The sequence below is a fragment of the Triticum aestivum genome, chromosome 7B (genome assembly GCF_018294505.1).
Source record: "Triticum aestivum cultivar Chinese Spring chromosome 7B, IWGSC CS RefSeq v2.1, whole genome shotgun sequence".
Lineage (NCBI taxonomy): Eukaryota > Viridiplantae > Streptophyta > Magnoliopsida > Poales > Poaceae > Triticum > Triticum aestivum.
The window spans coordinates 593,183,828-593,255,916 of record NC_057813.1 but is presented as its reverse complement, the minus strand read 5'-3'; the positions used below and the strand labels follow the sequence as shown (position 1 = coordinate 593,255,916).

At 45.9% G+C, this 72,089-nt stretch overlaps 1 protein-coding gene across 1 annotated transcript; it reads left to right on the top strand.

Annotated features, from left to right (window-relative positions):
- Nucleotides 1-36,874: 36,874 nt before the first annotated feature.
- Nucleotides 36,875-40,819, top strand: LOC123159601 (cell number regulator 13). Its single transcript, XM_044577418.1, has 2 exons — nt 36,875-37,418; nt 38,150-40,819. The coding sequence occupies exons 1-2, from the start codon at nt 36,969-36,971 to the stop codon at nt 38,207-38,209; spliced, it is 510 nt and encodes a 169-aa protein (XP_044433353.1). The 5' UTR covers nt 36,875-36,968; the 3' UTR covers nt 38,210-40,819.
- Nucleotides 40,820-72,089: the final 31,270 nt, after the last annotated feature.

Here is a 72,089-nt window from a genome sequence, read left to right as displayed (position 1 = left end):
TGTTAACACTCATGCAATACTTGTGGTTATAGAGTTTCAGCCGGACACTGAGAAAGATAGGGGCTTATCGTGTTGCCTCCCAACGTAGTCACCTTTAGGTGATGTCAACAGTAATAGCCTATGCCAACTTACATCCAATTGGATATATATATATCATGATCTTTCAAACACAAAGAGCTTGCCAAAGGATAAAATGAAAAAGGGAAAGGTGACGATCACCTTGACTCAAGCATAAAGTAAAAACATAAAGTAAAAGATAGGCCCTTCGCAGAGGGAAGCAGAGGTTGTCATGCGCGTTTAGGGTTGATGCATAAAATCTTAGTGCAAAAGAACGTCACTTTATATTGCCCCTTGTATGTGGACCTTTATTATGCACTCTGTCGCTTTTATTACTTCCACAACAAGTTCATACAAAGCTTTTTTTTCTCTGCACTAATAAGTCATACATATTTAGAGAGCAATTTTTATTGCTTGCACCGATGACAACTTACTTGAAGGATCTTACTCAATCCATAGGTAGGTATGGTGGACTCTCATGGCAAAACTGGGTTTAAGGGATATTTGGAAGCACAAGTAGTATCTCTACTTGGTGCAAGGAATTTGGCTAGCATGAGGGGGGAAGGCAAGCTCAACATGTTTGGAAGGTCAATGACAATATACTTTAACTGAGATGTCGGAAAACATAAACCATTACGTTGTCTTCCTTGTCCAACGTCAACTCTTTTAGCATGTCATACTTAATGAGTGCTTCACAATCATAAAAGATGTCCAAGATAATATATTTATATGTGAACCTCTCTTTCCTTATCACTTCCTATTAATTGCAACAATGACCAAGGCTACATTCATCAACTCTCAACAAATTTTATGCCTCATACTTTCTATGTGTGAAGTTATCATTGTCCATAAGGTCAATATGAACTCTTTTGTTCTTTCTACTTTCTCAAGATCATAGCAACATAGCAAAGCCCTTGACTCAACACTAATCTTTATTATAGATAGCACACGGACTCGATTACATAGAGAGATCACAAAGCAAAAACTTAAAACTACTTGATATCAAAACTTCGAACTAATAGATCAAGATACTACTAAAAGGATCGAACTAAATAAAGCGGTAAAGATAGGAGTGTGATGGTGATACGATACCGGGGCACCTCCCCCAAGCTTGGCAGTTGCCAAGGGGAGTGCCCATACTCAGGAGATTATTTCCTCGGAGGTGATGGGTGAGTTGTTGATGATGGTGGAGTTGTTGCATTTTTCTTCTCTAGCTTACGTCTGAGGCTAAAATTTTCCTCCCTCGGATCCTCATTCTCGAGCTCAAGTTTCATTATCTTTTTGCATAGTGCTGGCTTGCTGTCCTGCAAAAAACATGGTGGGATAGGTTGGACCTTAGGAAGGCTTGACTTCTTGAACTCCACATGCATATCACCAGGTTGAGGTAGTGGATCGTCCTCTTCATCAGAGCTTGTCTCCTCCTTCCCCTTTGGATCATAATCTTCTTCTTCCTCTGCGGTCCAGCCATAATGTTCCACATCCCCATATACTTTTGGGTTTGCAATATAATCAGCCATGTAGCTCTCCCCCTCTGAATCTTGGGACGACATCTTGTTCCAAATCTGCAACAGGAACAGTTCGAAACGAAAACAGAGGATATTTGCGTGGTACGGTGGTCAAAACCTTCGGGAGTATATATAATGAATTTTTACCGATCGAAATACGTAACATACAAGAAAACGGAGTCCGGGAGGCACACGAGGTGCCCACGAGACAGGGGGGCGCGCCCTACAGGGGGGGCACGGCCTCCTCTCTCGTGGGAGCCTCGTGTCCCTTTCGGACTACTTATTTCTTCCTAAACTTCTTAAATAATCCAAAACTGATAAAAATTGCCATTAGAGTTTTTTTGGAGTCGGTTTACTTACCGTACCACGTACCTATGCCTTTTTGGAGTCTAGAATGTTCTGGAAAGTGTCCCTTATGTATTCCTCAGGGGTTATGGTTTCAACAATATTAGTTTCAACATCGATAGGATTACCTGAAATATAATGTTTAATTCTTTGACCGTTTACCACCCTCGGATTTGTGCCTTCAAAGTTGTTGATTTTTATAGCACCAGAACGATAGACCTCCTCGATAACGTAGGGACCTTCCCATTTTGAGAGAAGTTTTCCTACAAAAATCTTAAACGAGAGTTGAATAATAACACATAATCTCCTATGTTAAACTCACGCTTTTATATCCTCTTATCATGCCAGCGTTTGACTTTTTCTTTGAAAAGCTTGGCATTCTCATATGCTTGGGTTCTCCATTCATCAAGTGAGCTAATATCAAATAACCTTTTCTCACCGGTAAGTTTGAAGTCATAATTGAGCTCTTTAATAGCCCAATATGCTTTATGTTCAAGTTCAAGAGGTAAATGACATGCTTTTCCATAAACCATCTTATATGGAGACATACCCATAGGATTTTTGTATGTAGTTCTATAGGCCCATAATGCATCATCAAGTTTTTTGGACCAATTATTTCTAGATCTATTCACAGTCTTTTGCAAAATTAATTTGAGCTCTCTATTGCTCAACTCTACTTGACCACTAGACTGCGGGTGATAAGGAGATGCGATTCTATGATTGACATCATACTTAGCAAGCATCTTACAGAAAGCACCATGAATAAAGTGTGAATCACCATCAGTCATAGGATATCTAGGGACTCCAAAACCTCGGAAAAATAACTTCTTTAAGCATTTAATAGAAGTGTTATGATCGGCACTACTAGTTTGAATAGCTTCTACCCACTTAGTAACGTAATCAACAGCAACTAAAATATGTGTATAACCATTGGAGGCAGGAAAAGGTCCCATATAATCAAAGCCCCAAACATCAAATGAATCAATAACAAGAGAATAATTCATAGGAATTTCTTGACGTCTACTAATGTTACCTATTCTTTGACATTCATCACAAGATAAGACAAACTTACGAGCATCTTTGAAGAGAGTAGGCCAATAAAAACCAGATTGTAGTACCTTGTGTGCAGTTCTATCTCCAGCGTGGTGTCCTCCATAAGATTCAGAGTGACACTTACGTAGAATCTATTCCTGTTCATGCCCAGGCACACAATGTCTAATAACACCATCTACTCCTTTATAAAGGTGTGGATCATCCCAGAAGTAATGTCTTAAATCATAAAAGAACTTTTTCTTTTGCTGATATGTGAAACTAGGCGGTATATATTTAGCAACAATGTAATTAGCATAGTCAGCATACCAAGGAGCAGTACGAGAAGCATTGACGACCGCTAATTGTTCATCAGGAAAGCTATCATTAATAGGTAGTGGGTCATCAAGAACATTCTCTAACCTAGACAAGTTATCTGCAACGGGGTTCTTAGCTCCCTTTCTATCAATAATATGCAAATAAAATTCTTGGAGCAAGAGAACCCATCTAATGAGTCTAGTCTTAGCATCTTTCTTTTCCATAAGATATTTAATAGCAGCATGATCAGTGTGAATAGTAACTTTGGAATCAACAATATAAGGTCTAAACTTATCACATGCAAACACAACTGCTAAGAACTCCTTTTCAGTAGTAGCATAATTTCTCTGGGCAGTATCAAGAGTCTTACTAGCATGCTGGATAACATTCAATTCCTTATCGACTCTTTGCCCTAAAACAGCACCTACAGCATAGTCACTAGCATCGCACATAATTTCAAAAGGTAAATTCCAATCAGGTGGCTGAACAATAGGTGCAGTGATCAAAGCTTTTTTAAGTGTTTCAAATGCTTTTACACAATCATCATCAAAGACAAAAGGAATGTCTTTTTGCAATAAATTAGTCAGAGGCCTAGAGATTTTAGAAAAGTCCTTAATGAACCTCCTATAAAAACCGGCGTGACCAAGGAAACTTCTTATACCTTTTATGTCCTTGGGACATGGCATCTTTTCAATAGCATCAACTTTGGCTTTATCAACTTCAATACCTCTCTCAGAGATCTTGTGCCCCAAGACAATGTCTTCATTAACCATAAAGTGACACTTTTCCCAATTCAGGACGAGACTAGTGTCTTCGCATCCCTGCAAAACTCGATCAAGGTTGCTCAAACAATCATCAAAAGAGGATCCATAGACGGAGAAGTCATCCATGAATACCTCACAAATCTTTTCGCAAAAGTCAGAGAATATAGCCATCATGCATCTTTGAAAGGTAGCAGGTGCATTACATAAACCAAAAGGCATACGTCTATAAGCAAAAGTACCAAAAGGGCAACTAAAAGTAGTTTTAGAGTGAACCTTCGCTGATACATGTATCTGTGAGAAACCAGAATAACCATCTAGAAAGCAAAAAATGTGTGTGTTTGGATAGCCTTTCTAGCATTTGATCAATAAAAGGTAAAGGGTAATGATCTTTCTTAGTAGCTTTATTTAACTTACGAAAATCAATTACCATCCTATAACCTGTAATAATTCTTTGCGGGATCAATTAATCTTTATCATTAGGAACAACGGTAATACCTCCCTTTTTAGGGACACAATGGACAGGGCTTACCCATTCACTATCAGCAACGGGATAAATAATGCCTGCCTCAAGGAGCTTTAGAATCTCCTTTATTACCACTTCCTTCATTTTGGGATTTAATCGTCTTTGAGGATCTCTAACTGGTTTAGCATCTTTCTCAACTGAAATTTTGTGTTGACATAATGTGGGACTAATGCCCTTAAGATCATCTAGAGTATATCCAATAGCACCTCGGTGCTTTTTCAGAGTTTTCAATAATCTTTCTTCTTCTTTCTCTGAAAGGTTAGCACTAATAATAACAGGATATATTTCTTTTTCATCAAGATAAGCATACTTAAGATTATCAGGTAAAGTGTCATGGGAACGAACACCTATGGGGCAGGGCCCCTTTTCGGTCCGGCGGGGGGCGGAGATTGCACGAAGAGCGGATCGAGGCGAAGCACACGAGCGGTTTACCCAGCTTCAGAGCTCTCCGGAGAGATAATACTCCTACTGCTGCTTTGTGATTGTATTGTGTTCTTGATCGGGAACGCTAAGAGCTACAGTACTCACTAGCTGCGAGACCGAGCGTGAGTGTTTTCTGATGTTGAAAAAACCCCCTCTACGTTGTGCATGGGCCTCCTTTTATATGCTCAAGGTGTCACTGACAGGTGGCAACATAGGCGAGGGTAAAAATGGAAAAGAAGGTGCGGTTGGTACACCTACTTGTATAGTGTATCATACCTAACCCTGACGGCAGGGGACAAAGGCATTAAATGCCCGTCTGTGTCGCCCAAATAGTGCAGAAAAGGGACCGTCAGGGGCGCCACCGCTTGCCACAATGGTAGTCTTGTCAGCGTTGCTTGCCACCTCGCACCGCCTGGCTGCACAGCCTCTCGCCACGCGCGCCTGGAACGATCCCAGGGTGACACGTTGGTGGATGTGCTGGAGCGTAGGTACAGAGTGGTAGCTTGCCGCGGCAAGCGCCTTGCCGCGGTCGTTGTCTTGTCGCGTCCGGAAGCTTGTCGCTCACCGGGCCTTGCCGGGACGCGCGGCGCGTCATGGCAAGTTCCTTGAAATGCCTTGGCTGGCCTTCCCGGCAAGCTCCTCTTGCCGGGGTCTTGTCTCCTTGGCTTAAACACTTTGTTCTTGAATGGCTCCAAAGGAACCACGGAGGACCTTGGCGGTCGCCCGGCAAGCCTTGCCGCGGGGCGCTGCGATAGCCCGTGCACAAGTTCGGGATACTAGGGTACCCCTACTCTAGTACACTGACATAAAGGTTTGAGTTCAAACATGGGATCACCCTTGGGTGGAGGGGGATCCCCAAGAATTTCAACGGGAAGGTTATGTTTCAGCATAAGTTCCTGTTTAAGGAACACTTCATCTATTTCTTCCCTTTCCTTCATAAACATATCGTTTTCATGGTCCAGCAAATATTGTTCTAACGGATCAGTTGGAGGAACAGCAATGGAAGCAAGACCAATAATTTCATCCTTACTAGATGGTTCCCTATCACGAGGATGTCTATGAAACTTAGCAAAATTAAACTCATGAGACATACCATCTATGCTAACAGTGACAGTATCTTTTTCACAATCAATCTTAGCACTAGCTGTATTCAAGAAGGGTCTACCAAAAATAATGGGACAAAAATCATCTTCTGGGGAACCAAGAACAAGAAAATCAGCAGGGTATTTAACCTTCCCACACAAAACTTCAGCATCTCTAACAATCCCAATAGGTTTAATGGTATCCCTATTAGCAAGCTTAATAGTAACATCAATGTCTTCTAATTCAACAGGGGCAATATCGTGCATAATTTCTTTATAAAGATCATAAGGTATCGCACTCGCACTAGCACCCATATCACATAAGCCATGAAAACAATGATCTCCCATTTTAACAGAAATAACAGGCATGCCTACAACAGGTCTACGTGTCTTAGTATCAGGTCTAGCAATATTAGCAGTCTCACCCAAGAAAGAAATAACATGCCCATCTAAATCCTCATCCAAGAGATCATTAAACATAGCAATACTAGGTTCAACATTAATTTGCTCAGGAGGTGTATAGGTCCTAGTATTACTCTTACGAACAACAGTCAAAGCTTTAGCATGATCTTTTATCCTAACAGGAAAAGGAGGTTGTTCAACATAAGCAGTAGGAACAAGAGGGTCACTATATGTAATAGTCTTTTCTTCGACTGTAATAGGTGCAACTACTTTCACTTCAACAGGAGGATTATATTTAAACCACTTCTCTTTACGGAGATCAACGTGAGTAGCAAAAGATTCACAAAAAATAGCTACTATCTCAGAGTCAAGTCCATGATACGTCTCCAACGTATCTATAATTTTTTATTGTTCCATGCTATTATATTACCTCTTTTGGATGTTTATGGGCTTTATTTTACACATATATCATTTTTTGGGACTAACCTACTAAACGGAGGCCCAGCCCATATTGTTGTTTTTTTGCCTATCTTAGTATTTCGAAGAAAAGGAATATCAAACGGAGTCCAAACGTAATGAAACCTTCGGGAGCGTGATTTTTGGAATGAACGTGATCCATAGGACTTGGAGTGCAAGTCAAGAAGCTGCCGAGGAAGCCACGAGATAGGAGGTCGCCCCCCCTGTAGGGCGCGCCCCCCTGTCTCGTGGGCCCCTCGGGCGGCCACCGACATACTTCTTCCTCCTATATATACCTACGTACCCCGAAAACATCTAGGGGCACCATGAAACACAATTTCCACCGCCGTAACCTTCTATATCCGCGAGATCTCATCTTGGAGCCTTCGCCGGCACTCTGCCAGAGGGGGAATCGACCATGGAGGGCTTAGCTTTGGGTTCAATCTTGCGGTGTCCTTACCCAGTGACAGAAATGGTTGCAAGGCACATATTGTATTGTTGCCATCAAGGATAACAAGATGGGGTTTATATCATATTGCTTTAGTTTATCCCTCTACATCATGTCATCTTGCTTAATGCGCTACTCTGTTCTTATGAACTTAATACTCTAGATGCAGGCAGGAGTCGGTCGATGTGTGGAGTAATAGTAGTAGATGCAGGCAGGAGTCAGTCTACTTGTTATGGACGTGATGCCTATATACATGATCATGCCGCCTAGATAATCTCATAACTATGCGCTTTTCTATCAATTGCTCGGCAGTAATTTGTTCACCCACCGTAATACTTATGCTATCTTGAGAGAAGCCACTAGTGAAACATATGGCCCTCGGGTCTACCTCTTATCATATTTGCTTTCAATCTACTTTTATTTGCATCTTTACTTTTTGCATCTATATTATAAAATACCAAAAATATATTTATCTTATCTTACTATCTTTATTAGATCTCACTTTCGCAAGTGGCCGTGAAGGGATTGACAACCCATTTATTGCGTTGGTTGCGTGTTCTCAGTTTGTTTGTGTAGGTGCGTCGAAATTTTGAGGAGCCTCCTACTGGATTGATACCTTGGTTCTCAAAACTGAGGGAAATACTTGCGCTACACTTGTTGCATCACCCTCTCCTCTTCGAGGAAAACCAACGCAAGCTCAAGACGTAGCAGTCCATACTTAGCGCTAAATCCACGAAAAGCATCGTTATCCATAAAAGATTTAACACAATCGAACTTAGGTGTCATACCTGACTCCTTACCATCGTCGGAACCCCAATCTTCAGAGTTGCGTTTAATTCTTCCAATAAGTCCCATTTGAAATCAATAGTCTTCAGCATATAAGAACCAGCATAGGAAGTATCGAGCAGGTTGCGATTATCGAGAGAAAGCCGAGCATAAAAATTCTGAATTATCATTTCCCGAGAGAGCTCATGATTGGGGCATGAATACAACATTGACTTAAGCCTCACCCATGCTTGAGCGATGCTCTCTCCTTCGTGAGGCCAGAAATTATATATGTAATTACGATCACGATGAACAAGATGCATAGGATAGAACTTCTGGTGAAATTCCCACTTCAATCGCTTATAATTCCAAGATCTCGTATCATCGCATAGCCTATACCATGTCATTGCATATCCCTTCAAAGATAAAGGGGATACCTTCCTTTTGACAACATCATCGGGAATACCTGCAAGCTTAAATAATCCACAAACTTCATCCACAAAGATAAGGTGTAAATCGGGATGTAATGTTCCGTCTCCTGCAAAAGGATTAGCTAATAGTTTTTCTATCATACCCGAAGGAATATCAAAGTGAATATTTTCATAAAGTTCAGTAGGTTGAGGAGCATCTCTTTGCTCTTATGGTTGGGGTGAAGATACCCCAAACAAGCCCCTCAAATGATTAGTTTCCATAGTGACAAGTAACAGAAAATTTCAGCACACTATATAAATGTTTCCTTACCAAGTTCCACTCACCAAAAGCGCTACACTCCCCGGCAACAGCGCCAGAAAAGAGTCTTGATGACCCACAAGTGTAAGGGATCTATCTAGTCCTTTCGATAAGTAAGAGTGTCGAACCCAACAAGGAGCAGAAGGAAATGATAAGCAGTTTTCAGTAAGGTTTTCTCTGCAAGCACTGAAATTGTAGGTGATGGGTAGTTTTGTGACAAGATAAATAGTAACGAGCAAAAAGTAAATAAAGTAAATAAAGTGCAGCAAGATGGCTCAATCCTTTATGTAGCAAAGGATAAGCCTAGACAAATTCTAATAATGAAGAAGGAGCTCCCGAGGACACATTGGGAATTATCGTCAAGTTAGTTTTCATCACGTTCATAAGATTCGCGTTCGGTACTTTGATAATTTCATATGTGGGTGGACCGGTACTTGGGTACTTACCTTACTTGTACAAGCATCCCACTTATGATTAAACCCTATTGCAAGCATCCGCAACTACAAAAAGGAGTATTAAGGTAAACCTAACCACAGCATTAAACTTATGGGTCCATATCAACCCCTAACGAAGCAATGCATAAACTAGGGTTTAAGCTTCTGTCACTCTAGCAACCCATCATCTACTTATTACTTCCCCATACCTTCCTCTAGGCCCAAATAATGGTGAAGTTTCATGTAGTCGACGTTCACATAACACCACTAGAGGAAAAGACAACATACATCTCATCAAAATATCGAACGAATACCAAATTCACATGACTACTAATAGCAAGACTTCAGCCATGTCCTCGGGAACAAACGTAACTACTCACAAAGCATATTCATGTTCATAATCAGAGGAGTAATAATATGCATAAAGGATCTGAACATATGATCTTCCACCAAGTAAACCAATTAGCATCAACTACAAGGAGTAATCAACACTACTAGCAACCCACAGGTACCAATTTGTGGTTTTGATACAAGATTGGATACAAGAGATGAACTAGGGTTTTGAGAGGAGATGGTCCTGGTGAAGATGTTGATGGAGATTGACCCCCTCTCGATGAGAGGATCGTTGGTGATGACGTTGGTGATGATTTCCCCCTCCCGGAGGGAAGTGTCCCAGGCAGAACAGCTCCGCCACAGCCCTGGATTGATTACGCCAAGGTTCCGCCTCGTGGCGGCGGAGTTTCGTCCCGTAAGCTTGCCCATGATTTTTTCCAGGGTAAACATGATGATATAGCAGAAGATGGACGCCGGAGGCCCACCAGGGGGCCCTGGAGATAGGGGGCCGCGCCCTATAGGGGGGTGCGCCCCTGTCTACTGGACAGGGTGTGGGCCCCCTGGACTATTTCTTTTGCTCATAAATTCTTATTAAATCCAAAAAGTTGTTTCGTGGAGTTTCAGGACTTTTGGAGTTGTGCAGAATAGGTTTCCAACGTTTGCTCCTTTTCCAGCCAGAATTCCAGCTGCCGACATTCCCCCTCTTCATGGTAAACCTTGTAAAATAAGAGAGAATAGCCATAAGTATTGAGATATAATGTGTAATAACAGCCCATAATGCAATAAATATGGATATAAAATCATGATGCAAAATGGACGTATCAACCCCCACGTAGAAATTATGGGGGTGTTCGGGATAAATCTAAACACTCTTTACTCCAGATTTTTGGTCCTTAAAGGAGGTGTTTAGCATGGCAAACTAGGAAATCGGACTATAAGGCTTTATCACTGTCGGTGTCAAAACCGGCGGATCTCGGGTAGGGGGTCCCGAACTGTGCGTCTAGGCAGATGGTAACAGGAGACAAGGGACACGATGTTTTTACCCAGGTTTGGGCCCTCTCGATGGAGGTAAAACCCTACTCCTGCTTGATTGATATTGATGATAAGGGTAGTACAAGAGTGGATCTACCACGAGATCAAGGAGGCTAAACCCTAGAAGCTAGCCTATGGTATGATTGTTGTAATGGTTGTTGTCCTACAGACTAAAACCCTCCGGTTTATATAGACATCGGGGAGGGCTAGGGTTACACAGAGTCGGTTACAATTCTAGGAGATCTACATATCCGTATTGCCAAGCTTGCCTTCCACGCCAAGGAAAGTCCCATCCGGACACGGGACGAAGTCTTCAATCTTGTATCTTCATAGTCTTGGAGTCCGGCTGACGATGATAGTCCGGCTGTTCGGACACCCCCTAGTCCAGGACTCCCTCAGTAGCCCCTGAACCAGGCTTCAATGACGATGAGTCCGGCGCGCATATTGTTCGGCATTGCAAGGCGGGTTCCTCCTCCGAATAATTCATAGAGGATTGTGAACACCAGGATAGTGTCCGGCTCTGCAAAATAAATTCCACATTCCACCGTAGAGAGAATAATATGTACACAAGTTCAATCTGCTGACGTATTTTGTGGCATGACGTCGCACCACTACCAAGCCTTTACTTGAATCGTTTTTTATTATACCACCTCAGCGCGTTTAGCGAAGCGGTTTCCTTGGCACGTCTTGTCGAAGCAGAGATCGTGTTCCCCTTATTCCGGGGTTCCCATCAATACGAACGTGGGTAACCCAACCGCGCCCGTCGCCACGCCCCCTCTATCGAAGGCGAGTCCCGAACAGTCACGGAGACGGCTCTTGGTATTCTCCCTCTTTATAATGGGACCAAGGCTCGTTTCTTTTCTTCAATTCCCCATCGAATCTTCTCCTTGCCCCAAGTTCCAACACCCAGAGCCCCAGATTCGAGCGCTTCGGACCTTCAACAATGTCCGGCTCCGACCTTCAGGGCTGGTGGATGCCCTCCTCCGAAACGGAGGAGGACGTGCTAAAGCTGCGAGAGGCCAAGTACCTGTCTTACGAGATTTCGCACAGGTTGCCCGCCGAAGGGCAGGCCATCCCCACCCCCGAGCCCGGCGAGTACGTTGTTTTTGTATCCCACCTCCGTCGGGGTTTAGGCTTCCCGATGGATCCTTTTGTGAGAGGGCTCATGTTTTACTATGGGTTGGAATTCCACGACTTGGCTCCGGAGTCCATCCTCCATATTTCTTCATTCATCGTCGTCTGTGAAGCCTTCCTCCGCATCACCCCTCACTTCGGCTTGTGGCTGAAGACCTTCAATGTGGAGCCGAATATGATCGAGGGGCGTCAAGCAGAGTGCAGCAGGGCGGCCGTAAGCAGGAGGGCCGACGCCCCGTGGCCTGAGGGCTCCTTCCAAGAGGAGCTCGGCTTGTGGCAACAGGAGTGGTTCTATATTACCGCTCCCAGGGGCGGCAGGCTGAAGCCGCCGCCCGTATTCCGCTCGGGACCTCTGCGACGATTGATGTCGTGGGTCAACCAAGGGCTCAACTGGGGGCCGTCAAAGGACGTGCCCCTATTGCAGGGCCGGATTCGAGACCTCCAAGTGAGGGAGATTGATCTGGTCGTGGTGATGCAGGTCATGCTGATTAGGCGTCTCCTGCCCTGCAAACGCCGTCCTCTGCGGCTATGGGAGTTTAATCCGGAGGGTCCACGGATTCTCCAACACTTCATGGGTACGACACCCGTGGAGATGTACAAATTGTTCTTCGGATCACGGGAGGTGTGTCCGGAATAGACCGAGGACGCCGGCCTAAGCTGCAATCGCCCGGATACTCAAGTAAGTAGCTTTGTGTTCGGACATACCGTTCGTTTGCCTTTCTACAATTCGCCTTTTAACCCGTTATCCTTTAACAGGAGTTGATAGCGCGAGCAAAGCTGATACGGTGTCCGGCCCCCCTCCCAGAGACCACGCCGGATCCCGTGCTGGTCAGGATGCTGGAGGTTGCGCCTTCAGAAGAAGGCGAAGGGGAAAATAGAGGAGCTACCGCCTCGCCCAAGGAGGCTTTTGAAGGAGGGGGGATCAAGAATCCCTCCCTCCCAGGGGAGAAGAGGACCGCCTCCGAAGACCCGGAGGCCAAAGCCCCCAAGCGGGGGAAGAAATCTTCACCAGAGGGTCCTGCGTCCGGGGAGGCCCCGGCCGCACAGTCTCCCCTAAAGAATCATCCCTCCAGCGAGCCGTAAGTAGAAAAAAGGGAGTCTGGTAATAAGGGACATCCCTATTTGTGCTTCTGAGGATAACCGAAGTTTTTACCTTGTAGTTCGGATCTCCGACCTTCTCAGATGAGCTCGTCTTCGGGGGACCTTCGTCTGGAGATGGTGGAGAGCGAGACGCCTCCGTCCGCTGCGCCGTCGGATAGGGCGGACAAGCCTGAAGTGTCATCACGGAGGGTATCCCTGAGCCCAGCAGAGCCGAAGAGTTCGGCGCTGACTAGTGTTCGGCCGGGAGAGCTGAAGGATCTGCTTGAGAGGGCGTCCATCTCAGAAGATCACCATGCATTGATGAGTATGGTGATTGGAAGGATTTCATCCGCCGAAAGCGGATTGCGTAATGCCGTCTGGAGTTTACTGGCGGGGTTTGAGGTACATAAAAATGACAACTTTCGCCTTTCCTGTGCAGGTGGCGGATAGTCCGGGGGCCAGCTGGACTGATAGAGTTGCTGAACTGAAGCGGCAACTCGACGTTGCGGATGCGGACATCGCGCTAGTCAACAAGCGACTTGACGAGTCGCAAGGTAAGTTTTTTTTCTTTCGTGGTCACCTGGTAAGGGAGCCGAAGCCCACCTCTTACAATATGTGTGCTTGACGCAGATGGTGCCGCTGCTGTGGAGAGCCTTCGGGCAGAACTTGCTCAAGCCAAGGAGCAAGCCAGAAGGAGTGATGCGGCTGCCTCGAGGGCGGCCGAGGAGTTAAAAGCCGAAAGGGCTGCACACTGCCGAAGCAGGGAGGAGATGGCCTAAATGGCCGTGAAGTTAAAAGATGCTACCGACCGCAAGGAGGTTCTTGAAAAGGAGTGCCTAGCGGAGCGAGAAGACCTGGGAAAGGCCACTGCCGAAGCCAAGGATGCCCGTTCTGCAATGCGGGCTATAAAGGAGGAGCTGCGCCAGGCTGGAGATATTGTGGCTGGCAAGCCCTTTCTGCTGCGCTGAAAGTTTACGGATCCCAAGTATGCTCAGCTTGGCTAGCTGTGGGGTCCAGAGGATCCTTATATGGACCTAGCAGCGAGTGCGGCGGATGCCGTTGTGCACTTCCGAAGCCAGAAGGATCACCAGATGGAAGAGATGTTTTGGTCTCAATTCCATAGTCCGGAGCGTTCACTTCCGCTGACCGACCGGTTGGCCGAGTGGGCTGAGCTGAATAGGTTGTCCGGGCTTGCCATGACTGATATCGTGACTCATGTCTGGCCGGATAGGCCCAAGCCGAAGAGCTATTTTGGCTTATTGCAGCAATTTCTTGGGGCGGTGACGCATATCAAGGTGATGAAGCGGTCGGCCTGCATAGAGGGTGCACGGATGGCCCTCGCCCGTGTGAAGACACATTGGACAGAGATGGATGTCACCGCTGTTGCGACCCAGGGTTCGGACGAGAGCCGGTTACCCACCGAGCACTATTTTGGGGAAGTTCTGCGTGGTGCTTGTGTAATAGAGTCGTAGTGCTCAAAAAATGTCAAGTTCAAATGAACGTTTTATTTTGTAAAATGATGTTTATGATGTAGGCGCTTTTTGTACTTGTGCGTTCAAGTATTGAAATATCTCCTATGCGGCCGTTTATGTATACGCGTGTATAACCTGAAAGATGGCAGTCGTCGGCTTCAGCCCCACGCACAAGGTGCGGGGGTGTTCGCAAAAATAGCGCATTTTCACACTTAATCCGACGTCTCGGTCCTGTAAAGGAGGTGGTAGCGTAGCAAACGAGGCAACCGGACTATAATGCTTTATCACTTTCACTTAGCCATGGGAGTTCGAGGGTGGGGCTACGATATAGCCCCTGGGGGCACCGCGCTCTCCGAATTCAGGGCGCGTGTGTGCCTGACCGGGAAACGGTCCTTCGTCAAAGCGGAGGAATTCTAAACATTCCGGTGGTCGATCGAGTGGTTGACCAGTCTCTCGCTGTATCATGACAGTCAGTTTTCGGCTTTCTCTACTGAGGTGCTCGCCCAACCAAACTGGGGCACAATCGCAGTAGTTCTCCTGGTGCCGCGTTAGCCGATGATACGGAACGTAAGGCAGCAAAACACAGGAGCCAGGCAAACCCAACATTTGACCAAAGACATGATTCGGAGCTGATGCATATAAGGCCTAACTCGAGACGCCGAACACTCCCTAAGGTGTTCGGTCTTTATAATAACGGGCAGAACAATGCCCTAAGCCCCTAGTGTCCAGGTACGGGCAAGGTCCTCTAACGCGGCCGATGCCAAAACGTCAGTCTCCTCTCTGATTATAATGAGAAACCAGGGGATTATAGCAACAAGAGACAGTAAGAAAGGTTTATGCAGGGTCTTAATCTGAAAAGAATCCTTGCAACGGGTCCCTACTGCACGTCTGCGCCTGTGTCTCTGTTGTGCCGTTATCCTGGACGGGTGTGCACGTTGTTCATCTGTAAAAAGAGAGGAACTTAGTTTGAAAGGAAATCGTGCGAAAAGTGCATAAAAATTGAAATATTAATAAATAAATAAAGCTGAGCCTATATTAGCTCGTTATTGCTTATATGCGCAGCCCCTTGTGAAGGGGTGTGCGGCTAGGGGGCCCCTAGCTTACTTATTCCGGACTCATCTAGCTGTGTCCGGGGTCTTAAAACGACCTTTTAATGAAATGATGCCGCGTGGACCGGGCATTTTAAGTGTAAGAGACGCGTAATGTGGTATTGCATTAAAGCGGACAAAAGCTTCACGTCCCAATAGTGCTTGATAGCTACTTCTGAATGGGGCGACATGAAAGATTAGCTTTTCGCGTCGGAAGTTGTCAGGTGACCCGAATACAACTTCTAGTAATAAGGAGCATGTGCACTTGGCGTAAGGGCCTGGCGTCACTCCTTTAAAGGAAGTGTGACTATGTCGAATTTTAGTAAGGTCTATCCCCAACTTACGGATTGTGTTCAGATATAGCAGGTTTAAATTGCTGCCGCCGTCCATCAGGACTTGTGTAAATTGTAGTCCATCGATTATAGGATCCAATATCAGAGCAGTCCATCCTGCGTGTCGAATGCTTCTGGAATAATCCAGGTGGTCGAAAGTAATTGGTTTTAACATCCAATCTCGGTGTTCCGCTGGGGTGGATCGTGCGGCACGTGCTTTGGCGGGTGCCGCACTGTTGTTCCACACTATCACATGAAGTGAGTTTACTGTTTTGACTTCTTGTGGAAAAGTCTTTTTTTCCGGCGCTCTGCTGCTGGGGTTCGTCATCATCCTCGCTTGGTGCATCGAGCCCCTTGTGTTCGGCGTTGAGTCGGCCGGACTGTTTGAAAACCCAACAATCTCGGTGGGTGTGGTTTGCAGGCCTTCCGGAGGTGCTGTGGATTTGACATATCCGGTCCAAAATTTTATTTAAGTTGGATAGCTCGTCACTGTTGTCCTTAAGAGGCAGTGTTTTGTTGTTCGGCCGCGAGCTTTTGAATCCGGCGTTGACCGCCGTGTTCTTTGGGCTTTTTTCTTTATTTCGACGTTGATCCTTTCTGCGCCGTGATTTTCCGTTTCCATCTCTGATCTCGGATGTACTCGGGTCGCTGGTGCTGCATCTTGCTAGCCAGCTGTCTTCCCCCGCGCAAAAGCGGGTCATTAGGCTTGTTAGCGCGGCCATTGTTCTCAGCTTTTCTTGGCCGAGGTGTCTGGCGAGCCATTCGTCTCGGACATTATGTTTAAAAGCTGCTAAGGCTTCAGCGTCCGGACAGTCGACTATTTGGTTCTTTTTGGTGAGGAACCTGTTCCAGAATTTGCGCGCTGACTCTCCGGGCTGTTGAGTTATATGACTTAGATCGTCTGCATCCGGAGGGAGGACATAAGTCCCTTGAAATTTGCTCTGAACGCGTCCTCGATCTCTTCCCAACTTCCAACAGTATTTTCTGGGAGGCTTTTGAGCCAATGCCGAGCTGGCCCTTTGAGCTTGAGGGGTAGATATTTTATGGCGTGGAGATCATCTCCTCTAGCCATGTGTATGTGTAGTATGTAATCCTCGATCCAGACTCCAGGGTCTGTTGTTCCGTCGTATGCCTCTATGTTTACGAGTTTGAATCCCGCTGGAAATTCATGATCCAGCACCTCATCGGTGAAACATAGTGGGTGTGCGGCTCCCCTGTATTTAGGCGTGCCGTTATCTTTGAACATGTGGCGTGTTGTGTTGCTTCCTGGGGCCCTCTTTTTTGGCCCGTAAATGGACCTGACCGGGCCATCTGGTTTGTGAGGATCGTGTGTCGTCTTGTATGCGGCGCCGCTTGTCGCTTTTGGCCTGTCATCTGGTCGTCTATCCGGCCAGGCGGCCTCTTTGCTTTTTGACTGTGGGGGCTCTATGGCCTCCTCGTCAAATTCTAGCAGCAGCTTGCGCTTTGGATAGCTCTTTGTTTGGTGGCTATTGCCATATTTGTCTACGGTCTTGAGTACTTTGCTCCACCTCATTCTGAGTATGTCTTCCGCTGTTTTGAGCTTCCGTTTTTCCTTTTTCAGACTTCTTGCAGTGGCGACCAGTCTTCTATGCAGGTTCTTATGCTCCGGTGGTGTGTCCGGCGTTAGTTCGTCTGGACTGTTGTTTTCGCCGGGCATGGATTGATTGTCCGATTCGTCCTGCTCGGATGGCTGCCTGGTTGCATGCTTGTCATCCACTGGTTTGCCCTGCTCTATCGCTGGGTCATTAGGAGTACTGTTTTTGTCAAGGCGGGACTTAGGGCGGCGTCTGTGTCGCCGTTTTGGTTGTTTGTCGGCGGAATTATCCTTTGCCGCGTCCCGTTGTTCCTCGTCATCGCTTTCTTTTGGGGTGTCCACCATATATACATGGTTTGGGTTGGCCTTCCAGTGCTCGGTAGGCGCTGGTTCTTGGTAGTCTCTGGCATCATCGTCCATACCGTCGATGTCTTCGGAGTCATAGTCTAGCATGTCGGTTAGATCATCGACAGTGGCTATGAAGTGGGTGGTGGGTGGGCCTTGAATTTCTTTGTCGTCCGCATCCCAACCGTCCTGACCGCAGTCCGGCCAGGGTTCTCCTGATAACGAGAGATGCTTTAGCGAACTCAGGATGTCGCCAAAGGGTGAGTGCTGAAAGATGTCCGCGGCGGTGAACTCCACAATCGGCACCCAATCAGATTCGATTGGCAGGGGCGCGGGAGGTTCAGAGTCCGACAAGGAGTCCGGCACCTCGGAGTCACGAGCTTTATAAGGGACAAGGTCAGTGTTCGGCTCTATCGCCGTAGAAGTTGCAGCCCCCAAGGCGGTGTCCAGCCACCCGTCCTCGATCTGCGCGATCGGCTCCGAACTATGGGTCGGAGCAGATTCGTGTGCGGCCTCCAAGGTACTGTCCGGCGGCAGAGCTAGATCATACCCATTGTGACATGCGGCACGCTCAGCTATGGCTCAAATCCGTCGAAGATCAAGTCTCCGCGGATGTCGGCCATGAAGTTTAGGCTTCCAAACCTGGCCTGATGGCCAGGGGCGTAGCTTTCGATCTGCTCCAGATGGCCAAGTGAATTGGCCCGCAGTGCGAAGCCGCCGAACACGAAGATCTGTCCGGGGAGAAAAGTCTCACCCTGGACGGCGTTGTTGATTGAAGAAGCCATCAAGCCTATCGGTGACGACACAGAGGAACTCTCAATGAAAGCACCAATGTCGGTGTCAAAACCGGCGGATCTCAGGTAGGGGGTCCCGAACTGTGCGTCTAGGCAGATGGTAACAGGAGACAAGGGACACGATGTTTTTACCCAGGTTCGGGCCCTCTCGATGGAGGTAAAACCCTACTCCTGCTTGATTGATATTGATGATAAGGGTAGTACAAGAGTGGATCTACCACGAGATCAAGGAGGCTAAACCCTAGAAGCTAGCCTATGGTATGATTGTTGTAATGGTTGTTGTCCTACGGACTAAAACCCTCCGGTTTATATAGACACCGGGGAGGGCTAGGGTTACACAGAGTCGGTTACAATGGTAGGAGATCTACATATCCGTATTGCCAAGCTTGCCTTCCACGCCAAGGAAAGTCTCATCCGGACACGGGACGAAGTCTTCAATCTTGTATCTTCATAGTCTTGGAGTCCGGCTGACGATGATAGTCCGGCTGTCCGGACACCCCCTAGTCCAGGACTCCCTCAATCACCCTCACTTAGCCATAGGAGTTTGACAAAAAGGAAGGTAGGCGTAGCCCCTAGTGTTCGGAAGACCGAACTTGGGGTATTGTAAAACGCCTGATCGGATAAAAACCGATCCGTCGCATGATGCATTAGTTATCGCACAATGCGGAAGAAGTTGTTAAGGATTTTGCGACCTCTCGAACAGCTGACCAGCTCTCGCTGCATCATGACAGTCGGTTTTCGGCTTTCTCTATTGAGGTGCTCGTCCGGAAGAACCGGGACACAATCGCAGTAGTTCTCCCTTTACTACCCTAGCCGATATAGCAGAACGTAGGGTAGCAAGCACAGGAGCCGGGCAACCCAACTGTTGACCAAAGACATGATTCGGAGCCAATGCATATAATGCTATAAGTTTGGGGTGCCGAACTGCACTGTAAAAGCGTTTGGACTTTCTTGTCGTGTTATGGGGTACAATGAAGCCCCTGGCGAATTAAGGCGTACCAGAATGTACGGGTGCGATGAAAAATAAGTAGACAGGGGAAAGTCAGGTAAAACGCAAAACACTGCCAATTAATTTTCATTGTAATTTGATTAATATGTCAAGGCGTATGAGCAGTGTAATAAGCAAATAAGGCTATTTAACATGCCACGACCAAGAGCGAGCTGCGTGCGGGTAATTAAAGCAGGTATGACAATCATTAGCAGAGACCACCTGGGTATTCCCTTGTACGTCCGAGCCCCTAGCTTTCTTGGCGTATCCGTCCCGCTACGGGTCCGATGAGCAGGTTTATCAGAAAAGGCCTCGAGAAGAGAAGAAACCTGAAGAAAGAGAAAAGGCGAGGGTATGCGGATCCAGGAGCGGGTGAGCCGCATTGTGGACCATGGTCTAGTGGTGCCTCCGTCCGTTGCCATGGTATTTTAAGTGCGTAGTTATGTACGTGCAGCACGAATTTCACCGCTTTCTTGGGGATGGGACGAAGGCTGAATTGCTAGCTGAGCTCTAGACTCGCCGAATGGTCTTGTTGCAGTGTAGCACGGACCTGCTTAATGGTGTCCGGGGGCTTTATAGCCGAATTGAGGTTTTGCCTAAGAAGGTTATTTTGTACTTCTGCTGCTAGGGCCGCAGTGTGCTCCTCATACAGAGGGAGCGTTCCATATTTCCATTGACTGTTATAACACCGCGAGGTCCGGGCATCTTGAGCTTAAGGTAGGCATAGTGCAGCACTGCATTGAAACGAGCGAATGCGGTTTGTCCGAGCAGTGCGTGATAACCACTGCAGAAGGGGACGATATCGAAGAGTAACTCTTCGCTTCGGAAATTATCTGGGGATCCGAAGACCACTTCCAGTGTGATTGAGCCCGTACAGCAGGCCTCTACACCTGGTATGACACCTTTAAAGGTAGTTTTGGTGGGCTTGATCCCTGAGGGATCATTACCCATTTTGCGCATTGTATCCTGATAAAGCAGGTTCAGGCTGCTACCACCATCCATGAGGACGCGTGTGAGGTGGAATCTGTCAATGATAGGGTCAAGTACTAGTGCGGCTGAACTACCGTGATGGATACTGGTCGGATGGTCCCTTCGATCGAAAGGTGATCGAACAAGAGGACCACGGGCTGTATTTTGGGGTGACTGGCTCCATCGCATAGACGTCCCTTAGTGCGCGCTTCCGCTCCCTTTTGGGGATATGGGTAGCATATATCATATTCACCGTTTTCACTTGGGGAGGAAACTTCTTATGTCCCCCTATATTCGGCGGCCAGGGTTCCTCGTCGTCATTGCTTTGCAATCCATTTTCTCCATTTTCGGTGTTTAACTTGCCGGCCTGTTTGAAGACCCAACATTCTCTGTTGGTATGATTGGTTGGTTTATCGGTGTTGCCATGCATTTGGCACGGACGATCGAGTATGCGGTCTAGGCTGGAAGGGCCCGGATTGTTTCTATTAGATGGCCTTTTCCGCTACCCGGACTTGGGGCCACTGAATCTGGCATTGACGGCCGTGTCCTCAGAGTTATCATCGTTATTTCGACACTTGTGTTTACTGCGTCGGGGCTTGCCATTGCTGTCTCTGGTTTCCGAAGTGCCAGGTTTGCTTGAGGTGCTGTTGCTGCGAGCTAGCCAGTTATCCTCGCCCGCAGAGAAGCGGGTCATGAGCATCGTGAGGGCTTCCATGGACTTCGGCTTTTCTTGGCCGAGGTGTCGGGAAAGCCACTCGTCACGGATGTTGTGCTTAAAGGCCGATAGGGCTTCAGCGTCCGGACAGTCGATGATTTGGTTCTTTTTTGTTAAGAACCGAGTCCAAAATTTCCTGGCTGACTCTCCAGGCTGTTGGATTATATGACTTAGGTCATCGGCATCCGGAGGTCGGACATAAGTGCCCTAGAAGTTGTCAAGGAATGCATCTTCCAGGTTCTCCCAACTACCAATACTGTTTTCGGGCAGACTGTTCAACTAGTGCCTAGCTGGCCCTTGACTTCTAGCGGGAGATACTTGATGGCATGGAGGTCGTCACCGTGGGCCATATGTATATGGAGAAGGAAGTCCTCAATCCATACCGCGGGATCTGTTGTTCCATCGTATGATTCAATGTTTACGGGTTTAAACCCTTCTGGGAATTCATGTTCCATTACTTCATCAGTGAAGCATAGGGGGTCCGCGGTGCCTCTGTGTCGGGCTACGTCACGACGCAGCTCAAATGGAGCCAGTCTACGGTATTCGGCTCGGACAGGTGTGTATTTGTCATATCCGGCGTGGTGGCCGTCGTTGCGCATAGGGGCGCCTCCTCGCGATTCGTAGATCAATGTGGTCTGGCCTGCTTTGTTCTCCAAGTTGTACCGCAGGTCATGTGTGTATCCCCGAGTTGTTGTGTTCCTATTTGTTCGGCGACGTGGTGCCGGCTTGTGTTCGGGCTGGATTGCCGCTTTGTCTCGACCACGCGGTGGCCGGTTAGCCGCATTATGCGCTAGCAGTGCCGGCTCCAGCGCCTCGTCATCAAATTGAGGTAGCAATTTGCGCTTTGGGTAGCTTTTTTGGGCGTTCAAGTCCCTATTCCTCGGCTGCCAGGACCTCAGTCCATCTATCAGTGAGCAGATCTTGATCAGCTCAAAGCTGCTACTGCTTCTTCTTCAGGCTTTTTGCAGTGACTATGAGCTGACGCTTAAAATGCTCCTTCTCAATGAGATCCTCTGGTATAATAAATTCTTCGTCACCGAGGCTCACCTCATCCTTGGAGAGAGATATGTAGTTGCTGTCCTCTGAGTCCTCGTTCACGGCCTGTACATCGGGGCTGGCTCGCCCATCTTCCCGTCCAGCCTGTTCGGAACTTGGCTTGGCGGGGTCTTCGTTGTCTTCAGCATCGTCCGGAGTGCTATTCTCTCTTGTGCTGGTATCGCTATTTTTACAATTGCATGATTTAGAGCGGCGCCGCTGATGTCGGCACTTAGACTGCTTCTCAGGAAGTTTATCCTCAACTGGATCTTTTGTGTCATCGCCATCGTCTTCTTTGGGTGTGTCCACCATGTATATATCATATGAGGAGGTGGTTGTACAGCTCCCTGTGAGCGGTGGTTCCTGTTCTTCTCCGACATCGTCGTCCGTACCATCGATGTCTTCGGAGACGAAATCAAGCATGTTGGTCAAATCGTCGACAGTGGCTATCAAGTGGGTGGTGGGTGGGTAACAAAGTTCTTCGTCGTCCGCTTCCCACTCAAGCCGGACATAGTTTGGCCAAGAATCTACTGACAAGGAGAGGGACTTTAATGAGTTTAACACATCGCCTAAGGGCGAGTGTTGGAAGACGTCCGCGGAGCTGAACTCTAAGATCATATCGATGCCCAGTCAGATTCTATGGGTGCGGATTCACGCGGTTCGGAGCCTGTAGCCGGAGACGAGTCCGAGGTTCCGATGACACATGCCTCGTTGGAGGTCAGGTCGGTATTCGGCTCTAGCGTCGTTGAGTCCGCCGCCTCCGTGGCGGGGTTGAGCCTCCCGTCCTCGGATGGCGCGCTCTGCTCTGGATCTAGGGCCAGTGCGGTTACAGGTGCCATCTCCCGCACACCATCTGACGATAGATTTAGTCATGTTCGTCGTGGTGGTGGGGTGCAGCTGTCATAGGCTCGAATCTGTCGAAGATCAAGTCTCCGCGGATGTCGGTAGTGTAGTTCAAGCTTCCAAACCTGACCTGATGACCAGGGGCGTAGCTGTCGACCTGCTCCAGATGGCCAAGCGAGTTGGCCAGCAGTGTGAAGCCGCCGAATACGAAGATCTGTCCGGGGAGAAAAACTTCCCCCTGGACGGCGTTGTTGTAGATGATTGAAGGAGCCATCAAGCCTTATGGTGGCGACACAGTGGAACTCTCAATGAAAGCACCAATGTCGGTGTCAAAACCGGCGGATCTCGGGTAGGGGGTCCCAAACTGTGCGTCTAAGGCTAATGGTAACAAGAGGCGGGGGACACGATGTTTACCCAGATTCGGGCCCTCTCGATGGAGGTAATACCCTACTTCCTGCTTGATTGATCTTGATGATATGAGTATTACAAGAGTAGATCTACCACGAGATCGTAGAGGCTAAACGCTAGAAGCTAGCCTATGGTTATGATTGTTGTTATCCTACGGACTAAACCCTCCGGTTTATATAGACACCGGAGGGGGCTAGGGTTACACAGAGTCGGTTACATAGAAATGAATCTTCATATACGAATCGCTAAGCTTGCCTTCCACGCAAAGGAAAGTCCCATCCGGACACGGGACGATGTCTTCTATCTTGTATCTTCATAGCCCAACAGCTCGGCATACGCATATAGTCCGGCTGTCCGAGGACCCCCTAATCCAGGACTCCCTCACCCTCTCCCTCTCCCTCTCCTTCCTTCTTCTCCTAGTTGGACTAGGAAAGGGGGGGACCTATTCCTACTTGGAGTAGGATCCCCCCCTGGGCGCGCCCCTTGTGGCCGGCCGGCCTCCTCCTCCTCCCCTCCTTTATATACGGGGGAGGGGGCACCCCATAGACACACAAGTTGATCTTTAGTCGTGTACGGTGCCCTCATCCACAGTTTTCCACCTCGGTCATATCGTCGTAGTGCTTAGTCGAAGCCCTGCGCCGGTAACTTCATCATCACCGTCGCCACGCCGTCGTGTTGATGGAACTCTCCCTCGGCCTCAACTGGATCAAGAGTACGAGGGACGTCATCAAGCTGAACGTGTGCTGAACACGGAGGTGCCGTACATTTGGTGCTGAGATGGGTCGGATCGTGAAGATGTACGACTACATCAACTGCGTTGATATAACGCTTCTGCTTTCGGTCTATGAGGGTACGTGCACACACTCTCCCCGCTCGTTGCTATGCTTCTCCTAGATAGATCTTGCATGATCGTAGGTAATTTTTTTGAAATACTACGTTCCCCAGCAAAATTGTGCATGCATATCCTGCTCATATGTTCTGTAATAACCTTGTCACAGTTGTCTCTCTGTGTTTTCTTGAAACTACTGGAATGCAACTGTGTGTGCCTTGGTATGATTTGCCACTAGAGTAGTTCTTTCAACAGTTAGATCTTGAAGTGGAACCCTATCTATAGCACTAGGTTTCTGCACTCTGACAGGAGGAAAATTTTGCAGTTGAGCTTCTTCAAATTGTCTGTTCAACTTTCTTTCTGCCTCCAAATGTTTCCTGAGATATTTGCTTCTTTGTTCCTACTTCTGAAATTCTACCTAAGCTAAAGTTGGTGACTTTAGTACTTGACTTGTACTAGTTTCAGCCTCCTTCTCACTCCTGTTCACTGTTTTGGGCACCAAAGATTGCAACACTAAGTTCATTGTTGTCATATGTTTACCCAATTGCAGAACTGCTTGCTCGACACCTCCTACTTGTTCACATATGTCAGTTTGCTTAGAGCTAATTGACGATACCTCTTGTTGTAGCTTGGAAACATCAGTACGCGAAAATGTTGATTCCTGTTGCAAATTGCCAAATTCCTCTTTCATGGACAGAACATCCTGCCAATCAGCATCATCTATGCTCTTCGATGTTCTCCCCGTCTCCTTGATCTAAGCAGAGGTAAGGAATTTTACCACCAGAGATCCGGCAACCTGTCCTCTCACTCACATTCTGCCGCCGCCGAGCTCCGCGCCGCCCTGCTACACAAACCAGCGATGGGCGTGGGATTTTACTACCTAAGAAGTGTTCTCTCGCAACCACTCCGCCCTACCAACCTGTAGCCGAACAAGTCGCCACCACCAGCGCCCCAAACACCAGATCGCCATTGCCCATGCCACCTACCATCAAATCACCGCCATCACCGCCTCCAACAAGTAGACCACCACCGCTGTCGCCGAATCAACACACTAGAGAGGGAATTGGGTGGTGTTACTTCTCTAGCCGAGGAAAAACCTTTGCTCTGGTGGACATTCCTTCAAATTTTCCTTTACCCAAAAAAGTATACAACGAAAAATTCACAAAGAATAAAGGAATGTGATTAATGTCCACAGATGACAGATATACACTCTTACTGCACCTCCAGCAGATCCTTTAAAAATTGGTACCGCGATGTCCTTCTACGGTATCGTGCATGCTCGGCCAGAATAGACCCCGTAAATTGGTAATGCAAAATTCAAGAGAAATTTCGCGCTTGAAATTATTCATCACCACCACAGTGCATACATACGAAATACATACTTCGCACTAGAAATTAACCCTAGTTCAATGATGTCCTCATTTGTTGACGCCGAGGTAGTACTTGGCGGCTGTCTTGCGGAGCACGGTGGCGAGGTCGTGCTCCTCCTTGGCGGCGGCGAGGAGGTCGAGAGCACCATCTTCTTCCGCCACCGTGCACTCCGTGGTGACGAGCTCCTCATCGACGATGCGACACCTCTTGATGTGTGGCAAGATGTACTCGTCAAGCACACGAAGCTGGCCCAAGGGATGAGAGTGCCCCTCCGAGAGATTCGGATGCGGTCCTGCGCCTGCCTCATCCGCCATGGCCCCATCATGCGGCTGGAGTCGCCAGCCTCCGAGTCATGTTGTGCATGCTTACTCGGAGGCGACCCGACGTGGCTGCCACGGCTTCCACCAACAACGGCGGCCATCGATCTTCTAGAGAAGGGGACAAAGCACAGGAGAGGTGAACAAAATTTCTCACCGGAGTTGGAAAAAGCTAGCGGCAAAGGGGATCTGGGGGCTAACCCTAAATGCCCCCCGATGTCATGTATAGTGGCGGAGGGACCGCATATTCGGGTCGCCCTATATTTTGTATGGGCCAGGCCGATATGTGGTGTTGGGTATTACCCCTTGCCCTAGATCTCTCCCTCGCTTGTTGTGTTGAACGACAGAAGGAGGAAGATGGAGGAAGGAAAGAACATAGGGATGTTGGGGAACATAGTAATTTCAAAAAAATTCCTATGCACACGCAAGATCATGTTGATGACATAGCAACGAGAGGGGAGAGTGTTCGTCCACGTACCCTCGTAGACCGTAAGCGGAAGCGTTAGCACAACGCAGTTGATGTAGTCGTACGTCTTCACGATCCGACCGATCCAAGCACCGAACGTACGGAGCCTCTGAGTTCAGCACACGTTCAGCTCGATGACGATCTCCGGCCTCCGATCCAGCCGAGCTCCGGAGATGAGTTCCGTCAGCACGACGGCGTGGTGACGATGATGATGTTCTACCGGCGCAGGGCTTCGCCTAAACTCCGCGACGATATGACCGAGGTGGAATATGGTGGAAGGGGGCACCGCACACGGCTAAGGAACGATCCGTAGATCAACTTGTGTGTCTCTGGGGTGCCCCCCGCCCCCGTATATAAAGGAGCCAGGGGGGAGGAGGCCGCCGGCCTAAGGGGGCGCGCCAAGGGGGGAGTCCTACTCCCACCGGGAGTAGGACTCCCCTTTTCCAAGTTGGAGTAGGAGAGAGGGGGAAAGAGGAGGAAGAGGAGAAGGAAAGGGGGGGGGGCACCGCCCCCCTTCCCTTGTCCTATTCGGACTAGGAGGGGGAGGGGCGCGCGGCCCCCTCCTTGCTCCTTCCTATTCTCCCTCTTGGCCCATGTAGGCCCATTAACCCCCCCCCCCCCCCCGGGGGGGGGTTCCGGTAACCTCCCGGTACTCCGGTAAAATGCCGATTTCACCCGAAACCATTCCGATGTCCAAACATAGGCTTCCAGTATATCAATCTTTATGTCTCGACCATTCCGAGACTCCTCGTCATGTCCGTGATCACATCTGGGACTCCAAACAAACTTCGGTACATCAAAACTTATAAACTCATAATAAAACTGTCATCGAAACGTTAAGCGTGCGGACCCTACGGGTTCGAGAACTATGTAGACATGACCTAAAACCATTCTCGGTCAATAACCAATAGCGGGACCTAGATGCCCATATTGGTTCCTACATATTCTACGAAGATCTTTATCGGTCAAACCGCATAACAACATACTTTGTTCCCTTTGTCATCGGTATGTTACTTGCCCGAGATTTGATCGTCGGTATCCAATACCTAGTTCAATCTCGTTACTGTCAAGTCTCTTTACTCGTTCCGTAATACGTCATCTCATAACTAACTCATTAGTTATATGCTTGCAAGGCTTAGGTGATGAGTATTACCGAGAGGGCCCAGAGATACCTCTCCGACAATCGGAGTGACAAATCCTAATCTCGAATTATGCCAACCCAACATGTACCTTCGGAAACACCTGTAGAGCACCTTTATAATGACCCAGTTACGTTGTGACGTTTGGTAGCACACAAAGTGTTCTTCCGGTAAACGGGAGTTGCACAATCTCATAGTTGCAGGAACTTTGTATAAGTCATGAAGAAAGCAATAGCAGTATACTAAACGATCAAGTGCTAGGCTAACAGAATGGGTCATGTCAATCACATCATTCTCCTAATGATGTGATCCCTTAATCAAATGACAACACATGTCTATGGTTAGGAAACATAACCATCTTTGATTAATGAGCTAGTCAAGTAGAGGCATACTAGTGACTATGTGTTTGTCTATGTATTCACACATGTATCATGCTTCCGGTTAATACAATTCTAGCATGAATAATAAACATTTATCATGATATGAGGAAATAAATAATAACTTCATTATTGCCTCTAGGGCATATTTCCTTTAGTCTCCCACTTGCACTAGAGTCAATAATCTAGATTACATAGTAATGATTCTAACACCCATGGAGTCTTGGTGCTGATCATGTTTTGCTCGTGAGAGAGGCTTAGTCAATGGGTCTGCAACATTCAGATCCGTATGTATCTTGCAAATCTCTATGTCTCCCACTTGGACTTGGTCCTGAATGGAATTGAAGCGTCTCTTGATGTGTTTGGTCCTCTTGTGAAATCTGGATTCCTTTGCCAGGGCAATTGCACCAGTATAGACACAGAAGATCTTCATTGGTCCCGATGCACTAGGTATGACACCTAGATCGGAAATGAACTCTTTCATACAGACTCCTTCATTCGCTGCTTCAGAAGCAGCTATGTACTCCGCTTCACATGTAGATCCCGCCACGACGCTTTGTTTAGAACTGCACCAACTTACAGCTCCACCGTTTAATGAAAATATGTATCCGGTTTGCGATTTAGAATCGTCCGGATCAGTGTCAAAGCTTGCATCGACGTAACCATTTACGACTAGCTCTTTGTCACCTCCATATACGAGAAACATATCCTTAGTCCTTTTCAGGTATTTCAGGATGTTCTTGACCGCTGTCCAGTGATCCACTCCTGGATTACTTTGGTACCTTCCTACCAAACTTATTGCTAAGCATACGTCAGGTCTGGTACACAGCATTGCATACATGATAGAGCCTATGGCTGAAGCATAGGGAACATTTTTCATTTTCTCTCTATCTTCTGCTGTGGTCGGGCATTGAGTTTGACTCAACTTCACACCTTGTAGCACAGGCAAGAATCCTTTCTTTGCCTGATCCATTTTGAACTTTTTCAAAATTTTGTCAAGGTATGTGCTTTGTGAAAGTCCTATTAAGCGTCTTGATCTATCTCTATAGATCTTGATGCCCAATATGTAAGCAGCTTCACCGAGGTCTTTCATTGAAAAACTTTTATTCAAGTATCCCTTTATGCTATCCAGAAATTCTATATCATTTCCAATTAATAATATGTCATCAACATATAAAACTAGAAATGCTATAGAGCTCCCACTCACTTTCTTGTAAATACAGGCTTCTCCAAAAGTCTGTATAAAACCATATGCTTTGATTACACTATCAAAGCGTTTATTCCAACTCCGAGATGCTTGCACCAGTCCATAAATGGAACGCTGGAGCTTGCACACTTTGTCAGCACCTTTTGGATCAACAAAAACCTTCCGGCTGCATCATATACAACTCTTCTTCTAGAAATCCATTCAAGAATGCAGTCTTGACATCCATTTGCCAAATTTCATAATCATGAAATGCAGCAATAGCCAACATGATTCGGACAGACTTAAGCATCGCTACGAGTGAGAAAGTCTCATCGTAGTCAACCCCTTGAACTTGTCGAAAACCTTTCGCAACAAGTCGAGCTTTATAGACAGTAACATTACCATCAGCGTCAGTCTTCTTCTTAAAGATCCATTTATTCTCAATGGCTTGCCGATCATCGGGCAAGTCAACCAAAGTCCATACTTTGTTTTCATACATGGATCCCATCTCAGATTTCATGGCCTCTAGCCATTTTGCGGAATCTGGGCTCATCACCGCTTCCTCGTAGTTCGTAGGTTCATCATGGTCAAGTAACATCACTTCCAGAATAGGATTACCGTACCACTCTGGTGCGGATCTTACTCTGGTAGACCTACGAGGTTCGGCAGAAACTTGATCTGAAGTTTCATGATCAATATCATTAGCTTCCTCACTAATTGGTGTAGTCGTCACAGGAACCGGTTCTCGTGATGAACTACCTTCCAATAAGGGAGTAGATACAGTTATCTCATCAAGTTCTACTTTCCTCCCACTCACTTCTTTCGAGAGAAATTCCTTCTCTAGAAAGGATCCATTCTTAGCAACGAATGTCTTGCCTTCGGATCTGTGATAGAAGGTGTACCCAACAGTTTCTTTTGGGTATCCTATGAAGACACATTTCTCCGATTTGGGTTCGAGCTTATCTGGTTGAAGTTTCTTCACATAAGCATCGCATCCCCAAACTTTAAGAAACGACAACTTTGGTTTCTTGCCAAACCACAGTTCATAAGGCATCGTCTCAACGGATTTAGATGGTGCCCTATTTAACGTGAATGTGGCAGTCTCTAAAGCATAACCCCAAAATGATAGCGGTAAATCGGTAAGAGACATCATAGATCGCACCATATCAAGTAAAGTACGATTACGACGTTCGGACACACCATAACATTGTGGTGTTCCAGGTGGCGTGAGCTGTGAAACTATTCCACATTGTTTTAATTGAAGACCAAACTCGTAACTCAAATATTCCTCTCCGCGATCAGATCGCAGAAACTTTATTTTCTTGTTACGATGATTTTCCACTTCACTCTAAAATTCTTTGAACCTTTCAACTATTTCAGACTTATGTTTCATCAAGTAGATATACCCATATCTGCTCAAATCATCTTGTGAAGGTCAGAAAATAACGATACTTGCCACGAGCCTTCATACTCATTGGTCTGCATACATCAGTATGTATTATTTCCAATAAGTCGGTAGCTCGTTCCATTGTTCCGAAGAACGGAGTTTTAGTCATCTTGCCCAAAAGGCACGGTTCGCAAGCATTAAATGATTCATAACCAAGTGATTCCGAAAATCCATCTTTATGGAGTTTCTTCATGCGCTCTACACCGATATGACCCAAACGGCAGTGCCACAAATAAGTTGCACTATTATTATTAACTTTGCATCTTTTGGCCTCAATATTATGAATATGTGTATCACTACGATCGCGATCCAACAAACTATTTTCATTGGGTGTATGACCATTGAAGGTTTTATTCATGTAAACAGAACAACAATTTTTCTCTGATTTTAAATGAATGACCGTATTGCAATAAACATGATCAAATCATATTCATGCTCAATGCAAACGCCAAATAACATTTATTTAGGTTTAACACTAATCCCGAAAATATAGGGAGTGTGCGATGATGATCATATCAATCTTGGAACTTCTTCCAACACTCATCGTCACTTTCCCTTCAACTAGTCTCTGTTTATTCTGTAACTCCTGTTTCGAGTTACTAATCTTAGCAACCGAACAAGTATCAAATACTCAGGGGCTACTATAAACACTAGTAAGGCACACATCAATAATCTGTATATCAAATATACCCTTGTTCACTTTGCCATCCTTCTTATCCACGAAATATTCAGGGCATTTCCGCTTCCAGTGACCATTTCCTTTGCAGTGTAAGCACTCAGTTTCAGGCTTTGGTCCAGCTTTGGTCTTCTTCACGGGAGTGACAACTTGCTTGTCATTCTACTTGAAGTTCCCTTTCTTTCCCTTTGCCCTTTTCTTGAAACTAGTGATCTTGTTAACCATCAACACTTGATGCTCTTTCTTGATTTCTACCTTCGTTGATTTCAGCATCACGAAGAGCTTGGGAATCGTTTTCGTCATCCCTTGCATACTATAGTTCATCACGAAGTTCTAGTAACTTAGTGATGGTGACTAGAGAATTCTGTCAATCACTATCTTATCTGGAAGATTAACTCCCACTTGATTCAAGCGATTGAAGTACCCAGACAATCTGAGCACATGCTCACTAGTTGAGCGATTCTCCTCCATCTTTTAGCTATAGAACTTGTTGGAGACTTCATATCTCTCAACTCAGGTATTTGCTTGAAATATTAACTTCAATTCCTGGAACATCTCATATGGTCCATGACGTTCAAAACGTCTTTGAAGTCCCGATTCTAAGCCGTTAAGCATGGTGCACTAAACTATCAAGTAGTCATCATATTGAGCTAGCCAAACGTTCATAACGTCTACATCTGCTCTTGCAATAGGTCTGTCACCTAGTGGTGCTTCCAGGACGTAACTCTTCTATGCAGCAATGAGGATAATCCTCAGGTTACGGACCCAGTCCGTGTAATTGCTACCATCATCTTTCAACTTTGCTTTCTCAAGGAACGCATTAAAATTCAACGGAACAACAGCACGAGCCATCTATCTACAAACAAACATAGACAAGCAAGATACTATCAGGTACTAAGTTCATGATAAATTTAAGTTCAATTAATCATATTACTTAAGAACTCCCACTTAGACAGACATCTCTCTAGTCATCTAAGTGATTACGTGATCCAAATCAACTAAACCATAACCGATCATCACGTGAGATGGAGTAGTTTTCAATGGTGAACATCACTATGTTGATCATATCTACTATATGATTCACGCTCGACCTTTCGGTCTCCGTGTTCCGAGGCCATATCTACATATGCTAGGCTCGTCAAGTTTAACCTGAGTATTCTGCGTGTACAAAACTAGCTTGCACCCGTTGTAGATGGACGTAGAGCTTATCACACCCGATCATCACGTGGTGTCTCGGCACGACGAACTTTGGCAACGGTGCATACTCAGGGAGAACACTTCTTGATAATTTTAGTGAGAGATCATCTTAAAATGCTACCGTCAATCAAAGCAAGATAAGATGCATAAAGGATAAACATCACATGCAATCAATATAAGTGATATGATATGGCCATCATCATATTGTGCTTGTGATCTCCATCTCCGAAGCACCGTCATGATCACCATCGTCACCGGTGCGACACCTTGATCTCCATCGTAGCATCGTTGTCGTTTACGCCATCTATTGCTTCTACGACTATCGCTACCGCTTAGTGATAAAGTAAAGCAATTACAAGGCGTTTGCATTTCATACAATAAAGTGACAACCATATGGCTCCTGCCAGTTGCCGATAACTTCGGTTACAAAACATGATCATCTCATACAATAAAATATAGCATCACGTCTTGACCATATCACATCACAACATGCCCTGCAAAAACAAGTTAGACGTCCTCTACTTTGTTGTTGCAAATTTTACGTGGCTGCTACGGGCTTAGCAAGAACCGTTCTTACCTACACATCAAAACCACAACGATAGTTTGTCAAATAGACTCCGTTTTAACCTTCACAAGGAACGGGCGTAGCCACACTCGGTTCAACTAAAGTGAGAGAGACAGGCACCCGCCAGCCACCTTTAAGCACAAGTGCTCGTAACGGTGAAACCAGTCTCGCGTAAGCGTACGCGTAATGTCGGTCCGGGCCGCTTCATCTCACAATACCGCTGAACCAAAGTATGACATGCTGGTAGGCAGTATGACTTATATCGTCCACAACTCACTTGTGTTCTACTCGTGCATATAACATCAACGCATAAAACCTAGGATCGGATGCCACTGTTGGGGAACGTAGTAATTTCAAAAAAATTCCTACGCACACGCAAGATCATGTTGATGGCATAGCAACGAGAGGGGAGAGTGTTCGTCCACGTACCCTCGTAGACCGTAAGCAGAAGCGTTAGCACAACGCGGTTGATGTAGTCGTACGTCTTCACGATCCGACCGATCCAAGCACCGAATGTACGGAGCCTCTGAGTACAGCACACGTTCAGCTCGATGACGATCTCCGGCCTCCGATCCAGCCGAGCTCCGGAGATGAGTTCCGTCAGCACGACGGCATGGTGACGATGATGATGTTCTACCGGCGCAGGGCTTCGCCTAAACTCCGCGACGATATGACCGAGGTGGAATATGTTGGAAGGGGGAACCGCACACGGCTAAGGAACGATCCGTAGATCAACTTGTGTGTCTCTGGGGTGCCCCCCGCCCCCGTATATAAAGGAGCCAGGGGGGAGGAGGCCGCCGGCCTAAGGGGGCGTGCCAAGGGGGGAGTCCTACTCCCACCGGGAGTAGGACTCCCCTTTTCCAAGTTGGAGTAGGAGAGAGGGGGAAAGAGGAGGAAGAGGAGAAGGAAAGGGGGGGGCGCCGCCCCCCTTCCCTTGTCCTATTCAGACTAGGAGGGGGAGGGGCGCGCGGCCCCCTCCTTGCTCCTTCCTCTTCTCCCTCTTGGCCCATGTAGGCCCATTAACCCCCCCCCGGGGGGTTCCGGTAACCTCCCGGTACTCCGGTAAAATGCCGATTTCACCCGGAACCATTCCGATGTCCAAACATAGGCTTCCAGTATATCAATCTTTATGTCTCGACCATTCCGAGACTCCTCGTCATGTCCGTGATCACATCTGGGACTCCGAACAAACTTCGGTACATCAAAACTTATAAACTCATAATAAAACTGTCATCGAAACGTTAAGCGTGCGGACCCTACGGGTTCGAGAACTATGTAGACATGACCTAAAACCATTCTCGGTCAATAACCAATAGCGGGACCTGGATGCCCATATTGGTTCCTACATATTCTACGAAGATCTTTATCGGTCAAACCGCATAACAACATACTTTGTTCCCTTTGTCATCGGTATGTTACTTGCCCGAGATTTGATCGTCGGTATCCAATACCTAGTTCAATCTCGTTACTGTCAAGTCTCTTTACTCGTTCAGTAATACGTCATCTCATAACTAACTCATTAGTTATATGCTTGCAAGGCTTAGGTGATGAGTATTACCGAGAGGGCCCAGAGATACCTCTCCGGCAATCGGAGTGACAAATCCTAATCTCGAATTATGCCAACCCAACATGTACCTTCGGAAACACCTGTAGAGCACCTTTATAATCACCCAGTTACGTTGTGACATTTGGTAGCACACAAAGTGTTCTTCCGGTAAACGGGAGTTGCACAATCTCATAGTTGCAGGAACTTTGTATAAGTCATGAAGAAAGCAATAGCAGTATACTAAATGATCAAGTGCTAGGCTAACAGAATGGGTCATGTCAATCACATCATTCTCCTAATGATGTGATCCCTTTAATCAAATGACAACACATGTCTATGGTTAGGAAACATAACCATCATTGATTAATGAGCTAGTCAAGTAGAGGCATACTAGTGACTATGTGTTTGTCTATGTATTCACACATGTATCATGTTTCTGGTTAATACAATTCTAGCATGAATAATAAACATTTATCATGATATGAGGAAATAAATAATAACTTTATTATTGCCTCTAGGGCATATTTCCTTCAAGGGACACGGTGGTTTTCGGTGCATGTACGCCCGCCACGACAACGACAATTTTCTTGAGCTTCTACTCAACCACCACACAGTTAGAACGATCACCACGGCGACCTTACACTCGGGCCAGCGCTGGTCCACGACCCCCACGCCTCCACCCGCTACTCCGCCTGGTCCGGCTAGCTCTGGGCGCGCCCACGACACGCTCCCGCGTGCGCTCATCGCGCCAAGCTCGCAACAGACCTTCATGATCACTCCGCCCCGATCGCCAACAGCATGGCCCTACCCACACACGCACGATGTAAAACCACATGGGCACCCCCGTGCTCCAAACGCACGCACACACGCCATGGACCCCACGCGGCCAGGACCGCACCCGACGCGTTCAACGCGTGCATGCACACGCACCCGACATGGTCATCGTGGCTTATTGACCAACACTCACCCCCTAAGCTACTTCCTAGAGGAGAGACGGGCCCTCAACGTCGACATCAACGAGAAGCGCCTGCTCCACCACCTCTGCCTTCAGCGGCTTCGCGCACTCGCGGCGGAAGTGCCTGCGATGGCCGCAATTGTAGCAGCGACCGTGTCATTTCCCTCCGCTGCCCGATGTCGTGCTGCCAGCGCCGTCGTTGTCGTTGAAGTCGCCACCTCCCTGACGCCGTTGTGCCGCCCACTGTGTTGCACTGAGCATGAGCTGGTCGCGCCACCTCCGTCGCTGTCCTGGCCGCGCTGCCGCGTTCGCTCCTCAAACTCCTTGAGCCGCCCGAGCGCTTCCTCGAACGACATGGTCTCCACATCGCAAAATTGCTCGATGCCCGCCACCGCCGCGTACAGGCGATCCGGCACCGTGTCCAACAACTTCTTGACCAACGCCCGTCATGCAGCGTCGTCCTGAGCCCTGCGCAGTCGGTCGAAATCGCCATGGAGCGTAGACAGCCGAGTCGCCCTGACCCGGTCCACACCTATGACCCGCGCCTTGAGGCTGCTCCACACCTTCGCCGACGTCTTCTTCGATGACACATGCAGCAGAATATCCTCGGCGAGCGCTCCGGGTAAGCCCTCTCCGTCTTGTTTTTCTTCGGGTTGACCGCCGCCGCCGCGTTTGCCTGAGCCACTGCCTCCCACAGCCCCTACGCGTCGAGGTTGGCCTCGACCTTGATCGCCTACACGGTGTAGTTGTCACCGGTGAGCACCGGGCACTACAAGGTCATCGAACTCCCCACTCCGCCGCCATACGATACGAGTGACATCGACGGCGATCATCCCCGCTCACGTGGCTCTGATGCCAACTGTTGGGTATTACCCCTTGCCCTAGCTTTCTCTCTCGCTTCCTGCGCTCGAACGACAGAAGGAGGAAGGGAAGAACACAGGGGACACGGTGGTTTCCGGTGCACGTACGCCCATCGCGACAAGGGCAATTTTCTTGAGCTCCTACTCAACCACCACACAGTTACAACGATCACCGCGGCGACCATAAAACCGGGCCAGCGCTGGGCCACGACCCCCACGCCTCCACCCACTACCCCGCCTGGTCCGCCCCACTGCTTACGCACACATGCACGGTGTACAACCACACGGTAACCCCCGTGCTCCAGACGCGCACACACACGCACATACGCCATGGACCTGACGCGGCCCGAACCGCACCCGACGCGTACGGGCATGCACGAACACGCACCCGACAAACTCGCCGTGGCTTATTGGCCAACATGTGGTGCCTGTTCGGGCCGCCAAAAAGATAAATCCCGCATATAGCTGAATTTTTCGAGCCGGAGGCTTTTTACGGGATCTGAGATGCCCTTAGTCAAAGTCGCAAACATAAAGAAAAAAGTCAAAGTAGCCGGCGACACACACAAACTCACCGATAGTAGATACGTGTCGCGCCCGTCAATGGCGGCAACGAGTGCAGCGGGGAGCAGCGAGCATGGCGAGCGCATGGGACAGCCCGTCGAGCAGCCTGTGGGGCGCCCTGGGGCAAGCCTCCACCATGGCGCAGCTGGTGGGCGTCGACGCGCTCGGGCTGGTCTCCATGGTCGTGCAGGCCGCCCTGGTGGCGCGCCGCCACCGGGATGCCTGCGTGCGGCTCGCGCAGCACGTGGAGCTCGTCGGCGGCCTGCTCGGGGAGCTGGAGCTCGAGGATCTGATGCGGCGGGAGGCCACCAGGCGGCCGCTGGAGCAGCTCGGCAGCGCTCTGCGGCGGTGCTACGCGCTCGTGACCGCGTGCCAGGACTGCGGCTACCTCCGCCGCCTGCTCCTGGGAGCCCGGATGGCCGACGAGCTCCGTGCCGCACAGCACGAGGTCGATATGTTCATCCGCCTCATCCCGCTCATCGCCCTCGTCGGCAATTCTACTGCAGATAGTCGCCGTGTCAAGGTCAGTAGTATCAAAGTTCACTGATTTCAGAGCTGATATCAAAACTGAAACCTCACTGGTTGAGGAAAATTACTGATTTCAGAGCGATTTTACCTAAATTCGGTTGAACTGATCTATTGAAGTGACTGCGTCCGAATTGGGGTCCAATTGCAGATTGTTAATTGCCGTTAAACAATTCGATATGAATTTTACAATGAGTAATTAATTGTGGACCAATAGGATTGGAGATTGGGGGAGTGAGGGGCTACAGCTAACCTGAATAAATACAATCTGTGCTGGTTAGTTGTACATCAACAACGATGATATTTGATATTGTCTAGCAGGCTGATGAGGGGGTGCTCACTGTAGTCACAGATAGTTCAAATCGTCACATCAGGTCAGATTATTCTTCCATTATGTAGCTATTATTACAGGATGTACGCCACATCTATGAATTTGTTTGACTTAAGATACAAAATGATTTGCCATATTCAATATAAGCATGATTTTTCCTTGTTAAGTTGAGTTAATGTCATGTTCAAGTTATGTACTACTCCCTCCGTCCCATAATGTAAGACGTTTTTTGACACTAGTGTAGTAGTGTCAAAAAACGTCTTACATTATGGGACGGAGGGAGTACTATAAATGCCATAAGTTCAGTTACACAGACTCAAATGCCTGAAGTTTCCCACTTATGACTGTTGAAACCAAAGATGGGTGGCACAAGAATGATGAAATTTTCCTATATTTAGGCTTCCAAACAAAGGAGCTACAGAACACTGCAATATTGGAGAACACCCATTTGTAGGTAAGCTCTTACTTCTGTAAATATCCTAATGCGCTTAATCATGGACTCAGATGTGGAAACTAATTGACTGAGGTTTCATGTCAATGTTATATGCTTCAAGAAAGTTTCCATGCAGTATGATGGTGAGCTACGATATATATTGTTGCCTTTGGGATTTCTATGTTGTTGCTTTGGGTTGGATTTCTTGCGCAAATGTGGTCTCAATTTGAATCAAAGATATTTAAAATTAGGCATTTAATTGTCGTTGCACTTCTTTTAATAATATGGCTGCATACATCACTCTGATGCATAGGCCGGGGGTCATCCTCGTTTTGAAAAAAAATAAATGTTGTTGAGATGAGTGTAGTGGAAATGTTGAGATTTGAATTAATATAATATTAAATGAATTAAAAATAGAAAATAAAAATATTGGGAGTTAAATTTAGGGATATGACTAGTTGCGTGCACATGGATTATTGGAAGTTAAGTTTAGTCCTTCCTCCGATCCATATTAATTGTCGCTGATTTCGTACAAAATCAGCGACAATTAATACGGATCGGAGGGAGTAGGTGAGTTAGGAATTAAATAAAATGGATGCGTTAGAGTTAAATTAGTTGATAATTAGGATTATTTAACTCTTCGGATTAGAACTTTGAACTTGTGAATAGAACTTCGAACTTGGGGTCCGTGCCTAGTTCATTTGCTTTCCTACTAACAACACCAAAAATCAAATTTACTCCGTCTTGCAGGTAAATCAACTCCGCTTCATCAAACTTGTTTCTTAGATTGGTTTACCTTCCCATTTTAATACCAAACAAAACAAACTCCCAAGCATCAAAATTAGAGATTCTTCTCCCCATCTATACTAGAAGTTGTTTCATCGGTATCATGGTGTGTTTATCTTTTCTGTGAAAGTTGATATGTGGAGGTTTAAACTAGCAGCCAGCGTTCCTCGACATGTTCTTCTGCCTTATGTTGTAATGGTCACTTGTCGAGCAGTTAGGATGCATGCTTCTTATCTTTGTCATTGTCGAAACTAGAACCTTTGGCGGTACGATTGCTTCACAAGAAAAACGAAACAATTAGTGACCATTGTTAGCCATCCTTGCAATTTCAAGTTTTACCAAACCACATTAGAATGGGTGAAATATCCGTGTTTTTGTGCAAGTGCTTAAACTCTGGAATTTCTGTCTAAGATCCACCTAAATTCTAAGACCAGTGATGTTTTGACATGAAAGTGGGAATCTGAGGATGTCTTCTCTACAAAGTCAGTTTACACATCATATTTTAACACTTCGATCATTAACCCCATAACAAAGGTGATCTAGTCGACTTGGGCTCCACTTGGATGCAAAAAGTATCTACGATTGGTCACTCATGAAAGGATTTGGACAGTTGGTCACCTCGCTAAACGCGGTCTTCCCATAACGAGCGATATGTTTTATATGGTACACCCAGGAAAACATTTGCCACCCGTTCATGGAGTATTGTGCGGTAATCAACATAACTAGGGTCGAGAATATAGGTCATCTTGTTTGTACAAATGAGAGACAACCAAATTTGAAGAGAGGGGAAAAATAAAACTACAATTACATCCTTGAATCCCGCTTCCTTTTAATAGAGCAACTTTGGCCATTGAACTAGCCATGCCAAAGAGGAATTGACCAAAGCGCCATACCTCTCTTATATCTATTATGACCTTTCTGGTGAGGAGGCTTGCACAAGAAAAGCTGATTCGGATCTCCTTCATTGTTAAAAAAGGTTACAAGAGCAAAATGTTTTTAGAAACAAATCGTAATAGGTGAGAGCCCCTGACGAAAAGAAGGAAGAGAAGAGAGGGCTCAAATTGCCACTACTTATCCAAGTGATCCAAACATTCCATCCAATGGTTGAATACTGGTTCGATCGGTTGCTAGGGATTGGCCCGATTACTTGTAACCGTATTTACTTCTTGTTTTGCATGTAGCTGGGTCTGATCAATCTTCGGTCTTACATGCAGTTACTTTGTAGGGTGTAGTACGTAGCACGTTAGCCATTTACCACATCATCACAAGCTTTTATAATGTGTTCACCCTACATTATTTAATGACAAACCTATTGTCATTTAAGGGGAATTCATCACATATAGATAAGAAAAATAAGTCCTCCACCAACCATCACCTATGTGAATATTAATCGCCCTCCCCCCATTATATATGCCCCTTTGTTTTGACGGGAGTAGATAACATGGTGCATTTGTTTCACTTTCTTTTAACTTGTTTTGTAGAACTAAGTTAGTTCATCAAGTACGTGTCACACATATTAAAATAGATGATACCTGAGAAAGGCCAAAGAGTCTTATGGGCAGGCCAATGGGAATAGGAGGTGTCGGTAACCGGGTTGTGGCAATTGGTTTCAGCCACTGGGTGCAACATTCGCGACCTCGTCTTACGTCTCATTCAGGACAAGGAAGACCACAAACTCAAGTCGTTGTCGGAGGGTCCGTTCATCATCGACGAAGTGTTGCACCACAGAGCATACCGGGTCCGAGATAACAAGATCAGCATCGTCGAGCTAAATCCTTGGAGCATCCAACTGCTATGTTCCTTTTGCACCTAACCTTTTTTAGTTCATTCCTATTCATGTTTAGTTCGATCAGACATTATATGAGTTGAATAAAGATGGTTTAACCCAAGTTGCTCCTGTATAGATTTCCTTTATCCTTTGATCGTGCTAATATACTGATTACCCCGCGCATGTGTCATATTGGTCAAACTGTAGATCACGCAGACCGGGGTTGCATCAGCAGCATTATATACTCCACATTTTTTTTCGAAAAGGAGGAAATCCCCGGCCTCTGCATCAGAATGATGCATACGGCCATCTTATTAACCAAACAAAGATAGTGTCAACAAGGTTCCAATGTCTCCAAATCAAAAAAAGCAAAGCAAGCTCACACAAAGCCAGGAAGGGCTAGAAACCACAGCTAGCCAAGATAAGAGGCCACAACCGGCTGGCTATCAATGGATAAGTAAACTAGATGCCTATCCTATTACATGACCGCCATCCAAACCGGTTGAAGATATCCCAAGCTACCATCTCCCAACGGAAAGATCCAGTAACCAAATGCTCCCTGGCCTCCGTCGGAGTGAGTGGCGACCACGAACGGATCCGTGCCGTAGTTCGGAATAAAACCTGCAAAAAGTGGATACATGGTATTCTGTTAAAAACCAAATCATTTCTGCAAGTCCAGATAGTCCACAGCAACGCGCAAACCCCGACCCGAATGTGTTTCGCTAAGTCAGGCTGAATCCCATTCAGCCATGTCCCAAATACAGCATTAACAGAATTCGGTGGTTTGATATTAAAAGCAATGTGAACCGTCTGCCAAAGGACTTTGGCCAATGGGCAATCAAAAAAGAGATGTTTTATAGTCTCATCCCGATCACAGAAACTACACCTAGTAGGTCCTGTCCAATTATGCTTTAATAAATTGTCCTTGGTTAAAATAACTTGTTTGTGGACAAACCACATAAACACTTTTATTTTCAAAGGAACTTTGACATCCCAAACATGCTTGGAAGTAGGAATGGAGCTCGAATCAATAACATCAATATACATTGATAACTGTGAATACTCCAGACTTAGTCAGTTTCCAGCGTAATTCATCAGGTTGTCGGGAAAGTTGGACCTCCATCAGTCTCCTAACTATACGGAGCCATTCTTCGCAATGATTGCCCGCCAGCGTCCATCGGAACTGAATATTAAGGGGGATAGTTTGAAAAACCGAAGCTACGAACACCTCACGTCGTTGAACAATACGGTACAACGAAGGGTATTGGATGGCCAAGGGTGTCTCGCCGAGCCAAGTATCCTCCCAGAAACGTGTGCGAGTACCGTTGCCAATAGCAAACTTTGTCCTATTAAACATAAGTTGTTTGACTTTCATTAGACCTTTCCAGAAGGGTGAATCCGTCGGCCTGACTGAAACCTGGGATAGAGTTTTTGTTTGCAGATACTTGCTGCGAAGGATTTGAGCCCACGTGGCATCAGTCTCTGAATAGAGCTTCCACAGCCACTTGCTGAGAAGGCATCTATTCTTGACTTCAAGGTTTTCTATACCAAGACCCCCTTGGTCTTTCGGTCTACCAACTCGCACCCAAACAATTGCCTATACGCCTCCTGTTCGTCTTTAGCTCTACCAAAACAGAACAACTCGCTCTTATTAAAATTAATCTTCAGCCCGGTCAATTGTTCAAAAAGGCACAACACCAGCTTCATATTTCTTGCCTTGGCCAAGTCATGCTCCATAAAGATGATCGTGTCATCAGCGTATTGAAAAATGGAAACACCTCCATCAACAAGATGAGGTACCAATCCACCTACTTGACCTCTTTCCTTAGCCCTACCTATCAAAATTGCTAGCATATCCACGACAATGTTAAACAAGATAGGGGACATCGGATCTCCTTGTCTTAGGCCTTTATGTGTCTGGAAATAATGACCTACGTCGTCATTTACTTTAATTCCCACACTACCTTTTTGCGTAAATGATTCCACCTGTCTGCACCAGACTTCATCAAAACCTTTCATACACAATGACTGTTGGAGGAATGGTCATTTGACCTTATCATACGCTTTCTCGAAATCCACCTTAAAAATTACTCCATCTAATTTTTTGGAGTGGATTTCATGGAGCGTTTCATGCAGGACTACCACCCCTTCAAGGATATTTCTATCCGGCATGAAAGCAGTTTGGCACTGTTGCACCACAGAATGCGCAATCTGTGTAAGCCTATTAGTCCCGACCTTGGTAAAGATTTTGAAACTAAAATTGAGGAGGCATATCGGTCTGAATTGCTCAATCCTCACAGCATCCGTTTTCTTAGGAAGCAATGTAATAGTTCCAAAATTCAAGTGAAATAATTGAAGCTGTTCCGAGAACAAATCATGGAACATAGGTAGCAAATCCCTCTTAATAATGTGCCAGCACTTTTTATAGAACTCGGCCGGAAACCCATCCGGTCCGGGCGCCTTATTGTTTTTCATCTGTGTAATAGCCTCAAACACCTCCTTCTCAGAGAACGGTGCCACCAGAATGTCATTTTCGGCAGCCGAAAGTTGAGGCACATCCTCAGTCCTAGACTCATCTAGGGACACGCAATTATCCTCTGGTGGTCCAAAAAGCTTCTTGTAAAACTCGGTAATATATGTTTTTAGGTTATCCTGGCCTAAGATCGTGCCCTCATCTTGTTCTAGTTGAAAAATGCGCTTCTTGCGGTGCTTGCCATTAGCAATTAAATAGAAGAATTGAGTATTGGCGTCCCCTTGGACCACTTTGTGTACTTTAGCACGCAAAGCCCACTTCAATTCTTCTTTACGGAGCAGCTCTCCACATACCGGCTGAAAATTACTCTTCCTAAGTTGCATGCTTGCTTATGATTTGGCGTGTGCCTTCTCGTGCACATAGTCATGATCAAATCATGAAATCAAACATGGCAGTGTATAAACTTTCAGCTGCGTTTGCGCGATGTGGATGTCACACTGTTGTGTGGTCCGTAAGTTTAATACTAAGAATTGCAGTCTGGTTAGTAACCGACATTTTCACAAACTAAAATTTGAGGGATGGTGAACTGGCTATCGTCAGGAGCACGTGTGTACAGATAAAATTGTCTCTCATACATAAGTATGACACTAGATGAAGTGTGTGCCCCGTTGTGCCTGGCTACAGTCGAGCAATGTGTATGCGATTTTAGATGGTCAGATCCTTGCATCGGTGATGATGGGTTGAGTTGGACTTACTTTTTTTCAACCAAGTGCATATAACATCTCTCTCTGAATAGAGAGAACTGCGTGAACCAACATGCGGTTGGATGGTTAGGAGGACAGTGGTATCCTCAGCTCACAAAGGTTCAAGTCTTAGACTTGACATTGGTACTTGCATTATTCCTAGATTTATTTCAGACTTCCGGTGATGTTTGTTCAATGAGAGAAGACGTTCTCGTCGACTACGAGGCGCCTGTGGTGACTTTCTTAAAATCTCAAGATACTATGTTGGTTCCATCTCTCAAAGGTGCTCATAAAGGTAGGGCGTGTGTGCATGCGATCATAAGGGTAAGTATATGCTCGTGTATGTGTGTGACTTTAATTGTATTGTGTTCAAGCAAAAAAGAATAATAAAAACCACAACAATCAAACAAACTCGAAATAACCAACAGCCACCGAACAACCAACTTAGGGCAAACCCTGTTCCACCTGTGGCATGCACCCGCATGTTGTTTTTTAATTCATGACATAAAAAATTTAAAAATCATGGTACATATTTTAGATTTCTGATCATATTTTAAAAATGAACATTTTTAATATTTAAAAATATTTTTTATAAATTCGAATTTAAAAAAAATGTGAGTAGTTTTATATGAAATATAAAAATTCGCTTGGCCAGCCCAGAGCTACTTGCTGGAGGGCTACTGTGTTGTACCAGATCCATACGAGAAAAAATAGAAGAGCACAACTACCAAAAGGACGGAGTGGTCAGTTCCTGTTGAAACATAGCCGAATTCTCTAAAAAAAAATATGCCCAACCACACAAACTGATCCTAAGAATCAAACGCACACCCACCATTCATGAATCCCCGCTACGGCCTCCGCTGCCATCCAGCAGGCCCCCCTTGCCTGGTAAAAAGAGTACGCATGTACCTAGTCAGCTGAGTGAAACCGCAAATCCACGCACCAGCACGAGGACCCACACGTCAGTGACCACGAACCTCCTGATAGCGTGAGCGCTGGGTTGTCTAGCCACGCATAAATTTGAAGGAATTTTGACTTTGGAGTTAAGCACTACAGCGGGCTGGATTGCAAGAGGTCGTCCCTCCCACTGACTCAACTCTGATCACTTGGTGGCATATGGCATTAAGCGTGATGCATGAGGACATGAGAAAAAGAATATCATATTCCATGACTATTTTAATCTCGTAGAGCATATGGAGAGAAAGCAATGATATGTTTTTCGACAATATAGTCAATCGAATGCACCTTATATTTTGATCAGATGCAAGCTGATGCTAACTTATGGGCGATGGCTAGCTTGGGTTGTTTTAACCATGTAACCCCTCTTCCTATAGTTGGGGTTTTCAGCTGCCGTATTTATTTATTTATTTTTATTTTGGCTTGAACGCTTGAATGAGCTGTTGTACGTTTCAGTTGCCTGTGTTGTATTAGCCTCTTTAGTTGTTGCTGGTCCCTCTTTTCAAGTTCTTTTCGGAGAGTTTTTTGGTTCCCCAAGGTCGTTCTAAAATGTATTGTAAATTTTCTGAACCGGATTAGATTGCATTTTTTTCCTTTTTCAGGCAAGGGGTACATGTTCACCTCTTACCTTGGTCTTGTAACTATTTGCATCTTATTTCATTTTCTCCACCTTAATATATGGGTAGCAAGCCTGCCAATTCCTCAATATTTGCACTGTAGTTTTTTTTCGCTTAGTAATACTACACGTGCACTTCTCTTGCATAGTTCAAAATATATATATACCCCACACACAAAAAAGACTTGCAAGTTTTTGAAGCGAACGGTGACGCTGGCCCATTTAAACTATGGGCCCAAGAACCATCAGTCAGTCACGCTGACAGACAGAAACATTTGCCTAAAAAAGACTAAAGAATTGCCTAATACAGACAGACACAAGCATGCCAACCTTTTCTTCGTTGTGACTTGCGACACCACAGCAGCAGCACATACGTGCGATCGCCAAGGAAGCATTTGAGTAAAATGCATAAAATCATCACTTTAGTGTCATAGCTCTCGAAAAATCACAATTTTACAAAACGTGACACTTTGCACCGCAACGAAATTTTGACAGTGACAAAAAACACTAAAAATGCTCATCACTATTTAAAAAAAGTAAGAAAATAAAAACAATAAAAAAATATTATTAAAATGTCACCATTTCCAATTATAGTATTCTAAATTTAATAAAATAAACTACAATATATATACAAATGTTCACCACTTACAAAAAATGAAAAGGTAAAAAAATTGAAGTCTCAACATATTGGCTAAAATATTTAAAAAATACTTAAAAACATTTTAATCAATTAAGAATAAATAATTGCAAATAAAAGTAATTCCTAAAAATAGACACCACATCATATAGTGTTGTGGTAAGTCGTAACCACACATGACACGCCACAAATAAACATAACAGTGCTGACGTTCGATATTATGCCACGTCACCAATATATGACGTCTTGTATCAACTATGAGCCCCACTTACAAGTGGCGTTTTAACTATTTTCTAATGCCAACACTATGATCTTAATGATGTCGCACTAAATATGCCAACACGGTGGCATTCATTGAAATGGGCGCCACCAACTAAAGTTGTGGCTACCATTCCTCTACTAGTGCTTGACGCGTACTCCAAGACCTAGAGGTTGTCATCAGCATGATTACCCTTAGATGTAACCAACCTATGTAAACCATATGCACCCATTGTTGGGGAACGTAGCATTTAATTTCAAAAAAAAATCCTACGCTCACGTAAGATCTATCTAGGAGATGCATAGCAACGAGAAAGGGAGAGTGTGTGTCTACGTGCCCTCTTAGACCAAAAGCGGAAGCCTTTGCCAACGCGGTTGATGTAGTCGTACTCTTCGTGATCCGATCACGATCCAACCGATCTAGTATCGAACGTACGACACCTCCAAGTTCTGCACACGTTCAGCTCGATGACGTCCCTCGAACTCTTGATCCAGCAGAGTATCGATGGAGTCGATGAGTTCCGTCAGCATGGCGGCGTGATAACGGTGTTGGTGATGTGATCTGTGCATGGCTTCGCCTAAGCACTACGATGATACTATCGGAGGAGTAAAGGATGGAGGGGGGCACCGCACACGGCTAAGAGAATAATCGTTGTGCCTTGGAGTGCCCCCCTGCACCTGTATATAAAGGAGGAGGGAAGGAGGCGGCCGGCCTAGAGGGGCGTGTCATGGGGGGAGTCCTACTAGGACTCCCAGCCCTAGTAGGATCCCCCTTTCTTTTCCTGAGTGGCAAAGGAGGAAAGGGAGAGGGAGTAGGAGAGGGAAAGGGGGGCACCGCCCCTTCCCCTAGTCTAATTCGGACTCCCATTGGGGGGGGGGGGGCAGCCACCCCTTGTGGGTTGTCCCCTCTCTCTCCCGTGGCCCATGTTGGCCCATTACTTCCCCCGGGGGGGGCGTGTGGTAACCTCCCGGTACTCCGAAAAATATCCGAAACTTCCCGAAACCATTCCGGTGTCCGAATGTAACCTTCCAATATATCAATCTTCACCTCTCGACTATTTCGAGACTCCTCGTCATGTCCGTGTTCTCATCCGGGACTCCGAACAACCTTCGGTCACCAAAACACATAACTCATATAATCCCAATCGTCATCGAATGTTAAGCGTGCGGACCCTACGGGTTCGAGAACTATGTAGACATGACCGAGACACCTCTACGGTCAATAACCAATAGCGGAACCTGGATGCTCATATTGGTTCCCACATATTCTACGAAGATCTTTATCGGTCGAACCGCAATGTCAACATAGCTATTCCCTTTGACATCTGTATGTTACTTGCCCGAAATTCGATCGTCGGTATCTCTATACCTAGTTCAATCTCGTTACCGGCAAGTCTCTTTACTCGTTCCGTAGTGCATCATCCCATAACTAACTCATTAGTCAGATTGCTTGCAAGGCTTCATATGATGTGCATTACTGAGAGGGCCCAGAGATACCTCTCCGATACTCAGAGTGACAAATCCTAATCTTGATCTATGACAAACCAACACACCTTCGGAGATACCTGTAGAGCATCTTTATAATCACCCAGTTATGTTGTGACGTTTGATAGCACACAAGGTATTCCTCCAGTGTCGGGGAGTTGCATAATCTCATAGTAGGAGGAATATATATTTGACACGAAGAAAGCAGTAGCAATAAAACTGCACAATCATTATGCAAAGCTAACTGATGGGTCTTGTCCATCACATCATTATCCTAATGATGTGATCCCGTTCATCAAATGACAACACATGTCCATGGCTAGGAAACTTAACCATTTTTGATTAACGAGCTAGTCTAGTAGAGGCATACTAGGGACATGGTGCTTTGTCTATGTGTTCACACATGTATCAAGTTTTTGGTTAATACAATTCTAGCATGAATAATAGACTTTTATCATGATATAAGGAAATATAAAATAACAACTTTATTATTGCCTCTAGGGCATATTTCCTTCAGTTTCCCACTTGCACTAGAGTCAATAATCTAGTTCACATCGCCATGTGATTTAACACCAATAATTCACATCTGTATGTGATTAACACCCATAGTTCACATCGCCATGTGATCAACACCCAAAGGGTTTACTAGAGTCAATAATCTAGTTCACATCGCTATGTGATTAACACCCGAAGAGTGTTGGAGAACGCAGTAATTTCAAAAAAGTTCCTACGATCATGCAAGATCTATCTTGGTGATGCATAGAAACGAGAGGGGAGAGTGTGTCCACGTACCCTCGTAGACCGAAAGCGGAAGCGTTTCAATAACGCGGTTGATATAGTCGAACTTCTTCGTGATCCAACCGATCAAGTATCGAACGCACGACACCTCCGTGATCTGCACACGTTCAGCTCGATGACGTCCCTCAAATGCTAGATCCAGCTGAGGCCGAGGGAGAGTTCCGTCAGCACGACGTCGTGGTGACGGTGATGATGAAGTTACCGGCGCAGGGCTTCACCTAAGCACTAAGATGATATGACCGAGGTGGAAAACTATGGAGGGGGGCACTGCACACGGCTAAAGATCAACTTGTGTCTCTATGGGGTGCCCCCTGGCCACGTATATAAAGGAGGGGAGGGAAGAGGTGGCCGGCCCAAGGGGGGCGCGCCAGGTGTGGGGAATCCTACTAGGAATCCCTAGTCAAGTAGGATTCCCCTCCTCTTTCCTATTCCTAGTAGCAGAAGGAGGGAAGGAGGAAGAGGGGAGAAGGAAGAAGGAGGGCGCCGCCCCCTCCTAGTCCAATTCGGACCAGCCCATGGGGGCGCGCGCAGCCACCCCTTGAGGCCCTTCTCTCCTTTCTCGTATGGCCCATTAAGGCCCACTACTTCCCCCGGCGAATTCCCGTAACTCTCCGGTACTCCGAAAAATACCCGAATCACTCGGAACCTTTCCGATGTCCGAATATAGCCTTCCAATATATCGATCTTTACGTCTCAACCATTTCGAGACTCATCATCACGTCCGTGATCTTATCCGGGACTCCTAACAAACTTCCGTCACCAAATCACATAACTCATAATACAAATCATCATCGAACGTTAAGCGTGCGGACCCTACGGGTTCGAGAACTATGTAGACATGACCGAGACACATCTCCGGTCAATAACCGATAGCGGAACCTGGATGCTCATATTGGCTCCTACATATTCTACGAAGATCTTTATCGGTCAAACCGCATAACAACATACGTTGTTCCCTTTGTCATCGGTATGTTACTTGCCCGAGACGATCGTCGGTATCATCATACCTAGTTCAATCTCGTTACCGGCAAGTCTCTTTACTCGTTACATAATATTTCATGTCGTAACTAAGTCATTAGTCACAATGCTTGCAAGGCTTATAGTGATGAGTATTACCAAGAGGAGATACCTCTCCGAAACATGGAGGGAAAAATCCTAATTTCGATCTATGCCAACCCAACAAACACCTTTGGAGACACCTGTAGAGCACCTTTATAATCACCCATTTACGTTGTGATGTTTGGTAGCACACAAAGTGTTCCTCCGGTATTCGGGGGTTGCATAATCTCATAGTCTGAGGAACATGTATAAGTCATGAAGAGAGCAGTAGCAATGAAACTGTAACGATCATAATGCTAAGCTAATGGATGGTTCATGTCCATCACATCATTCTCCTAATGATGTGATCCCGTTCATCAAATGACAACACATGTCTATGGTTAGGAAACATAACCATCTTTGATTAACGAGCTAGTCAAGTAGAGGCATACTAGGGACACTATGTTTTGTCTATGTATTCACACATGTACTAAGTTTCCGGTTAATACAAGTCTAGCATGAATAATAAACATTTATCATGAAACAAGGAAATAAATAATAACTTTATTATTTTCTCTAGGGCATATTTCCTTCAGTCTCCCACTTGCACTAGAGTCAATAATCTAGTTCACATCGCCATGTGATTTAACATCAATAGTTCACATCTGTATGTGATTAACACCCATAGTTCACATCGCCATGTGACCAACAACCAAAGGGTTTACTAGAGTCAATAATATAGTTAACATTGCTATGTGATTAACACCCAAAGGTTACTAAGGTGTGATCATGTTTTGCTTATGAGAGAAGTTTAGTCAACGGGTCTATCACATTCAGAGCCGTATGTATTTTGCAAATATTCTATGTCTACAATGCTCTGCATAGAGCTACTCTAGCTAATTGCTCCCACTTTCGATACGTATCCAGATTGAGACTTTAGAGTCATCTGGATCGGTGAAAAAGCTTGCATTGATGTAACTCTTTATGACGAACTCTTTATCACCCCATCACCGAGAAACATTTCCTTAGTCCTCACTAAGGATAATTTTGACCGCTTTCTAGTGATATACTCTTAGATCACTATTGTACCCCTTTGCCAAACTCATGGCAAGGTACACAATAGGTCTGGTACACACCACAACATACTTTATAAAACATATGACTATGGCATAGGGAATGATTCTCATTCTCTTTCTATCTTTTGCCATTGTCGGGCTTTGAGTCTTACTCAACTTTACACCTTGTAATACAGCCAAGAACTCCTTCTTTGACTGATCCATTTTGAAGTCTTTCAAAATTTGTCAAGGTATTTACTCGTTGGAAAATATTATCAAGCGTCTTGATCTATCTCTATAGATCTTGATGCCCAATATGTAAGTAGCTTCACCAAGGTCTTTCTTTTAAAAGCTCCTTTCAAACACTCCTTTATGCTTTCCAGAAAATTCTACATCATTTCCGATCAACAATATATTATTCACATATACTTATCAGAAAGGCTGTAGTGCTCCCACTCACTTTCTTGTAAATACAGGCTTCACTGCAAGCCTGTATAAAACTATATGCTTTGATCAACTCATCAAGGCGTATATTCCAACTCCGAGATGCTTGCACCAGTCCATAGATGGATCGCTGGAGCTTGCACACTTTGTTAGCACCTTTAGGATTGGCAAAACCTTCTTGTTGTATCATATACAACTCTTCTTTAAGAAATCCATTAAGGAATGCAGTTTTGACATCCATTTTCCAGATTTCATCAAATGTGGCAATTGCTAACATGATTCGGATAGACTTAAGCATCGCTATGAGTGAGAAAATCTCATCGTAGTCAACACCTTGAACTTGTCGAAACTTTTTGCGACGATTCAAGCTTTGTAGATAGCAACACTACTATCGGCGTCCGTCTTCCTCTTGAAGATCCATTTATTCTCAATGACTTGCCGATCATCGGGCAAGTCAATCAAAGTCCATACTTTGTTCTCATACATGTATCCCATCTCAGATTTCATGGCCTCAAGCCATTTCGCGGAATCTGGGCTCATCATCGCTTCCTCATAGTTCGTAGGTTCGTCATGGTCTACTAACATGACTTCCAGAACAGGATTACTGTACCACTCTGGTGCGGGTCGTACTCTGGTTGACCTATGAGGTTCGGTAGTAATCTTGATCTGAAGTTTCATGATCATCATCATGAGCTTCCTCACTATTTGGTATAGGAATCATTGGAACTGATTTCTGTGATGAACTACTTTCCAATTTGGGAGAAGGTACAATTACCTCATCAAGCTCTACTTTTCTCCCACTCACTTCTTTCGAGAGAAACTCCTTCTCTAGAAAGGATCCATTGTTAGCAACAAAGGTTTTGCCTTCGGATCTGTGATAGAAGGTGTACCCAACAGTTTCCTTTGGGTATCCTATGAAGATGCACTTCTCCGATTTGGGTTCGAGCTTATCAGGTTGAAGATTTTTCACATAAGCATCGCAGCCCCAAACTTTAAGAAATGACAACTTTGGTTTCTTGCCAAAACACAGTTCATAAGGCGTCGTCTCAATGGATTTTGATGGTGCCCTGTTTAACATGCATGTAGCTGTCTCTAATGCATAATCCCAAAACGATAGTGGTAAATCGGTAAGCGACATCATAGATCACACCATATCCAATAAAGTGCGGTTACGATGTTCGGACACACCATTACGTTGTGGTGTTCCAGGTGGCGTGAGCTATGAAACTATTCCACATTGTTTTAAATGAAGGCCAAACTCGTAACTCAAATATTCTCCTCCATGATCAGATCGTAGAAACTTTATTTTCTTGTTACGAGGATTCTCCACTTCACTCTGAAATTGTTTGAACTTTTCAAATGTTTCATACTTTTGTTTCATTAAGTAGATATACTCATATATGCTCAAATCATTTGTCAAGGTCAGAAAATAATGATACCCGCCATGAGCATCAACACTCATTGGACCGCATACATCGGTATGTATTATTTCCAATAAGTCAGTAGATCGTTCCATTGTTTCGGAGAACGGAGTTTTAGTCATCTTGCCTATAAGGCACGGTTCGCAAGCATCAAATGATTCATAATCAAGTGATTCCAAAAGTCCATCAGCATGGAGTTTCTTGATGCGCTTTACACCGATATGACCCAAACAACGGTGCCACAAATAAGTTGCACTATCATTATCAACTTTGCATCTTTTGGCATCAATACTATGAATATGTGTATTACCACGATCGAGATTCAATAAACCGTCAACATTGGGTGTATGATCATAGAAGGTTTTATTCATGTAAACAGAAGAACAATTATTCTCTATCTTAAATGAAAAATGGTAATGCAATTAACATGATCTAATCATATTCATGCTCAACGCAAACACCAAATAACAGTTATTTAGGTTCTACACTAATCCCAAAAGTATAGGGAGTGCTTGATGATGATCATATCAATCTTGGAATCACTTCCAGCACACATCGTCACTTCATCCTCAACTAGTCTCTATTTATTCTGCAACTCCTGTTTCGAGTTACTAATCTTAGCAACCGAACAAGTATCAAATACCCAGGGATTACTACGAGCACTAGTAAGGCACACATCAATAATATGTATATCAAATATACCTTTGTTCACTTTGCCACCCTTCTTATCCGCCAAATATTTGGGGTAACTCTGCTTCTAGTGACCATTTCCTTTGCAGTAGAAGCACTTAGTTTCAGGCTTAGGTCCAGCTTTGGGCTTCTTCACAGGAGTGACAACTTGCTTGCCATTATCCTTGAAGTTCCCTTTCTTTCCCTTTGCCCTTTACTTGAAACTAGTGGTCTTGTTTAATCATCAACACTTGATGCTTTTCCTTGATTTCTACTTTTGTCGATTTCAGCATAACGAAGAGCTCGGGAATTTCTTTCGTCATCCCTTGCATATTATAGTTCATCACGAAGGTCCAGTAACTTGGTGATGGTGACTAGAGAACTTTGTCAATCACTATCTTATCTGGAAGATTAACTCCCACTTGATTCAAGTGATTGTAGTACCCAGACAATCTGAGCACAAGCTCACTGCTCGGGCTATTCTCCTCCATCTTTTAGCTATAGAACTTGTTGGAGACTTCATATCTTTCAATTCGGGTATTTGCTTGAAATATTAACTTCAAGTCTTGGAACATCTCATATGGTCCATGACGTTCAAAATGTCTTTAAAGTCCCGATTTTAAGCCGTAAAGCATGTTGCACTAAACTATAAAGTAGTCATCATATTAAGCTAGCAAACTTTCATAACGTCTGCATCTGCTCCTGCAATAGTTTTGTCACCTAGTGGTGCATCAAGGAATAATTCTTCTGTGCAGCAATGAGGATAAACCTCAGATCATGGACTTAGTCCGCATCATTGATACTATCATCTTTCAACTTAGTTTTCTCTTGGAACATATAAAAAACATAGGGAAGCTACAATGCGAGCTATTGATCTACAATATAATTTGCAAAATACTATCAGGACTAAGTTCATGATAAATTAAAGTTCAATTAATCATATTACTTAAGAACTCCCACTTAGATAGACATCCCTCTAGTCATCTAAATGATCACGTGATCCAAATCAACTAAACCATTTCCGATCATCACGTGAGATGGAGTAGTTTTCAATGGTGAACATCATTATGTTGATCATATCTACTATATGATTCATGCTCGACCTTTCAGTCTCTAGTATTCCGAGGCCATATCTGCATATGCTAGGCTCGTCAAGTTTAACCCGAGTATTCTGCATGTGCAAAACTGGCTTGCATCCGTTGTATGTGAACGTAGAGCTTATCACACCTAATCATCACGTGGTGTCTCGGCACGAAGAACTGTAGCAACGGTGCATACTTAGGGAGAACACTTATACCTTGAAATTTAGTAAGTGATCATCTTATAATGCTACCGCCATACTAAGCAAAATATGATGCATATAAGATAAACATCGCATGCAATCAAAATATGTGACATGATATGGCCATCATCATCTTGTGCACAGGATCTCCACAACTCTTTGTGTTCTACTCGTGCATATAACATCTACGCATAGACCTGGATCGGATGCCACTGTTGGGGAACGCAGTAGTTTAAAAAAAAATTCCTACGATCACGCAAGATCTATCTAGGTGATGCATAGCAACGAGAGGGGAAAGTGTCCACGTACCCTCGTAGACCGAAAGCGGAAGCGTTTGAATAATGCGGTTGATGTAGTCGAACTTCTTCGCGATCCAACTGATCAAGTACCGAACACATGGCACCTCCGTGATCTGCACACTTTTAGCTCGGTGACGTCCCTTGAACTCTAGATCCAGTTGAGGCCGAGGGAGAGTTCCGTCAGCATGACGGCATGGTGACGGTGATGATGAAGTTACCAGCAGAGGGCTTCGCCAAAGCACTACGACGATATGACCGAGGTGGAAAACTGTGGAGGGGGCACCGCACACGGCTAAAGATCAACTTGTGTCTCTATGGGGTGCCCCCTGGCCACGTATATAAAGGAGGGGAGGGAAGAAGTGGCCGTCCAAAGGGAGGGTGCCAGGTGTGGGGAATCCTACTAGGACTCCCCAGTCTAAGTAGGATTCCCCTCCTCTTTCCTATTCCTAGTAGGAGAAGGAGGGAAGGAGGAAGAGGGGAGAAGGAAGGAGGGGGGCGGTGCCCCCTCCTAGTCATATTCGGACCAGTCCATGAGGGGGGGGGCACGCGGCCACCCCTTGATGCCCTTCTCTCCTTTTCCGTATGGCCCATTAAGGCCCACTACTTCCCTCGGCGAATTCCCATAACTCCCCGGTACTCCGAAAATTACCCGAATCACTCGGAACCTTTCCGATGTCCGAATATAGCCTTCCAATATATCGATCTTTACATATCGACCATTTTGAGACTCCTCGTCACGTCCATGATCTCATCGGAGACTCCGAACAAACTTTGGTCATCAAATCACATAACTCATAATACAAATCGTCATCGAACGTTAAGCGTGCGGACCCTATGGGTTCGAGAACTATGTAGACATGACCGAGACACATCTTCGGTCAATAACCAATAGCGGAACCTGGATGCTCATATTGGCTCGTACATATTTTACGAAGATCTTTATCGGTCGAACCGCATAACAACATACGTTGTTCCCTTAGTTGTCGGTATGTTACTTGCTCGAGACTCGATCGTCTATGGGATGGTGCAAGCATCTCGGAGTTGTAACATTCGCTTTGATGAGATGATCAAAGCGTTTGGGTTTATGCAGACTTATGGAGAAGCCTGCGTTTACAAGAAAGTGAGTGGGAGCTCTGTAGCATTTCTTATATTATATGTAGATGACATACTCTTGATGGGAAATGATATAGAACTTTTGGACAGCAGTAAGGCCTACTTGAATAAGTTTTTTTCAATGAAGGACCTTGGAGAAGCTGCTTACATATTAGGCATCAAGATCTATAGGGATAGATCGAGACGCCTCATAGGTCTTCCACAAAGCACATACCTTGATAAGATTTTGAAGAAGTTCAAAATGGATCACTCCAAGAAAGGGTTCTTGCCTGTATTGCAAGGTGTGAGATTGAGCTCGGCTCAATGCCCGACCACGGCAAAAGATAAAGAAGAGATGAGTGTCATCCCCTATGCTTCAGCCATAGGATCCATTATGTATGCCATGTTGTGTACCAGACCTGATGTAAACCTTTCCGTAAGTTTGGTAGGAAGGTACCAAAGTAATCCCGACAAGGAACACTGGACAACGGTCAAGAATATCCTGAAGTACCTGAAAAGGACAAAGGACATGTTTCTCGTTTATGGCGGTGATGAAGAGCTCGTCGTAAAGGGTTACGTCGACGCTAGCTTCGACACAGATCTGGATAACTCTAAGTCACAAACCGAATACGTGTATATGTTGAATGGTGGAGCAGTAAGCTGGTGCAGCTGCAAGCAGAGCATCGTGGCGGGATCTACATGTGAAGCGGAGTACATGGCAGCCTCAGAGGCAGCACATGAAGCAATTTGGGTGAAGGACTTCATCACCGACCTAGGAGTCATACCCAATGCGTCGGGGCCGATCAAACTCTTTTGTGACAACACTGGAGCTATTGCCCTTGCCAAGGAGCCCAGGTTTCACAAGAAGACCAGGCACATCAAGCGTCGTTTCAACTCCATCCATGAAAATGTTCAAGATGGAGACATAGATATTTGCAAAGTACATATGGATCTGAATGTCGCAGATCCGTTGACTAAACCTCTTTCGCGAGCAAAACATGATCAACACCAGAACTCTATGGGTGTTCGATTCATCACAATGTAACTAGATTATTGACTCTAGTGCAAGTGGGAGACTGTTGGAAATATGCCCTAGAGGCAATAATAAAAGATTATTATTATATTTCCTTGTTCATGATAATTGTCTTTATTCATGCTATAATTGTATTATCCGGAAATTGTAATACACGTGTGAATACATAGACCATAATATGTCCCTAGTAAGCCTCTAGTTGACTAGCTCGTTGATCAACAGATAGTCATGGTTTCCTGACTATGGACATTAGATGTCGCTGATAACGGGATCACATCATTAGGAGAATGATGTGATGGACAAGACCCAATCCTAAGCATAGCACAAGATCGTGTAGTTCGTTTGCTAGAGCTTTTCCAATGTCAAGTATTTTTTCCTTAGACCATGAGATCGTGTAACTCCCGGATACCGTAAGAGTGCTTTGGGTGTACCAAACGTCACAACGTAACTGGGTGACTATAAAGGTGCACTACAGGTATCTCCGAAAGTGTCTGTTCGGTTGACACGGATCGAGACTGGGATTTGTCACTCCGTATGACGGAGAGGTATCTCTGGGCCCACTCGATAATGCATCATCATAATGAGCTCAAAGTGACCAAGTGTTTGGTCACAGGATCATGCATTATGGTACGAGTAAAGTGAATTGCCGGTAACGAGATTGAACGAGGTATTGGGATACCGACGATCGAATCTCGGGCAAGTAACGTACCGATTGACAAAGGGAATTGTATACGGGGTTGATTAAATCCTCGACATCGTGGTTCATCCGATGAGATCATCGTGGAACATGTGGGATCCAACATGGGTATCCAGATCCCGCTGTTGGTTATTGGCCGGAGAGCTGTCTCGGTCATGTCTGCATGATTCCCGAACCCGTAGGGTCTACACACTTAAGGTTCGGTGACGCTAGGGTTATTAGGAAGACTTGTATGTGATTACCGAATGTTGTTCGGAGTCCCGGATGAGATCCCGGACGTCACGAGGAGTTCCAGAATGGTCCGGAGGTGAAGATTTATATATGGGAAGTTGTCATACGGTCACCGGAAAGTTTCGGGGGCATATCGGTATTGTACCGGGGCCACTGGAGGGGTTGCGGGGGTCCACCGGGAGGGGCCACCTCTCTCGGAGGGCCTCATGGGTCGTAGTGGGCAGGGAACCAGCCCCTGGAGGGCTGGGCGCCCCCCCCTTGGGCCCATGTGCCTAGGGTTGGGGGGGAAACCCTAGTGGGGGCGCCCCCTTGCTTGGGGGGCAAGCCCCCTCCCTTGGCCGCCGCCCCCCCCTCTAGATCTCATCTAGAGGGGGCCGGCCCCCTTCCCCCTTCCTCGATAAATAGAGGGGCAAGGGGAGGGCTGCACACAACATCCAAGGTGCAGCCCCTCCCCTCCCCAACATCTCTCCTCCTCCGTTAAGAGCTTGGCGAAGCCCTGCCGGAGTACTGCCTCTCCACCATCACCACGCCATCGTGCTGCTGCTGGAGCCTTCTTCCTCAACCTCTCCTTCCCTTTGCTGGATCAAGAAGGAGGAGACGTCATCCGCTCCGTACGTGTGTTGAATGCGGAGGTGCTGTCCGTTCGGCACTTGGTCATCGGTGATTTGGATCATGGCGAGTACGACTCCATCATCCCCGTTCTCTTGAACACTTCCGCTCGCCATCTACAAGGGTATGTAGATGCACTCCTATCACTCGTTGCTTAGATGAACTCATAGATGGATCTTGGTGAAACCGTAGAAATTTTTTTATTTTCTGCAACGTTCCCCAACAGTGGCATCATGAGCTAGGTCTATGCGTAGTTCTCTATTGCACGAGTAGAACACAATTTTGTTGTGGGCGTAGATGTTGTCAACTTTCTTGCCGCTACTAGTCTTATTTTGCTTCAGCGGTATTGTGGGATGAAGCGGCCCGGACCAACCTTACACGTACGCTTACGTGAGACAGGTTCCACCGACTGACATGCACTAGTTGCATAAGGTGGCTAGCGGGTGTCTGTCTCTCCCACTTTAGTTGGAGCAGATTCGATGAAAAGGGTCCTTATGAAGGGTAAACAGAAGTTGACAAATCACGTTGTGGCTTTTTCGTAGGTAAGAAAACGTTCTTGCTAGAACCCTATTGCAGCCACATAAAAGATGCAACAACAATTAGAGGACGTCTAACTTGTTTTTGTAGCAATTGCCTTGTGATGTGATATGGACAAAAGTTGTGATGAATGATGAATGATATATTGTGATGTATGAGATCATGTTCTTGTAATAGGAATCACGACTTGCATGTCGATGAGTATGACAACCGGCAAGAGCCATAGGAGCCATAGGGCAAAGAAAATCATTGTGTCTATTTTGGATAATGTGCATGGCATGTTGTTCATATCATCAGCCACATCAGTAAGATAAAACAGGAGATGACAAGGTGCAAATGTGGGCTGCTTCACCACACACACTAGATTATAGATCCACAAAAACAAGCATACATATAGAGAGTATTAAGTAATGTGCATGGTATGAATAAGGAATTTGGTTTTACAAGTAAACTTAGAACTTACGGTTCTTGCAAACATGCATTTTGGTAGAAACAACAAACTAAACAGCAGTAAATGATAGGGAGTATGAGAAAATTAAATAGCAGTTGAGGATAAAGACTTTAGAAGGACTGACTTACATTAATAGTTAACACCGGCTTTATAATGCCCTTCTCCATGTCAAGGGAAGGATAACTCAAGAATTTCAGCACAGAATCTTCTTCATAAGCATTGCCTGTACTCTACATTTTGTAGAGAGTAATTATAGATATGATAATACTGGAAGGGACAGGGACAATGAAGATAAGATGCAGATTGATGCTACATAATCAACTACCAATCCCTGGAAGTACAAGCGTTACAAGACAAAATGTACTAACAAGAGCAATGGGCTACACTTCTGCACTTGCATTGTCTGTATTCTACTTGTTGGTAAGATTAAATATAGATCTGATCTTTTTTAGTAAATGGTGGGCGAGGGAGATAAGATGCAGAATGCTACACAATGAACCAATCCCTCTTCCCATAATACAAGAGTGTTTTGAACACTGGTGTACTGTACAAAACGTTCTTATATTATGGGACGGAGGGAGTAGCTGTTAATGTAAGTACAGTGATAGACCACGTTCAGTCCTTACAAGAGGACTGCAGAGCTAAACCTCTTCAAAAGCATTGGGTTGATTCTAAATTTATGTAAGAGTCCATACGGATCTTATAATGTCCACCAAATGGACGATTATGAGGCTAACATGTGCAGTGATGCTACATAATCAAACAACTATGAAAGTAAGTATGGTCATACAGGGCAAGAGGTACTCACAAGAGCAATGCAGTGTGCAGTATAGTTGCGAGATTCTGTGGTCCCTTGGGAACGAATGTTCTTCTGCTAACAGTTTTCGTACAAGTGAGACATTGAGGCAAATGCAGAAATGTAGTTCAAATTGTGATGTGATATCATAGACAGTACCTTACGCTACAGCCGAGACCAATGTCTAACAAGATTATTCTAGTCACCGTCGGATAAATGTAGCACCGGGGAATTTCCAGAAATTTCGTTCAGAGGCTTGCCATTGAAGTGCGCTTGCCTCAGGTAGGAACGATACTTCATCAATGAGTGCTTGAAAAGCGCAACCAACCCATGCTCGTCTTCACAATCCAGTTTGCTCCTCGCCTATTTAAAAGAATGAGATCTTGTGTCTTATGTCAGTGGAAACATATGCAGTAATGACCATGAATAACATTAGTACATTACTTACGCATAAGTTGCGGAGGAAGACTGGAAATTGTCATGTGTCTGCGGTATAATTTTTCCATGAAGGAAAGATGCGCACAAAGTTCCTGACAACAACATAAGCTTCGTCTTATCAACTGGGAAGAAATGGAACAGGTGTCCTATTTGCTGCAATTGGGGCTCTCTCTGGTTCGAAAAGGGATTTGGCAACTGGATTTGGTGTACTCTTTGCTGGAATGGGGTTTTTGCATCGTAGAGCTTGTGCTATGTCAACTGGCATAATCATACTGTTTGCTGCAGTTGGGGTCTGCTGAGTTGGGGCATCAGAAATGACCAGTGTAGTAGGGCTAGAGTCTGCTAGAGTTGGGGTGTTTTGTGGGTCAGGTGATATTGCAACTACATCTAATGGGCTAATTGATTTATCAGGTGCCACTACCTTTTCCAAATACTTTTCTTGTGCTCCTCCACGATCAGCAATTGTCCTCTTCCTTTTGAACGTCTGATAAACAAGAACAACATTTGAATGGATAAATATGGTATGATGACAGATGGAATATGTACTGAAAATGGATAGGCAGGGCGTTCACATACACGATGTGTAAACTAAGCTAATGGCAGTTCAACAAAGTAGAAGCAATGCAAAGCATCAGTTGCAAGATATGTGCGAGCAATGTAACCTTGGAAAGTTAGAGCAAGTACCTTGATGGGTGAATAAGATAGGGCATCTTCCTCTGACTCCTCCACTAGGGAGCTACATGACTTAGGTCTCCCTCTAGCTCAGAATCACTATTAGGATCATATTCTCAGCATGAATCTGTAGGTGGAGAGCGTTTGCATTGCATTGCATCCAGACTTGATTTCAGTCCCTTAATGCCAAGTTTAACAGCCATGGCATTGTTCAGCTTTATTCTTTTCATGCGCGCAAGCTCATAATCATTATGATGCTATTCAGAATCTGAGATTCATGAAAACATAAAAAGTAGTCAGATTATCTATGGAATGCATTGCGGATTCAACTCGAAGAGTGTCTCCCTATAAACCCCTGCATATGCAAAGTTCACCTCCCCAACCGTGCTGACCAGACCACACACAGAAATACAACCCCTTATGTCTCTATAACAGGCATGCACACATTTCAAAACTAAAGTAGGAACATTAGAATCATATGAAATTCGTATTTGAACAAATAAACTAAGCAATTATAAGTGGCATAATGTTTAGCTTCAAGGGTGGAGTGTTGGTAGTGCGACACAAAGCAAGTAGGCAAATTGTATTCCATGTAAAAGATCGAAACCTATGTAAAAGCTGGAAATGACACTTTCTTTCTATACAATGCAGTGTTCGTTGCCCACACACGATGGAAGAGATCACATAGAGAAATACTATTCACTCATGTCTACGGTTCAAGTATTTAGAAACAGGGTGGTCCACCCTAAAAGAATATTGACAACAAATATGACAAGGCAAGCATAGATGTAGTGAATCAATCATTTACTTGTGAGCTTACTAGGACAAGTATGCAGAATTGTAACTGCAGTAAGAGATCGTCCAAAATCTGAATGAAGAAGTTTGTCTAGCACTTATTGTTTGCAACTAATAGACGTGAATAATTGGATATTATATTGAATGCGTAAGAAAGACAAGTAAAATTGTCAACAAACCTGGCTTGCAGTAGTAATCTGGGTCAATGTCACTACGACCAACAATCCAAAATGACTAGTATCTGTTCCGAGGGTCGGAATTTTGAAAACCATGTGAACTTTAGAGGTACTAAAGATTGCCGAAATACATCTGAACCATTAAGTGTAGGTAGCACTGAGCACACAACAAACCCTAATGAGTCCTGCCTAATGAGTAATGAATCAATTAGAAAATGGGTGATGAGGAGTGGCCGCTGAGTGTTGAGGACGTATCTCAGGATAAATCGGGTTGGCTTGGTGGGTGCTGCACGCCTGAGACCTGAACGGACTGGGAAGGTAGGCACGGTGGCGTGCCCGGGCAGCGGTGACGATGTTGGGCGAGTGGCTCCTGGCTTCATGTTAGTCCGGCGTCTCCTCCTAGAGTCATGCCGTCCGGGGACGGCAAGTCACCGGCGAGGCAGGCAGCTAGGGGCGAGTAGAGATCGGAAGCGCGTAGCAGAACAGAGGGGAATCGGGGCCTGAGATGACCCAAAATCCTAGGGTGGGCCGGCCCACCGTGGCACCCTATAGAGATACACACCCGAGCGGCGAACAAAACTAATTTAGGAACATTTAGCTGACCAATTAAACAACTCTATTTTAATAATATCAGATTCGTATTTGAACAACTAAGCTTGTTTAGCTTGATGGGTGGAGCAGTGTTATTATGACACGAAGAACATATTCTGATCATATAGTGATCATAAAAGGGGGAAACTCTAAGCATATTTTTTTAAGAAAAAGAGGGTTTCCCCTCCGATTCCTATTAAAGAAACCACCACGGAACCAACATGATCAATTAAACCCTAAGCATGATCAATTAAACCATATTATGATTGTGCCATGGCAGATTTGAAGCTGTAAACCGGAGAAATGATATTTAGCATCCATTGTTTGCTTCGAACTAAGAACTAAATTCTAAGAGCTGAAAAGAAAGTAGAGTAACCAAGTTAAGATCTATTTTCTGGTTGAGATCAAAAAGTTGAGGAGATATGAAGTACCACCTCTCTTGCGGCACCGTGTAGGCATCGGGGGTGCAATGGCTGTCGGTGGCGTTGAAGCAGATCTACGATGGTAGACGGGTGCATTGGGGGATAAGTCCCATTGCGGTGGAAGAGAAGGTCGTGTGAGCGGCCACGGCAAAGAGGACGATGGCGCCGATGAAGCGAGAGGACGCCATTGTCAGGACCCCGATTCTATGCCACACCGATCTAGCATGTAACACCTCATATCACTTTGCCGCCTCACGCACGGTATTCCCACGGGTGTCGCCTTACCATGACCGGGACCGTTTGCGCCTTTTGGCACACGTATATGATGGTGTCACTAGCATCCATGTGACAAGAACCCGGGCTGACATGGCTAGTCGTGAACCCGAAGTGGCACTAACTTACAGGGACAGGCATACATGACCCAGCAACGAACGTGTCGGTCATCAGCGAGTGAATCCAGGCTGTAGCAACTGGGCTAGCAGGACTCCGGTAAACCAGGCTGTAGCAGGCTAACAGGACTTCGGTAGACACCGCGTGACATTTCCTCGAAGGGACAGACACAAGAACGAAGAAGGACACATGCCGGCCAGCCTAAGTGTTCCGGAGCAATAGCAAGCTACCAGGGCTCAGTGGAAGAACTAGGAGACATTTCCCGGTATGAGAGGCTACTAAGGATAAACAACTAGATAGTCAGATCCCACATATAGCAATACACATTACACGTACGCATAACATGCAAGTATGTGTTGTACAACATGGCATCACAGCATAACTCAACAACTCATATAGATAAAGGCTCAGAAGAGCCATCATAGAATTTATTACAAACAGGGGTCACATGACCCAACATTCAGAGCAGACAAGAAACAAGAGGAAGCATTACATGTCTAAGTACAGACACCTACAAATGAAAAGGCTGAAGAGCCTGACTATCTACAACATCCTATCAAGATCGTAGCTGAGGTACAAGCTACTCATCGAAGTCCACGAGAACACTAGTAAGACCGAAGTCTCCGCTGCAAAAACATAAATAAAGCAACATCAGTACAAAGGTACTCAGCAAGACTTACATCAGATCCTATCATACATGCATTTGTATCAAGAGGGTAATGTGGGGTTTAGTTGCAGCAAGCCAGCTTTGACTCTGTGGCTATCCTGTTCTACGACTACGAGAAGTTCTTTGAGGTGATATGGCGCACACGAGTCCACTAATCACCACACAATACACTACTATGGATTCATTCCCGTCTCCCTACGAGAAGGCCATCCATAGCACTCACACTTGTCTTGAGTATTTTAGAGTATCCACTTCAAGTTGTCTATGTACCATGTAAGCATCCAAGAAGTCCATAACCACGGACCTGACTATTCGAATAGATCATGTTAACCCTGCAGGGGTGTACTTCTTCACACATGCTCTCACCACTTACCACCATGTACACGTCGTGTATCTTGGCAACCTTCAAGCGGAAGCCTGGCGAGGGAGTCGGCCACGACCTGACTAACCACACAAGACTCTAGTCCAGGTTTATCGCCTATTCGGGTTCCATCCGCAAGGAGATCCGGCTGGGGTGTCGCTCACGGCCCCAAACGATGTGTGCAGGGTTTCCGAGCCCACCATCCGGGTGCCACTCGGTACACCAGGCCACGTGTGCCTAGTCTGTCCCAAGCCCACCATGTCGGGTGCCACTTGGTAGAAAAATAGCACTACCTACAAACACCAGAAACTAGTTGCGACTCCTGGACAGAGATCAAGTTGGTAAATAAGTCGAGAGGGGTCGAGTTATCGGAACCCAATGTGTGGTAGTATCGAGTCATTGGACAACATACATAGAACTCAGTGCTTAAGGACGGTTCAAGTGAGACAACCCGCCATGTACTCCTACATGGCCTCTTACCGCTACCTTTACCAAATCGTGTTCACACACTTCACTCTCAGCATCAGAACATATCGTAACACTCCAATTCATTCCCAATGAATCAGACCTGACACAACTCTAAGCAATAGCAGGCATAGCATGGTAGGAACACAACATGGCTCAATCAACTCCTACACATGCTAGTGGGTTTCAACTATTTACTATGGTAATGACAGGTCATGTAGAGGGATGGGTTCAACTACCGCAGCACAAAGTAGCAGATGAATCGTTGGTGTCCTAATGCAATAACTGAGATCAGGAGCGAGAGAGTGGGATTGTATCGGAATGAACAAGGGGGTTTGGTTGCCTGGTAGTGGGGCACTGCTCCTTAGACAGGTACTCTGGAACACTCTCCGGAGCAGGACCTATTGAGAAGGAACGGTGTCGGCAATCAATACTCAAGCATATGCAACAATATGATGCATGATCATGGCATAAATATGTGATGTTGTTTGAGCTAATGCAACTAGTATTCAATTTGAATGAAGTCCATTTGAACCAAGGGTTCAAATGCAACTCCAAATTAAGCTCTTATATATGCCATTTATATGTTTTCACCTATACAGCAGATATAAGTTGGTTTGACATGCATGAAACTGGTACAAATGGATAGATTGCATTTTTCTGATAATTTTTCATATATAAATTATTTCAATCTGAGCTACGGTTGAATTTCTATGATTTTTTGAAGTTTAAAGCATTTTCTGGAATTTCTGATTTATTTTAAATCTAGAAAATGGAAAATTGCGTCAGCCTGACGTCAGTGTGATGTCAGCAGGTCAACGGGGCCAGTCCAGGTCAAAACTGACAACCAGGTTCCACATATCATTGGCTTACTGTTAGCTGGGAGTTAATCCCGTGTTGACTGGGATTTGACCCGCTGGGGGACCCGCCTGTCAGTGGCAGTGAGGTGGCTAATTAAGGGGGGGTTAGTCCTAATGACGCGCCACGTCGGCACCCGCCGGAGCACGGCCGGCGAGGTCGTCGCCAGCGACCACAGAACACGGTGGAGTCCGCGTTGGGGCCACGGGGGTGGCGTCTGAGAGCACCGGGGCATAGCCCGTGCTCTCCCGCATCCAGTGGAGCAGACGAGAAGCCGCGGGGGCGCCGGAGCTCGCCGGAGCGCAGCTCGCGGCGCGGCCGGAGCTCGGCTCGAGCGAGCACACGGCTACAGCACACGGGGAGGCAGGAGAGGAGGCGGAACCGACGCGGGGGGCTCACAGGGGACCGGAAGAGACAACGGCGAGCTCGGGGGAGGCGCTGACGGTGGCGAGCGGCAACGGAGATCCACGACGGCCGGAGGTGATGAAGGCGACGGCGACGGCTCCACGGGGCGTCCGGCGATGCACAGCTTGGCGGAGAGGCTACAGAGCAAGGAGGCGGAGCTCCTGAGCACGTCGGAGGAGCGAGGGGACGGCGTGGAGCGCGGCAACAGTGAGCGGCGGCAACGGCTCGTTCGGTGGTGCTCGCGAGAGAGAGAGGGGAGGGGATGAGCACGGCTGAGAGCGAGGGGACCCGGGGGGTGCGTGGCGATGCTGCAGGGAGTCGCGAGCAAGCAGGGAGGCAGGAGGTGGTCGGGCGCGTGGCCGCGTGCGGTGAGCGCGTGCTCGGCGTCCTCCTAGCGTGGTGGAGACGACGACTGGCACGGCCAGCTGGGCCACTGGGCCAGGCCAGGCCGCACAGTGCCAGGCCGCAGGTAAGTCCAGGTAGGTTTTTTTTCCCATTTGTTTTTCTTTTCTATTTTTTGACATTTGTTTTGATTTAATTAAAATACTAAATCATTTTATTTCCTTATGCCAATTTTTGCAGGAGCTAGTGGTATTATTCCAGAGCTCCTCAACAAATGGCACAATTTTTGGACATATAATATATATATAACATATATATATATCCAATGCAAATAACTATGCATTAATTCCAAATACCCAAAATAAATACTTATGAGCTCCTAAAAATATTGGTTTCATTTTTACCTCTGTCCAATATTTTCAGAGAGCAACATGAGCATTTTCTTGGACCTTTTTGGAGCACTTTTTATCTGGGTCATTTCCAGAAATGATTCTGAGGGTTTCAGAAATCCCCATTTCAAATTTAAATGGAATTTAAACATGATGCACAAATGACTAACTAGTCTAGGTCATACTAGAACTAGGGATGTGACAACTCGCCCCCACTTGAAAAAATCTCATCCCGAGATTCAGGGGTCGACGGAAAGAAAGTGGGGTACTCCAGTAGAAGACGATCTTCTCGCTCCCAAGTAGCTTCTCTCTCGGAATGATGAGACCACTGAACCTTGAGAAACTTGATGTTATGACGTCGAGTGACACGCTCTGCTTGATCAAGAATGCGAACAGGGTACTCTCGATATGTGAGGTTATCTTGGAGATCAAGCGTTTCGTGGTCCACTCCACAGATGGGATCCGAGAAGCAACGCCTGAGTTGAGAGACGTGGAAGACATCATGCACTCTGGAAAGATGTGGGGGTAGTTCCAACTGGTAGGCAACCTCTCCTCGTTCAGCGAGAATGCAAAAAGGACCAATGTAACAAGGAGCCAACTTGCCCTTGATACCGAATCGATGGGTACCCTTCAAAGGAGTAACCTGAAGGTAAGCTTTGTCGCCAACTTCATAAGTCATATCCTTATGATGACGATCATACTGGCTCTTTTGACGAGACTGGGCTGTTTTCAAATTCTCACGAATGATGCGAACTTGCTCTTCTGCCTCCTGGATCATGTCCGGTCCAAAGAATTGTCTTTCACCAGTTTCTAACCAGTTCAAAGGTGTTCGACATCTTCGTCCATAGAGAATCTCAAAAGGAGCTTTCTTGATACTGGATTGATAGCTATTGTTATAAGCAAACTCGGCAAAAGGAAGACATTTCTCCCAATCCATACCGAATGAGATAACGCAAGCTCTAAGCATGTCTTTGAGAATTTGGTTGACCCTTTCCACCTGACCACTCGACTGAGGGTGGAAAGCGGTACTGAAGGAAAGATGGGTTCCCATGGCAGTTTGGAAACTCTCCCAGAAATGAGAAGTGAAAATACTACCACGGTCTGAATTGATCTCTAGTGGAACACCATGAAGTGACACTATTCAAGAAATATATAAGTCAGCAAGCTGACTAGCGGTGATACTCTCTCGAACAGGTAGGAAGTGAGCCACTTTGGAAAGACGATCAACAATTACGAAGATAGCATTATTCCCTCTCTTGGTCCTGGGAAAGCCGGTAATGAAGTCCATACCAACGATATCCCATTTCCACTCAGGAATAGCTAAAGGCTGAAGGGTGCCAGCAGGTCTCTGATGCTCTGCTTTAACACGACGACAAACGTCCCAGTTAGCAATAAACTGAGCGATTTCTCTCTTCATCCTAGTCCACTAGAACCTCTGGCATAGGTCCTGATACATCTTAGTACTACCGGGATGAATTGTGAGAGGAGATTCATGCGCCTCCTTAAGAATCAGTTGTTGAAGATGCTGCTTCTTGGGGACCACCAGGCGGTTCCCAAAGAAAACGACACCTCGATCGTCTATAGAGAAACTACCAGCAATACCCTTGGCAATGTTTCTCTTGATCCGGGTAATCCCCGTATCATGCTTCTGGGCTTCTATGATATGATCCACAAGAGTAGGTTTCGCCACCAAGGTAGAAAGGAATCCGTGAGGAGCAATGTGAAGGTTAAGCTTACAGAATTCCTCATGGAGAAGTGGTTGACCCTGCTGCAACATGAGATTGTTGCAATAGGATTTACAGCTTAGCGCATCAGCCATGACATTAGCTTTGCCTGGAGTGTAGGTAATCCCTAAGTCGTAATCTGAGATCAACTCCAACCAACGTTTTTGCCTAAGGTTCAAATCTGGTTGTTTGAAGATATACTTGAGACTCTGGTGATCGGTGTAGATCTCGCAACATTTACCAAGGAGGTAATGTCGCCAGGTCTTGAGTGCATAGACTACGGCTGCAAGCTCTAGATCATGTGTAGGATAATTCTCCTCATGTGGATGCAACTGTCGAGATGCATAGGCAATCACATGATGATCCTGCATAAGAATGCAACCTAGTCCCTGTCGTGAGGCGTCACAATAGATAACAAGTGAAATCCGGTGGCACAAGTATGGGAGCAGAAGTCAGGCGTCTTTTCAGTTCTTGAAAACTGTACTCACACTATGGGGACCACTCAAACTTTTTATCTTTCTTGAGAAGTTCCGTGAGGGGGTGGGCTACTTTGGAGAAGTTTTCAACAAAGCGGCGACAATAGCTGGCTAGATCAAGGAAACTCCTAACTTGTTTAACGGTTTCAGGTGGAGTCCAATCAAGAACGGCCTTAACTCTCTCGGGATTGACAGCAATGCCCTTACCAGAGATTACGTGGCCTAGGCAGGTCAATTCTGGCAACCAAAATTCACACTTGGAGAACTTGGCATAAAGGCGGTGCTCTCTGAGTTTTTCTAATACAAGTCTAAGATGTTCGGCATGCTCTTCCTCGTTCTTCGAGTAAACAAGAATGTCATCGAGGTAAACCACGACGAACTTATCTAGGTACTCCATGAAGATCGAGTTCATCAAGCGGGAGAAGGTAGCTGGAGCATTGGTTAGACCGAAAGACATGACAGTGTACTCGTACTGGCCATAACGAGTGACAAAGGCTGTCTTGGGGATGTCCCCGTTTCTGATCTTGATTTGGTGGTAGCCTAACCTCAAATCCATCTTGGAGAAGACTGAGGATCCAGTGAGCTGATCATACAGATCGTTGATCCTGGGAAGGGGATATTTGTTCTTTATCGTGACCAAATTAACGGGACGATAATCTACAACCATCCGGTCTGTACCATCCTTCTTCTTGACGAAGAGGATGGGGCAAGCCCAAGGAGAAGAACTAGGACGGATGAAACCCTTTTGCAAGGACTCATCAAGTTGTTTCTTAAGCTCGGCTAGTTCTAAGGGTGCCATCTTGTAAGGTCTCCTAGAGATTGGAGCAGTTCCTGGAATAAGATCTATGACGAACTCTACATCTCTGTCAGGTGGAACACCTGGCAGTTCCTCTGGAAATACATCCGGAAAGTCACGGACTACTGGGATATCTTTAAGGTCTGGAAGAGGGCTGGCATTAAGAGAATAGAGTTGACGCTTTGCAACTCTGGTGGAGACAGTGACTATCTTGCCAGATGGGTGTGTAAGCTGAACAGATCTGGTGTAACAATCAATCTTGGCATGATGAGCTGTCATCCAGTCCATACCCAAGATGATCTTAATATCTGAGGACTTGAGGGCTACAAGTGATGCAAGAAATACAAGTCTATCAACAAGGATTTCATTACAATAGCTGATTCTGGTGGTTTGCCATCTAGACCCTGGGGTTTGGATTTCAAGCGGAGTTGGCATATCACAAAATGACATGTCGTGCAAACGAGCATAGCCTTCAGAAATGAAAGAATGAGATGCTCCAGTATCGAACAGAACCGATGCTGGATGACAATTGACAAGGAGTGTACCAAGAACGACATCCGGATCATCATGAGCGTCTTTAGCTGAGACGTGATGCACATGTCCACGTTTAGTGCAAGCTGGCTTGGCACTGATCGTCTTGCTTGATGGCTTAACACAGCCAACAGACTTCTCGGGCTGGGGTGGAACATAACTGGCCTAAGAGCAGTCACGTGCATAGTGCCCTGGCTTCCCGCATGTGAAGCAAGTCCCTGAGGTTGGACGTGGACCCGCAATGACAAGCGGTCTACCAGTTGGCCTAGGTGGAACATACGACTGAGCTGGGGAGGCACCACATAGGATGGCCTCGGTGAATATCCGGAAGGAAGAGTGGAGTTCGGGACCCAAATCAGACGCTTTTGAGAACCAAAACCGGAGGAGGATCCCAAATCACGGGTGTGCTTACGAGACTCCTCGTAAGTGAGCTGAGCTGTCTCTTCATTAATGGCCTTGTTCACAAGAGCTTGGAATGAATCACAATGATGTAGGTGGAGATCACGACCCAACTTGGGGTTGAGACCCTTCCGGAACCTAGCTCGCTTCTTGGCGTCCGTGGACACCTCTTCTGATGCATAGCGGGCAAGGTTCTCAAACTCTCTGCTGTAAGCATCAACAACCATCTTACTCTGGGTGAAGCTACAGAACTCTTCTCTCTTGCGATCAAGGAGGGCCTGGGGAATGTGATGCTCGCGAAAAGCCTCAATGAAATCCCTCCAAGTAGGAATCTGGCCAGCTGGAAGCATAGCCTCATAGTTCTGCCATCAAAGACTAGCATGACCTTCCAGGTGGTATGTGGCATAGGTGACCTTGTCATTTTCAGCTACGTTTGCGGAATGCAGCTTATGATTGATGCTACGGAGCCAGTCATCTGCATCGAGCGGCTCAATGGAGTGATGAAAAGTTGGTGGGTGCAAGTGAATGAAGTCATGAATGGTTGCAGATCCTTTGAGCTGATGTGCGGTGTTCTCCTCGATACGTCCCAACAAGCGGTTAGACTCACGCTTGTTTTTCTCCATCTCTAACATGAACTCTGCCAACGAAGGCTGGTCGGGAGGATCCTCATCCCTACCATCTTCGTGGTTCTGGCTACGAGCAACAGAACTTCGCTTAACTGATGACATCCTGAGAAACGAAACCAAGGACGGAATCAGCATCAACTATCGACTATAGAATGTAGGATAAGGAAATTAGTAACTCTCGAACTCCTAGGGCAATTCCGACAGCAT

Coding starts and splice junctions, on each gene's coding strand:
- LOC123159601 (XM_044577418.1), top strand. CDS start 36,969: ATGGCGAGCGCATGGGACAGCCCGTCGAGCAGCCTGTGGGGCGCCCTG. Junction 37,419..38,149: donor CAGATAGTCGCCGTGTCAAG/GTCAGTAGTATC, acceptor TCCTATATTTAG/GCTTCCAAACAAAGGAGCTA.